General features: G+C 38.6%; 4 protein-coding genes across 5 annotated transcripts; all 4 read left to right on the forward strand.

Annotated features, from left to right (window-relative positions):
- The first annotated feature begins 282 nt into the window (after positions 1-282).
- cpo (couch potato) lies at positions 283-45,409 on the forward strand. The gene is given in 10 exon segments (XM_068299145.1): positions 283-367; positions 3,055-4,262; positions 38,323-38,400; positions 38,466-38,519; positions 38,596-38,658; positions 40,001-40,145; positions 41,124-41,326; positions 41,398-41,726; positions 42,048-42,912; positions 45,117-45,409. Coding segments are annotated over 10 exon segments (3,057 nt in total). The 3' UTR covers positions 45,144-45,409.
- A 6,089-nt stretch (positions 45,410-51,498) lies between these two features.
- On the forward strand, positions 51,499-52,783 carry DNaseII (deoxyribonuclease II). The gene is made up of 2 exons (XM_068299308.1): positions 51,499-51,656; positions 51,726-52,783. The coding sequence occupies exons 1-2, from the start codon at positions 51,544-51,546 to the stop codon at positions 52,711-52,713; spliced, it is 1,101 nt and encodes a 366-aa protein (XP_068155409.1). The 5' UTR covers positions 51,499-51,543; the 3' UTR covers positions 52,714-52,783.
- A 337-nt stretch (positions 52,784-53,120) lies between these two features.
- On the forward strand, positions 53,121-54,762 carry LOC137584082 (SPRY domain-containing protein 7). Of its 2 annotated transcripts, none has more exons than XM_068299327.1 (4): positions 53,121-53,305; positions 53,469-53,514; positions 53,581-54,150; positions 54,211-54,762. In XM_068299327.1, the coding sequence occupies exons 1-4, from the start codon at positions 53,246-53,248 to the stop codon at positions 54,306-54,308; spliced, it is 774 nt and encodes a 257-aa protein (XP_068155428.1). In that variant the 5' UTR covers positions 53,121-53,245; the 3' UTR covers positions 54,309-54,762. The 2 variants fall into 2 exon arrangements, with proteins under 2 accessions (XP_068155428.1, XP_068155429.1); XM_068299328.1 differs by having other exon boundaries at positions 53,183-53,305; positions 53,444-53,514.
- Positions 54,763-54,832: 70 nt separating this feature from the next.
- LOC137584051 (tubulin alpha chain) lies at positions 54,833-56,568 on the forward strand. The gene is made up of 3 exons (XM_068299288.1): positions 54,833-55,196; positions 55,251-55,554; positions 55,605-56,568. Exons 1-3 carry the CDS (start codon positions 54,971-54,973, stop codon positions 56,440-56,442), a joined length of 1,368 nt encoding a protein of 455 aa, XP_068155389.1. The 5' UTR covers positions 54,833-54,970; the 3' UTR covers positions 56,443-56,568.
- Positions 56,569-61,099: the final 4,531 nt, after the last annotated feature.

Below are 61,099 nucleotides of genomic sequence, written 5' to 3' on the forward strand. Positions count from 1 at the left end.
ACTGAAGCTAGAAGCTTATGCCAAATCTGGACAATTGGATTATGGGCAATAGCTCAAATGAAATTTTCAGATCAGTATATGAGGCCCTTTCGCTGAACTGAATTCGTATCTCAACTCAATTGTTGGTTATTCTGTGGGTGGTGGCAAGTGATGCGAATCGCTAGTTCATTTTAGGTTTATCTCTACAGGCATTAGCAATGCTAATTGTAGGTACAACTGAATTCTGTCGTGCTAAAATAGTCTTCTCTGTCTGAGCTGTTATGGCAAAAAACTAGTTTCATGATGATAATCATCATCATCATTCGCATCAGCTTCATCATCATCATGATGCATGCGAGAAACGTGGGCGTGCATCAAACAAGCACGAGTGCCTATCCATTACATTGAGAAACCAATTGACAGGCAGGCGGGCAGTCAGTCAGCTAATCGAAATATTGCCGCAAGCTAAGCAAAGGAAAATTGCAAACAAAACTAAACCGACGGCTATGTATGTAGAGACGTAAGGGAAAATTTTGTGGGCAAAGTTAAAAGTGTTCCCAATTTCAAACATTAACATTTACTCTTTTTCTTGTGTTATTTTCGAGATTGGATATCTCTAATTAGATGATTCGTTTCGTTCATTTCAAAGGGGCGTGCCTAACAAAAGCAACATCAAAAAAAAAAGGCATTTGTCATTATAAAAATTACATTTAATTATATTTATTTTATGCCAAACGCTCCCAACTTCCGTTCCAATGCAAAACAAAATTGAGAGACGATTAGATGAGAGAAGTTTCTGTTGCTTTTTGCTATTGCTGGTGCCGTATGAGCTCAGCAAAGCGTGCGGGAAATTCATTAGCAATATTTATGACTAGTTGGTTGTTGTTGTTTTGCCTTTTTTTTTTTTGTTACTGACTAATTTCCAAGGCACCAGCAACAGCAGCAGCACCGTCATTATTGTTGTTACTTACTGTCGGGGCTTTCGTTTCGGTACGCTATTGTTGCTGTTACTGCTTATATAAAACATACATTTCTATTGTTGTTTGTGATGATGATGTTGCTGGTTGCTGTTACTTATTTTTCATTGCATGTTGAAAGTGCATAGCAAATGTATGAAATTATTCAAAATCAGAACCACAAATTTCTTGAGTTAAGTGAAGCAGGAAATCTTTCAACGATAATATTAATTTGCATCCATTTGTTGACCACCAATCGAAAAATGAAATGAATTCAAAAAAACTTTCATCCCTTTTCTATTCAGTATAAATTCTAAGTAGTTCACTTGTGTTTGTTTCTTGCGGGGTTTTCCAACACTTTTTCGTGCCTCCGCCACTGGTCTGCGACCATAAATAGTTATGCTCTAACGAAATTGCCACAATTAATTGCCATCACAGAAATCAATTTAATTTTGTTATTCAACCCTCAGACTAAAACCAATATCTATCAAACGTTCACGCACATAGCTTAAAGTACACACAAGCAATACATACATACATATAAATGGCATTCTATATAAATATATTCATACCGATAAATATGTTTGCCTGCATACATATGTATGTATGTACATTTGCACATATACATATATTGTATGCATATTGCGCATACGCCTGGTTGGTCATTAATCGAAAAGTGGCCGCAATTTTGGCCATAAATCTCACGCCAAACGATGATAACACAAAAGCATATTTAAATATATACGGAAAATATTTATTGTGTGGGTGTGGGTGTGTGTGTGCGTGTGTACGAGGATTGCGGCTTTATGTTTCTATTAATTATAAATCATTGAGGAGGGATTAGTTAGACAAAAGTAAAAGATGAAGCCGCCAAAGTTGGTAGTCATTGACAATGAAGCATCTGCCGCCACCCACTTTGTTATTTATGCATATTTAAAATATAGTTAGTTAAGTTTACTAACTAAGTTAAATGGCATGCAATCTATTGACTTGCTGTTAGTTTATCTCTGTCTTCACTTCGTCATCATTATCATTATTCTTGTGGCCTGTAAACTTTGCAACTTGTAGAGTTACCCTTTTCAAATAGACACTTCGACTCGTTGTTATGCTTATCGTTTGCATAATTTGTCCAATGTGTGTATCAATGTATCTATAAGATATATAGATACAATTCAGGCTCGGCCCCTCTGTTTCATCTGCTTTGTCCTTCGCTGGAGCCACGTCTTTATAATCCCATGTTTGTGTAACTAGTGCCAAGAGTGTATATCTACATATATAGACATCCATATCTGCATACACTTATACATATACATTATACATACATATGTATATAAATGTATCTAAGTGTATATCTGAGTGAGGTCTGAGATCTGAGGTTTAGGTATGTGCATAATTTTCCCCCAACCAAGTGAACTTTTCTGCGAACCCCAAAACCGTAACCGATTGTAATACAATTTCAGTTTGCTGTCATCTCAATTTTCAAGTTGTTTCACATACTCCTACTTACACATGTGTGTGTGAGTGTGTATTTTGTACTCTATGTGTATTTTTGTGTGTATCTTCTCTTTGTTTGTTTGCCCTGCGGTTGCTTTTATTCTCATTCTCATTCGCATACTCTCTGCTGTTGTTGCTGCTGGCATTGTTGCTGTTGTTGCTTCTGTATATTCAGATTTTTTCTTAACAACAACAGTTGACAATGCCGATGCTTCATGGCGATAAACGGTAGCTATACACTGTCAGAAATGGGTGGCCTTACATTCGTGACTATTTTGCAATGCTTTTGCGGTTATTTTAGATTTTTGTATAGTATTTTGAAATTCGTTTACTGTTTTCGTTTTATTTTTCACATCTGTTGACATATTTGCTTTTGATTTATGGATTTATGCAGCGTTGTTGCTTTGCCCTTAACCCCGTCGCCTTCTTATGTTGTTCTGTGTTAACATTTGCATTATGATAAATAAATACGTATACCTACGCAAAAGCGTTTTTCGACAATGTTGAATAATATTTGAATATTGTGAAAGAACAGAAAGAGAAGAAATAAATAATTCAAATGACTGGCAAAAAGTTTCTAACGTTCCTTTCATTTCGACTTTTAATATTCCACAGGTTAACTGAGTCGCCAACATAGCCAACTACCAGGATCTGTTGGGCAGCCATCATCACCAACTGCTCATAGCAGCAGCAGCAGGAGTGACACCAGCAGCAGCACTCATACCCTCGCCCACGCCCGCGCCCCTGCCCATCCAGTTACCGCAGCCACCCCCAACCATCCAACAACAATTGAACCAACAACCAACCAACCAGGGACCGGTGTTCGAAAAAGCCATCACCATTTCGTCGTTGGCGATTAAACGCAGGCCGACGCTGCCGCAGACGCCAGCAAGTGCCCCACAGGTGTTGTCGCCGTCGCCTAAACGTCAGTGCGCCGCCGCCGTCTCCGTTCTGCCAGTCACTGTGCCTGTACCAGTGCCAGTGCCCGCTGGAGTAGCCGCCTCATTGAAGGGACATCAGCTGAGTTTTGCCCATCCGACACAGTTTGCGGCCGCTGTAGCTGCCCATCAGCAACACCAACAGCAGCAGCAGGTTGTCGCCCAACAGCAGCAACAGGCTCACCAACAAGCGCAACAACAGCAGGTTGCAGCTGCCGCCTACCACCATCACCAGCAACAGCAGCAACATCATCAGCAACAACAGCAGCAGCGTCTCGTACAATTTAATCAGGCGGCTGCCGCCGCTGCTTTACTCAATCAGCACCTACAACAACAACAGGTTCAAGTTCAACAGCACCAACAACTATCACACTACGGCGGTTACCAACTACATCGTCAATACGCTCCTGCACAACAACAGCAGCCACAACAGTCCCACATTTTGCTGAGTAACAGTAGCAGCAGCACTGGTAAACAGCATCAAACAGGAGGAGCAGCAATATCTGTGACAGCAGCAACACCAACGGCCAATCCAGCAGCAGCCACATCGGCGGTAGTAGCAACAACAACACCAACTGCAATTCACTCTAACACCAGCAATAGTTCGCCCAATAGTCCCGCCCAAGAACTGCAATCACACGAATCCAATTCCGCGTCCGCCTCAGCGCCGACCACGCCTTCGCCGGCAGGAAGCACAAGTGCTAACTCTACATCAGTGACAGGAACAGCCGCAGTAGCATCAGTCAGTGACAGTAACAACAACATTAACATTAACAACAGTAGCAGCAGCAGTAGCAGAGACGCCAACGCCATAATGGAAAATCAGATGGCCCTGGCTCCGCTGGGACTTTCACAGAGCATGGACTCGGTAAACACGGCTAGCAATGAAGAAGAGGTAAGTTCCAGAGATTATTAAGTAACTAATAAGTATCAAGCACGCGCTCAATAAAAACAGGTTTACTTCTTAGGGAACGTTTTTTGTGTTGCTACTTGAACTAGCAGTTTAGAGATCTTTATTTCGAGGCTTTTGCTTATATCCTGCCCATGCCGTCAATTTTATCCTTCATCCCAAAAAGGAATGAATACTAAGGGACTTGCGTGAGTGGCAAAGCCGCAAGCAACCCCATTTGTATGTGCGAATGCATTCAATGCAATATGGAGGCAGCAACGACAACCGCATTGGCCGCGGCAAGACGGTGACGGCGACGGCTTTGTTGCTTTAGCTTTTACTTTTGATTATGCGCCTTGTCTTATGCTACACATTTTTCATGTTCATTCTTTTTATATTTTATTGCGACTGCTTCTGCGGCGTTAGCGGCCTCGTGTAGAGCTCAGCGTGCGATGGCGGCACGTGCCCTGCATCTCCAACCTCACCCTCATCTCCCAACCCAATGCTTCTGCTCTTCTCATGCAGCAGCCATGTCAAGTGGGTACGTGGCCTTTCATACACACACTCATACACACACACCCACACAGACGCTGAGAGGTTTTTTGCTTTCTCTCCTTGGATCAGTCTTTGCACAAATCCAAACGATGCGTTAAATTTGATTTTATCCTTGCTGAATATTTTTCCTTCATCTTCTGTTCTTTTCCTTTATGCTTTGTTTTAGTATGTCTGTGTGTGTGTGTGGGTTTGTTTTTTGGGACCTATATTTATGTGAGCGTGATTTTGAGAAATTTATTTAAAGCAGTTTTTTTAATAGCTGCACCTCAGTAAGGTGAGGTGAGAGGAGCGCAAAAAGAGCTAAATTCTTGACTTTTATTTATGAATGACTCTTCGTTGGGGAAATTTAACTTGATTGCATCATTGGACTGGGACTTTGACTGATTTTATCCTTGCTGCAGTAAAACGCATTAAACCGGCCACCACCTAGAAAGGCACATTAAAATTGCATCAATCAACTGGCAAATACTTTACCCTGGTTTTCGTCTTTCCACTGCAGCGTATAACGAGAAAACGGAGAGGAAAATATCAAGAGAAATATTTTTCTTAAATAGGAAAAAAGGAAATGTTCTTGTTTCATTCGAAATGAAATGACTCTGCCTCGACATTTAGTTATTTTTAAATATTATACAAGGTGTTAATTACATTTAGTTTTACAATGATGGAAAAGAGCTTCTCACATCGAGTTTATCTGAGATCTCAGTATCATCAAAATCAGGATACAGTCGTTGACCTGGCCGAGGGCCAAACTGCATTTCACCTTTCCACTTTGAATGTTTTTGCATTCACTGCAAGCTGACTTCATTTGTATTTATGAGTAGACTCACTCGTTCGGCTACCTCTGTCGCCTCATCTCACAGCGCTTTCCAGTACTCACTCAGTTGAGTTGACTTCATATGTATGTACATATATGTGCAGTGCATGAATTATTGATAAGTCAATTAAAAAAGTATGACAGCGGTCTGATGGCTGGTAAATATTTTACTTAAGCTCGAGCCGACATCACGGTGTTGCTTCCCCCGAGAATATAATGGGGCATAAGGGGGTGATGGGTTTAAGGAGGAGGTCATGAATGGGATGGGATGCTGGCGGTCTGTGTCTGTTTGTTTGTCATTTGCACAGGAGGAGCCCAACATACAATATTGTTTTTCTTTCATTTAAACGTTTTATGTGTGGCAGCCAATTCCCAAAGGCAGAGAGAGCGAGAAAGTGAGAGAAGATTGCAGAGTCGTGTAGACCGAGGACCCTTGAGTCCTGCCTGCCTGCTCGCTACAGTGGCTGGCCATCGAGTAATCAAATGTGCGCAACCTGCCATGTAAAAAGTGTGTAAGAATCTCTCGTTTTGCTTACCGATCGGCCTTTGCCATTCGCTAGCATCAGAGTTGTAACAAAGCTGTCCAGTTGAAGCCAACTTTTATTTTAAATATATATATTTCTAAAATAAAAAAACTAAACTTAATAAAACTTGTCACAGATGTCCGCCTTTTGCAGCAACATTTACCCTCACCTCACACCACTTGTCTCCAGTCTCGTTGCCTCCTCTCAGGCGTAGAGTTGCGCACAATTAAACTTTTAACTTTTTGCAGTTTGCAAAAAGAGTTTGCCGTTGCCCCTGTGACCCTCTCTGTGTCTTCTCTCTGCTGATATTCCACATTTTTGTCATGTGCACTCAACGGAAATTGCCATGTGCCAAAATGGCAACTTCCCTGCCTCTCATTCGCATTCTCTCTTTTTCTCTCTGTCAGGTTTTGGGTTCTCGTCCCTTTTCTCCTAACCTCCACTTTGTTAAAGAATACTTTTTGACATTTTTCGTATTTGTTTGGGTTTTTTTCGGCATAATGCAAATAGCATAATGGCTAAAAGTTTTCTCTTGCAAGTCAACTGTTGCATTTTACCAAAGACAAAATAAATTTGTAGCTCTATAAATAGGCGAACAAGAGAGAGAAAAAACAGAAAAAAATATCAACCAAAAAAACTGAACATTCGCTCCAATGAATTTCTAAACAATTTTCAGCCCACTAGAATCACTATAACACATACATACATGCAAAAGAAAAAATAAAAGAAGATAGAAAGAGACAGATGCCAAGGCGAAAAGTGTTTGCTTTCCCCAAGCTAAATGTCAATTTGTGTGTGCATATCTTATTTTCACATTTGCATTTTGTTTGTCCTTGCTGTACCTCTTTATGTATCTCTCTCGCTCTTTGTCTCTCTTTTACCCTTTACCCTTTACCTCTTTGCTTATGTCTATCTTTTTTCTGTCTATTACCAAAACCCTACTTCCGCTTTAGACATTTTTTGACAGGGCTTTTAAGTTCTTTCGTTATTGCCAGTGTCCGCAAATTGCTTTACGTGGTATCAGCCACTTGCCACTTTTAAATTCCATTTCCAATCGTTTTCGAAGAAAGGGAACACTTTCACACTTAAATTGAGGCCAAACATTGTTCGCACTCTTGTGGCCCAAAAGTCCTTAACTTGAGCGCCATTTAGCCTGGACATAGCCATTGCCATTGCCACTTCTACTCCTCCAAAAAGCAAACTATTGCATTTAGCTGGATGGTCGATAAAAAAGGTGTATGTGAGTGGGTGGTCTTTATGTGTGAGTGGTTTGTCTTTCTTCTTTTTCTTTTTGACTCCAGCTTTCTTGTTCTAGCTTAATTCAATTTAAGCTTAAGACAATTTTCTGCAGAAAATGAAATTATTAAAAAAAGGTTGAAGATTTTATCGAAAATAATTTGTGTGAGGAAGAACTCCTTAGATAGATAAAATCAACTGCAATGAAAAGTGTGGCATTTAAAGGGCAAACGAGGGTTCTGGTCTGACCATTTTTGAAATTCAATCACATAAATGTTTTAACCTCGAATAAAGCAATAATAGTAGCAGCACCAGCTGCTGTTGAATCTGATTAAGTTTTAATTAATAAAACAAATGTCAGAACAACATCAATCTCTCGCTCTGTCTCATTTATTCTCTCCCTATCTCTTTGGCTTTTACTATCTGCCTCTGCCTCAGCCTCATTATGCATTTAACATGCATTAACCTCATGCCGTGTAAATGCAATTTAAAATGCCAACTGCAACACATAAATTTCATGCGTAAATAATGTAGAAATTAATAAGAGTTCCATGGCCATAACTCTTAATTACCAATATGCTCTGTTCCCTCCCTCTTTCTGTGTAGGTGTGAGACAGAGAAAGCCACTATAAAAGTATAACGATGATAAAGATAAAGAGAGAGAAGCACTATTATGATGAATAAAACAAAAGAATAAGGAATTGCAGTTTATCACCATTAATATGCTTTAACTTTTGATCGGAAGGCAGAAAACGACATGCTAGGTTCATCGTGTCCTTTTTTTGGTCATCAAATCATCGACAATCCCTTCTAATGCGTCTATGTATCTTGTCTGTGTGTATTTCTTTTTCTGTTCTAACATTTAAAACTCATTAGCTGCCGCTAATCTCTGTCATGCTGGTTACTTTCTGTACTCTCCCTAATGCTGCAAGCCCCTCTTAAGCAAAGACAATCTTCAACAGCCTATGAAAGCTCCAAAATCATTCAAGGAACAAAAGCTTAAATTAATTAGTAAGATCAAGTTCACGACAACTACTATTGCGACTGTTTAGACTTAGAGTTAATATCAAACCTAAGATTAGTACTTAAGCGCTCTATAGTTTTTTTTCTTTTCTCCTTTTATCAATAAAGCCCAAAAATCATTCGACAAATTGCCCGGTTGTCCATTTTTTCTATTCTGTCCGCATGTCCGTGTCAACTACGTGTCGAAAATGCTGTTAACTGTAACGCCTCTGACCCATCGCACCACCGCCCCCGTCTCAATGCTAGCCCCTTGATTTTTTATACAATAAATAAGGCAGGCGACGGGAAAAAAAGGAAAATAACAAGAACCAACCAACCAAAATGTTGCTGACATTTGCAACAATTTCCGTTTTTGGTTGGTTACATCCTGCATCATCCTGGCTCGTGTTTTGCACCCCAACCCCACTCCCATTGTATGCAATGGGAATGTGAATGCGGCTGGCACTGTTCCTTTTTTTATGATTATTATAAGCTTTTGCTTTTTTTCTGGTGTTTGCTTGGTGGGGTTTGGGTGAAACGGAAAATTTCAGTTAGCCATTCTTTCTCCTTTCGTTTTTCGTACTTCTACCCCTACGTTCGTTTCATTTTTGTGTTGTGTCATCATCGACACGCAAGTCAAACAAATCAACAAACAAATATAAGTGAAAACGGGCAGCTTTGGGGTTAAAGGTAAATGAAAAGACAGGAGCTCGGACCCAAACTCCAGCCGTCTTGCTTTCTTTTTTCTCCTGTGTACCGCAATTCGTGACCAGGACAAACAGAAGCTGGAGTTTGCCTAATGTTTTTTTGTTGTTTTTTTCTGTTTTTTGTTCTTTGCTCTTCCTGTTGTTGGTCGTCTTTTTATGACCTTTTCTCCTTTTGCTTATTTTTTACGTGGAATAATTGAAGTTTCATTTGAGTTAGTCTTCAACAAGTTTAACTAAAGTTCTGCGGTCAAAAAAAAAAAAAGAAGAAAAAACGAGGCAAAAGGAAAAAGGTTAAGCTTAATTAAATATTAATAGGCAGAGAGTAAAATGGGAAGGGGTTTTCGGGTGAAGGTCTATCAATTGAAAATTTATAAGCCCTGGCTTCTCCTTCTCTCGTCCGATCCATTCTTTTTGGTGAGAATTCAATTTACACCAGTCGCCAGTTGATTTTATTTGTTTTTACTCAAATTGTAAATGACCAAAGAGAAAGTGTGTAAACAAATAGAATCTGCCCGTTGCCACGCCCTCCTACTCCTACAGCGGAAGCGGCTGTTGCGGCCGTTCCTAATGTGTTGAACATGTTGCCTTGTAATGTGCTGACAACACGCAATGAACGAAGGAACACACACAGCGAACCGGAGAGATCCAAAATCCTCAGGCCATCTGCAGACCAAAGACAAATGACAATTCCGCATGCCACCCACGCCAGTCAAGCGCTTGCCCCACAACGGCCCTAAGAACTACACTCAGCGAAATATTTCACAAATTTGAAGGCACTATTACAGTTGACTTGTCTATTCATGCGAGAATTTTTTTTGCAAGTGTAGTCTGTAGTTTGCTCTGTTTCCGCTTCAGTTCCTTGGGGAAGTTGGTCAAATAGAATGTATTTTTGGTGCGTGCTGTTTGATCAGTTAGTCGCCACTTTGGGGGCCTTCATTAGATGCTGCATCTTACTCTTGTTGGCAATTAGGGGCCCATACACACATACACACATACATACATAGTTTTGTATGTTTTTGGGTTTGCCATATTAATAAGTTGGTGCTGTGGAAATTAAATTTAAGAAAACTTTGGTAAACTTTTATGCTGCTGCCACTCAAAATGCACTCTCTGTGTTTGTAGATGTGTATGTGTCTGTGGGTGTGAGAATGTTGGCAGAGAGTCAATCATAAAATATGAAATTTATACAGCCCAATAGACACGCTTCACCCCACGTCCCGCTCACACCTACAATAACCCTGCAGGAGGTGCATTCGAGCGCAGAATTCTCACACGAGTGGGGCTACAACAGACCAAGAAGAGGGAAGTGGGGAGTAGAGGAATGCCAACGTCAGCCATTTGAGCGGAAACCGGAAATCAACTTTAGGGCTGCTTTTGTTTATGCGATTCTGTTGTTTTTTTTACCGCTACACAACTACGGCCTGCAACAACAAAAACTGCCATAACAAAAACTTACGGGGTGCCATGTCTAAGGCCAGGGCCGCATCACAGAAAAAAATGCAATTTTATTTTAGCCTTTAACAATAGGAATAAGTGCGAAAAAATCGCCTTTCTATCTACAAAATATTCCAATTCTTTCTTGATCGTTGTATTTCAAAACAAACATATATTATTTCAATTAAAGATGGCTTGCCAAAAATCTGTCGTTTGTATAGAATATTTAGTCCGGCCCTGTTTTGAGTTTGAGTTTCATTTTTGCTAGTTTTTTATTCTTTTTATTTGCTTAGCGTGCCAAAGTGGAGGGGACTGTTTATTTTCACATAGCTTTTTGATGTTTTATGCAAGCTGAGAGTCTGCCAGTCCTGCCCATTTGCCTGTCTATTTTTTGTTGAAGGCAGAATTTCTTCAACAGGACTCTGATGGTATCAAACCATATTTGCTTAATTTAAAGAAAACACACACAAGTCGTGCTTAAATACTAAAATGAAACCAATGGAAGCAAAAATCGAATAAATTTAACAAAATACACAGTTAAAGCTTTAAAATTGCTGCAACATAAATCATTAAACGAGGCATTGGCAAGGCAAACTAGGGAAAATGTTCCATAGTTCATTTACCTAGCTAAGAGCAACTTCTTGTTTGGTACCTGGAAAATTCCTCCTTAGCTGCTGCTGCCACTTGGTGGCGTGCAACTTTTAGCCAACAGCAGCAGCAGCAACAACAACAACAACAGCAACTCCCCACAAAAAGCGAGTAAAAATGGTCAAAAACCATTGAAGCATGATTTTAATGGCCGAGTCAAGGGGTGAGTAGGTGGATGCAGGGGGGGTAAATATTACAAAAAGAGGAGTGCCAGTGGGAGATGGGTGGGGTGGTTGAGCAATTCATTTAATTCGTGTTGCATGTAACAGCAAATGTTGTAGCTTAACTGAATGCAATCGCCGCACAGTAGTACACAATTTACAAATTCGGTATCCTTTTCCTTTTCCTAAATTAAACTTCTTTCCAATGCTACGACATTATTTTGTCCTTTTTTTGTCCGCTTTCATTACACTGTGCTTGAAAGGAGCTAGGAAAAGAAGAATAAAAGACTCGCACAGGGCACTTCCTTTTCTTGCCTTTTTGCGCAAACATAATTTTCTTTTCCGCCTATTTACGCCACAAAATGAAAGCGGAAGCCGAGCGAACCGGGTGGATCCGCCGTAGCAGGAGCAGGGGTAAGGAGCCGATAAATAAGAAAAAGCATCGACTGTCGTTTGTCGTCGTCGTGTTTCCTTATTTCAGTAGTAGTGCCGGCATGCATAGAATATGCCCCAAAAAGTTACATTTAAGCTGAATAAAAAACCATAAGAGGCTAAGTAAATCGAGAGAGTGAGCGATAGATATGTATAATAGACAATTTAATAGGCAATACAAATTGGAAAAGCTTTTCCTTTTCTTTATATTCTTTAAGAAATACAATCAATTTCTTACATTTAATGATTTCCATTCACTTTCATTGCAGGTATGTGTGTTGCCAAACCTAGAATACGACTAGACGCCTCCTAGTTTATTGTATACTCACGCAAGTACTCTAAATGTCAGATGCAAATATTCAATCTAACTTCATTAGCCATGCCGAGAAATTGGGTCGTGAAATGTCCATTAAAAATCACATAGAAATTATAGGAAAACCCCATTCTCCACTCACACACACACACACACATACATACTGTATCAACTTTTTAATGCACGATATCAAACGATTCAATGGCCATATATAATCGCTGCTAAATCGCAACTATGCATGGGCAAGTGGTTCGGGGTTGGGGGCATCAGTTAGAGGTTAATGCTAGTAAGGGAGGTACATCCATACTATAGATGAAATGGCTTCGATATCCACTGAACCGTCACGTCCCGCCGCATACTCTCCTGACCAGCAGCAGAAGCAGCAGCAACATTTGACGTGCGTTCGCGTAATTACAGTCCAAAATGTCGACATGTTTCTATCCCCATAACGTTCTACGTACTAGTGCTCCTCCATAATCATTCGTCTCTACATGTACCTCCTTCTTGGACTTCTCTCCCCACTCTATCCGCCGCTTGCCCTATTGCTTATGCAAAATTTTCAATTGTGTTTTGGTGGAATTGCGGATGGGGACAGACAGTGTCGCCTCTAATGTAGCTCGTGCAATTTGCCAGAGAACTGAAACTAAATTGTTCTATTGTATTTAAGTTAATTACTCATACTAATGCTAATTTTTGTCGTTGTCATTGCCATTCGGTCGTTGCTATAAAACAATTGTCATGAGTCTCCTTCTACTTACATACATAGCATAAATTCCAATTTAGAAGGCTTTTAATTTATTTATTTTGTCTAGGCAGAAAAATGATACATATCTCTCAATATAAAGAACAAACCTTTCTCAAAATCTTCCAAAATAATTAAATTGTTAATAAAAACTCGTAAGGTTCTAATCTATCTACGCACCGAATTAAATGCTTTAGATTGTCAGTATAGGAACGCATGACTGAACACAGATTCGCGTTAAATCAGATAAAACAAATTTTTCGTTATAAAATTTATTTTTTATCCTCCTCTTATACACTGCACACTTGGGCATTCCATTGATATAAACTAGTACACGTTTCTATATACTCATTTGTTCTAATCATGATTATTATTGTGAAGTATATATGTTCAGATTTGGAACTGTATATAAATGATTCTATGTACATATTAACCTTCACGCTTTGCTGACTTTGACAGTTGATGGCGACGTCATATTGTCAGAACATCCAAAGTTAATTGTTTTATTTACGACGCTTGCGTAATGTTTGACAAATTAGTAGCACACAAAGGCAACATTGCAACAATAGCAATACCAGCAGTAAGCAACAGGAAGTTAATGACATTTGCTGTGGCTAACACACAAAATGAAAGAAAGACTGGAGAAAAAGTAAAGTAGATGAAAAATAATAACCTGGAATAGATTTAAATGTGGTGGGGGATTTGTTTACTCAAATTACACATTAGTCCAATGAAAAGGAGGGGGGGTCAGGGAGACTTGGGGATTTGTGTAGGGGTAGGGCAAGGTGTTGGTTGTGGTAAATGTTAACTACGCTATGACTTATGCAACTCTTCTCGAGTAACCACAAAAGCCAAGCAATGTTATTCAACTTCTCGTGTTACCACGCCTTCTCTAAGCAGCAGCACCAGTAGCCTTAGGCCATACATTCGAGTTACTCCACCCTCGAAAAACCCACCGGCCTCACCGCATCCCGTCTGTCCCACGCTTTGCTATGACAATTGCATGTGGTTTAATGAGCTAATGAAATAATAAATATTAATCAGGCGCCAATTACTCAATCGTTGGACGTACTGAAGCTGAGCTCTTGCCTTTGCCTTGCCGTGGCTTGGCAAATTGAACTCACTTGAGATTTCTATGAACATTAAATATAAATTTTTGAAGATTGAGTCCAGCAATTGTTTAAGTTGGCCATGAGCCACTGGCAGTCTCCGTTTTACTCTCTAATTACACGTTCAGTCAGTTACACAGTTTATCAATAACTCGATCGCTTCCATTAACTCAAGCATTTTAATTGAGATTAAAAACACACAAACTAAATTCTCCATGTGCCAGTTCCCAAGTGAATGGGAGAAGCCTGACTACTGAAAGTATGTGTTTATGTGTATAATGCCAATGAAGAAGGCATCAACAAACACAAAACTGGGAAAATAAATTGCCAAAATGAAATTAAAAATGTTTAATTTTTACAAAAACTAACAGAAAAAAGTGGCCAAAAGTATTTCTATTTGTTGGTTAACCGAAATTGGCCTAAATCAAATCAAGTGCTTGGTTTTTGTCCACAATACATGAATGAAATTGAAATGGCAAAATGCTTGAACTGAATCGTGCTAATAAATTGGAATTTCTGTTTTGTGTTGCAAGAGACAAAAGATGCTAATTGAAATGTAATTTAATTACAACAAACTATGGCAAAGTACAATTTTTTTTTCTTGCTCTGAGATATACATGTGTACATACACATGCGCCTACATCCATAATCTCAATTCATCTGACCGATATCGAAATGATCTAATTGTTGGGATATTTCGCCCGAAAACTGTTCCACTGTCAGCAATTATTTATGTTGAACTTGTTGCATTCTGTTGTTGCAACTAAGAGATTCAATTTGAAATTTCCATTTTCAGATGTTTACCCATGTTGCTTCTGTCATTTGGCAAACAAATTACTAGCAATGAAGCCAGCTTACTTCAGCCTTTCAGACTTTTCTCTACGCTTCCCATCTTTCTCACTCGAGGCAGATTGCCCACTTTTGATAAATATGCTCAGGCTGCTGGCTGCTGGCTTCAGGCTGCTTCTTCAGCACCGGAGACATCCAGACACTTTCATCAAGTTTATCGCGGCAATTTCATCTCATGACTAAAGGGAAATAGCAGCAGAAACACTGTGAAAAACAGAAAGTTGAGTGGCATTTCCCAGAACTGATTTCATAGCTGCAAAGAATGTGTGTGTGGATTGTAGTTAGTTGTGATTTCTCCTCGTCTTTTTGCAATGATAAGATACGATTTTTGTTTCTCTTTTGGCGACTAATCAGAAAACCATTTCGGCAAATAGGCCATTAATGGCGCAAGGCTGGGGCGTGGCTGCATAAGCCGACTTAAAGTTGGAAAACTTTTTGCTAAGCCAATTTGTCAACACCTGCACATGGGAGGGAAGGGCACAAAATAGTGGTAAAAGAACCCAACTTGCTGCAAACGAAGGAGATAGTGGCGGAAAGAGATAAAGGAAGAAAATATATTTTCCGTGTTTGGCCAACAACCTTAAACCGCCAACGAAGAAAACCACTGAAAATTCTCATTAAAATGTGTCGTCTCTATCTCTTTTCTTTTCTCTCTAACGCGTTATTTGCTGGCTGCTTTTGATGTGGAGATAATTTGTTAGCAAATGTGGTTACATCATTAGCGTGCAGCATCTGCCTCAGCCAAGCTTCCTGCGACCTCCAGACTCCGGGCTCTAGGCCTCCCCTCCCTTACTTACTTTCTCTGCCCTTTATGTGCGTGCGTCTGTAATAAATTTATTAGTCTCCTTCGCGTCATCCTCCCCGTCCACTTGCCTTTATCCATTCTTCACACAACTGCCAAATGATGCATGAAACGTTGGCCCCATGGACAATATATTAACGGTAAAGTTTTACAAACAAGTATGAAACAAAGGAGCAACATCTTCCTTTTACTCCCCGTCCCTAGTCCCTCCTCCAAGTATCCTGACAGTTCCTTGAACTTCAGCATGTAGACAAATTATTTAGCCTGCCTTTTACCTGCACCGAAGTGAGGGTTGAAGATGCGGTGTATACAAGTATCTATCTATGGATGTATGTGTATATATTAAAACCGTCATTTTAATGAGGTTTATGATATTAATCTTTGTTGACGACATATGCGTGTGTTGGTAAGCAAGTTGTCTACCGCATAGAAGAAGAAACCACAGCAGCATATTAAAAAGCAATTAAATTCGACCCTGTCATAGGCTTAAAAATAAATTAATGGATAACTCAGCTTTAAAAATTGTCTGAGAAAATTTATAATTTTATCATTTGAAATGCCAACTCATAGCACATTTTTTTTGCAAACTAATGGAATGTTGCAGACCAGAAAAATGCTTGCAAATGCAAAAGTGTCTGGCACAAAAGTTGATGGCTGGGGTCAAGCCTCATTCGACAAAATTCCATTTGCAACTTGGCTAAGTTGCTGTTGTTAATTAAGGCCAGGATATGCCAGGAAATATTTTAAATTTTTTGACATTTATAAATGGAGAGAGAAAGAGAAAGTAAGAGCTGGCTAGTTGTATATATATTCTGTGTTTCCTTAATAACATTTCAACAAAAATAATAACTAGCTATGAAAATATCAAGTATACGCCCCATAAATATTCATTTCTCGAAGCACTTCTAAATAGCTTATGTAATGAGTGTATAAAGCACAAACACACACTCATAATATGCTGGTGTGTGTGTGTGTATGTGTGTGGCAAGCATTTTGCCACTTTAATGGCCACAAATACATCATGACTTTTCATAAGTGTCTGCCACTTGAGGCATGCCCTGAAACACCCACCCCATCCACTTATTCTCTTATACTTTTTGCACCCCTACAAGCTGTTTTCCTAGCCAAGGACATTATCATCCTCGTCCTCGTCCTCGTCGTCGTCGTCGTTGTCGTCTGAGCCATCATATATCCTCCTTCTCGTATTTTCCGTCTTGGTTTTGCTTGTATCCACTGTTTTAGTATCTCTATACATCTCGCTTACTTGGCGACAACTCGTCATATTTATGTGGAAAACATTTAAGCCAACTTGACGATGGTTAGGCTAAGCCAAGGGCGGTTAACTCGAGATGTATGTATGTATGTATATGCCACAATTTAGTTACAATTGGCAAACACAGATGACCAATATTAAATGCCAAAGATTAAAAAGATGTAACAATATCCATCACTCTTAGCAACTTTCTCGTCTCAGTCTTCTTCAATTAGAAAATAAACTTTTGTTTCTGCTACTTGCCACACATCTGTCAGATGCATTAATTTAATAACTGCAAATGTTACACAGCAAACCATGTCCGATTGTTGACATCGAAACTTTTCTCAAAACATGAAGTATAACTTTTGTCCAGCAAAAATGCCTTCTACATACAAATGTATATGCAAATATTGTGTATTATATTTACATATATTTAAATATGGGTTAAGATATATACTAAAGTGGCTGATGCTTAATGCCATCCATCATTAACATTAAATTTTAAATAGGAAATAATGCACGACACACACAGAGACACACACAAATCGTGGGGTATATTGTGCGTGCTAACAATTTTTCTATGAAATATTCATAAGTAAAAGTGGCAGAGGGAGAAAACGCTGGGTAATGCACGGCACGTCAGGACAACAGAGAGAAAAGAAAACAAACGAAACAGAGAACGTAGATGTTCATTGATATGCAAAGTAATCCTAAAAAAAGCAGGCTACCTAACATACAAAATGAAAATATAATTTAAAGTGCAGAGAAATGGCCAAGCAAGTCGCACAGGCATTTTTATGAGCCACAGAGACCGGTATAATGGGAAGCGGCCACTGAGCATCGCACTTCTTTACTTCATTAAGTGGACCGCAGATTTTTTTGTAATGCGCCGATTCTAAGCGGCTGAAATAAAAAATATCTCAGTCTCGTCGACGGTCGACGGTCAAGAGTAACAACTGCTTGATGCAGATGAGGAAGGAGCCAAAAGCAACGACAAGGACACGAGGAAAGCTTGCTGGAGGCAAAAACCCAACCGCACATTATGTTAATGAGCTTTTTGATACCTAGCAACGGCGGCAACGGCTGCTGCAGTTACATGTTAATTATTACAGCCGCTGAACCTGTGCTCTGCTTGGCTGACCTCCTGCCAGCCGTTCCTACCTTTTGTTACGTTTCCATTCCGGCGCTCCTCCGGCGGCGTCCCTTTACTTTGGATAGAGCTATCTTTTAATTTTCCCCATTTTCACCTCACTCAAATGCAGGCTGACAAATTATGCGCCTGAAAATATTTCAGTTTTTCCATTTTGCTATTTTTACCTTTTCCCAGTTTATTATTGTTATATTTTCTCTTTTTTTGCAATGCGGTTTAATTATTAAAATGTTGCATATTTTTAGGTACTCTGCGCGCTTTTTATTTATTATTTTTTTTGTTGTACATATTAAATGCATTTATGCATTTTGTTTGTCTTTTTGACGTAGGCTAATTAAATTAATAGCATAAATCTGAATGCTCAGCCGCCAATTGTAGAGGATTTTGTAACTATAATCCAAAAGGGAAGCGCCGACGCCCAGTGGATTGTGGTTAGACCGCAAACCAGGCCCTGCACTAGGTGAAGCTACCAACTAAATGTGTTCTTTGTGGCTGATGAGCGAAAATTCCGCCATTTTCATTAAACAAACTCAAAGCAACATAATAACATAATTTTTTGCATAAATTTAAAACAATTTTATGCTTAAACAGGGAACCAGGAGCACTTTTTATCCTACCCATCAATAGGTTTGCCAGTTATTCTCTATGTTTGAGGAGTAATCTCCTAAAGGGGAAAACTGTGCAGCAAATAACACATTTCAAAAAGCTGAATGACATTCTTTTTGGTATCGTAAACTAATTTTGTCGATGACCAACAAACAACTCACAAATCAATGAAACATGTGATGGCGTTGCTGATGTTGATGGCGTTGGCTGCTGCTTGTCAACGTCAATTTCACAAACAAAATGCCTGCGACAGATTTACCCACAAAAATTCACTAACCAACCTGGACACCGAAGCGGTGGCAGTGGCAACAACTCAACCAAAAAACCCTTCGATGAAAATGTGCTCAGACATTTACACATATTTTAAATCTCCTCGTCCATTTGTCCATTCAACGACTACGGCTAATGCAACGCAACGCAACGCATCATTAAATGATTTGGTAACCTGATTAGGCAACGTGATCGGTATTTTTGATTCCCATGCAGGAGAGGGTTGTAAACGTTGCGTAATTGTTGCGAATTCGCCTACCGCTCCTCTTCCACACTATCCTGCTATCAATGGCCGCCAAATGAGTGTAAATTGTAGAGCACAAGCTCAGCCGCAGCAGCCATTCAAAGGCAATTGAAATTTTTGCGCACTTCAACTCATATTTACTTTGTGGCCATTTCTCCTTATCTCACGTAACCAAATATGTTTGCGGACAGAGAGAATGCAACAGAATATATTTGTAAATTGCGCGAACTGGTGAAAATTCAGTAAAGCAAATAATAAAAAGGGTAAAACTCTTTGAGTAAAACAAAAAAAAAAAGATTATAAAAAACAGAAACTATTAACAAAGTCTGGTATTGAAAGTTATAGTTAAACCACAAAAATTAACTAGGAAAATTCTTGAGATTTTTTAACGTCACATTTCAGTTGACATTTTCAAAATATGTTGCAAACCATAAAGAACATCTGGCAAACAGAAAAAAACTTTTTTTTGGGTTCGGGTTAGGCACCGACTCACATGATTAACCAAGCGCAGATATAATTGTAATTGGTTTTTATTGTTGCTGCTCTCAACTGTGTCGCTGGTGGTGTTTGATTGTAGCTTCTGCAACTGCATACAATTGTCGTTGGCTTGTTCTTTGCTAGCGAATTTTTTGAAACTGAATCGCAATTCTTGCCTAGCCTATACGTCTCTCTCTCTCTCCCTTTCTCCCCGTTTCGTGTGCGTCGCCACACACACTAATTAGCGCATATTTCACCTGGCCCAAGTGCTGTGGGGCAAGCCAAAAGAACCCGAAAAACGGATTTCATCTTTGCCTAGTCTCGTGGTATTCATTTGGGTATCCGTATATGTGTAAATGTGCATTACTCTGTATGTGTGTGTGTGTGCATCGGTGTACGTATATGTGTTTGTTCTTGCAATTACAATTGCAATTATCATTGTCCACTGCGGACTTTTGTCGAGCGTAGAGAAACTAGTTTAATTTTGATTTGTCAGTTTTGTCTCATTTTGTGAGCTGTAATGGAATTTTTAATGTCCCTGACTTTCTGCAAGCAAGGGCCTTAACTGACCCGTTGATAAGCTTAACTCTATCTCTATCTCTTTCAGTGGTACAAAACCAGGAATAAATGTTAGCCAAGTTAAGTTACACTTAGTAGAGTCAGGTTACACTCAGGAGTAAAATGTTGTGAGCAACATTCCTTACTCTTCTCTTGTATTCTACTTTGTTGCACAATTTTACGTGCATCTTATGCCACTACGCAGCTTAAAATTAACTCAGACAAGACCAAGCACAAGACTTTTGGCCTGGAAAGAATTGTCCTCACTGTCTTTTAATTATATTTTGTCCATGGACATAAAAAAATATGTTAAATTCCTACATTGTCATAAAACTGTTACTCATTAATTAAACAAATAAATGCGTTTTGTTATTTTTACAATAATTTTGATTATAATTAACAAATGGTAAACTAAATACATACATATGTGCATGTATTTATGCTATGTAATGCCATTATTATGATCTAATTAAATTTGCAATTTTCTAAATAGATTTTTTTGTTTGGGAAATTGAAAATGCATAATCATGACAGGAAATGGGCGCAGTATTTTTATGTCAACTTTAATTATGGCAAATCATTTTGGTATCTGCCTGCCAGAGGTGTGCCAGGGCAATTAGACCTCCTCCCCATACATTTGAAATGTTGTGTGTTCTCGTTCGAGGGCCAAATTATGTCACGTTTTGGTTCAGTGATCAGCTCAATGATGATTTCACAGTGATTGCCTGTGCACTATGCATGGCGCAACTAACCAAATGGGCGTGGCATGTGCTATGGTGGGCTTCCATTTGCGCTATTTCACTGGCAATTAATCTGACTCTACCCATCACCCAATCTCTTTATCTGGATTGCTAATTTACACGCCTGGGAAATGGAGGTATCAAAAATAATGCTAAAAACTCAAATAACTTTTTGATGTAGCAAATTTGTGTTGGTGTTTTTTTCGGATTCTGCAAATTGATGCGGCTCAAAAGTCAGTATATAAAGTAAGTTTTTTCCCATGCATTTCGCTGATTTGCATTTTGTCAATTTATTTGCATATTTTTTTTGCGCCAGAAAATATGCAACACAAAATTGTTATTAATATTTTAATGCAAAAAGTGCGAAAGAGAGGCGACGACAGAAAAGGACTAGGGGAGAAAAAAAGTTCAGTCCCGGCTTAGAGCGCTGATTTAAAGCAAACACAGAGTGTAAGCGCCAGGACTGAGGGCTGACTGTCAGACGGATGGGAGGGAACACTGGAGTTTGGGGATCAAGAGAGATTTGTTGCCCTTCTCCTCTGCTGCCCTTCATCACACTTCTCGGCTGCTGCATGCCAAAGTGTGCGCAAATATTTGGAAAATGTTGCAACTGGCACAAAAAGCATTAAATATTTATTGAGTTCACAAAAAATAAAGGAAAACCAAACAAAAATATTGGACAAAGCTTAAACCTTTAAAGATGATCATAATTTTTTGGATAAAAACTCCAAAAATCATATAGTTGACATACGGAAAGCGCCATTTAAATGCGAAAAGTATATCCCTGAGCCCAAATTAAGTAAGTAAAAGGTGGAAAACAGGAATTACTCATTCTGGTTGGGGGAAATCGTGAAAAACTTACAAACCAACAATAATAAATTATTCCCAAATGCAAGTCGTCGTGGCCAACAGAAAAAGGTGCAAAGCAAATCGAATAAAAACTCGGAGAAAAACTCAACCAGAAAAAAGAATGATGGGACGGGGTAGCAGGACCCAGTTATGGAGCAGGAGTAGAAGCAGAAGGTGACTGCGGCATCCAGTCGAGCATGAAAACAGCGCGCCGCATGCATCCTGCCTGGCTGCTTCCATCTTTTTCATCCTTCGTCCATGGGGCAGTCAACGGTATAATTTCTCATATACATGTCACGCGTCCCAACGAACCGTGCCAAATGTGTTGAGACACTTGGACACGTGGTGTGTGTGTGTGTAAGTGGGGTGGGGAACCAGACACACACACACACACAAACAATTTGGTCAGTTGCCTGGTTTAAGCACAAAGTTTTATGCGCCGCATTGCATAAAACACGAAATATGTTAAGGCAAAAACAAGAAGCATGAGTGTAAAGCTAAAGGGATGGCAGACACGTCCAGGACACTTGGACAGTTATTACCCAGTTGGCTGTATACCGATGTTGTGTGTACACATCTTGTCCAAGAGTACACCTCTTTTCCCTTCCAATCTGCCTCTTTAGTTGTATCACATCTTTAAGCAGGGACAATGCAAGCAGCAACATTGTCAGCGATTGTCTTGAAGCTGGCCTGGAATGTACGTTCTTTTCATGCTTCATCCTCGTCTCCATTACCATTTCCATCTCCATCTTTATCCTTATCCTTTTAGTGGCTTATTTATGGCAAACTTTAACTCCCATTAGACACATTTCAATGCATATGCAAAGTAAGAACTCAAAGATTTATGTGGCCAAGTGCATAAGCAACGCAAAACTCTTTTTCCAAAGACATCAAGTGGCTATACACATCTTCTTGCTAGAGCCAGGGAGTTTTCAAGCTTAACATAAGTCGTAGAGTATAAATCCTTGAACTTATATTAAATATTTAGTCAGGTTAACATATTATCAGCTTTTGCATGCTTTTCCAACTCACTTAGGTTAAAATTTAATTTCATTTGTTTTCACAAAAAAAAAAACCAACTAAATTCAATATTTTTCCATTTCTTCTCTTTTTAGGTATGTACACAGAAGAATTCGCGATGCGCCCATCAATTTCATTTATTGAGTCCATCTGTAAGTGCGCCATAATCTATGTATTAGTATTTGGCCTGGGCGAGATATCAACACCAAACCCAAAAAAAGAAGAGAATGACAAGCGCTAGGCAAGAGAATCTCTGAGAATGTCAAGCAATAAATTAGTCGCAAATTAATATTAATGCGAGAACATTTATCGCCGTCAACGCCTAGCAAGCATTTGTAGCTCAACTAACACAGCGTCCTACCCCCATTCCCCATCGCTAAGACCCTTTTCCCTAATAATCTATTTGCTCGCAAATCTTTTCTTGGGCGACAAGTGCAAGAAAAAATGCTGCACATATGGTAAGAGTATTTTGTAAGATTTTGACACTTGGTTGAATAATTGCAATTTGATGCTAAAAATTGCCCTGAATAGCGATTTGCAGAATAAAGCATATACTGAGAGAGCCAAAGAAGAGACAGGGAAAACAAATTTCTACTTAACAATGTGTTCAGTTTATTCTAGTCGCAATTTAAAATTTCAAAAAGCCATAAAACAATGTGCCATATTATATAATTTTTATGCTGTTCACCCCTTCTTTCTACTTGCCACCTGCACGTCCTGTGTTTAAGTCACGTGTATGTGTCTACTAGAGTTTGTGTTCCAGTTTCAAGCCAAACAACCAACCAACTAACCAGCCAAGTAAAGGGATCTCACTTTTTCGGCCACGTCTCTTTATGTTTACCCATTCACGACATGTTTCGGCAAGTGCTGAAAATTTGTTTGGCAGGGCCCTACTTCCCATTCCCGTCTACTATTAAGACACCTCCTCCCTCTTTCTGCACACATACATACACACACACACACAGACACAAAGAAAAGTTTTTTTGACGTTGGATGTTTGCTAGATTTTGGAGCTATTAAATTTTCGTGTCTACCACCAACTGCTTTGACTCGGTTCCGCTAGTTGTGGCTCAGCCCTGATAAATTTAATGTATTTTTGTTGGCGCCTGTCGCCGCTTTACTCATGTCACGGCCCCTCTCTTCCTTCAGTGTCTTTTGTTTGCTTTTATCATAGTGTTTCGCTCATCATTGTCATCCTAGTGCTACTGCCTGAGCTTCGGGCTCCATATCATGTCAATGTAAAAACAATAGCCTGACAAAATTCCATCAATAACAACCCAACAGATGTGGCATGGGCTGCAAAACACAGACTTTAATTCAAGGCGGACTAACCAATTTCAACTTTAACTTTTCTATTTACACAAGTGCTAAGAAGTTCTTTTCTGTTCCTGTTTCTTTTTTTCAGTTCGGCTTGTCAACCGCCAGAAAAACCTTTTGCATATTGCAGTAGCTGTGAAAGTTTTGCCAATGTCATTGGCCGATGTTGGCCAGGACTGCAATATAAAATAAAAAAAAAATACAATTTCACCTCTGTCACTGCCTGCCACTCTTCTGCTCCTCCTTCTTTACAAGTAGTTGGAAAGTTACAACTACAGGCCGCAGAAAAGCGGGGTGGTGGTAGTGAAAAAAAGCAACCATTTCCTGATCGAATCAAAGCAAAGCTGAAAAAAATGTAAACCTCACCTGCATATGCAAAAAGAGGGGAAAAAGACAGAGAGAGAGAAAAAGAGAGGCAGACAGACAAACGAAGAGCTACAAACTGTCAGTTGCAAGTTGATGGGTTAATGCCATTAGACGGCAGCAGCATTGATTTGATTGGCGTTGATTGGAAAATGCCATCAAAACTCTGTGATTCCACCCTAAAGAGGGAGGTAGAAAAAAAAAAAAGAAACTAGCCGACCAGACCCCTGTATGAATCCATTTATGGCATATCAGTAATAGGCTATTCAATTTGAAGTGTAATTCGCATTATACACTTCGATAAACATGTGAGAGTTTCACTTAAATGTTATTTAGTTACAAACAAATCAATTGTTTAGTCTTGTCACACTTTTACGCTGCCACTTGGCCATCTTGTTTTTCTGCAATTGGCCAATTCCAGTAGACGACCTACAGTTGGAAGGTTGATTTATAAGCACATCAATCGTTGCCATGTTAGAAGGTCCCATTCTATTCAATAGATTTCTCACTTCAAGGAATTTAATCAAGCATATCACATAACGTGTTGCTGTTAGCTACCTGAGCTACGTTATTGCCTTTTGATTGATTTTGAGTTCAAGTGCAAGGCACGAAAAAATATTGTTCAGAGATGACAAAAGCTCTGATTTCCCTTTACCGTCTTTTACTATTTACCACTTTTGAAGACATCAAAAACTCCTTCCAAGTGTTGTGGCCCAGGTTTTTGCAGGACATATGTATGCATCAGCAGCACAAGCACAAGAAACAGCACCAAGAAAAGGAAACGAAGTTGCCGCTTTTAACACGTTTTAACAAGAAAAGTTAACATGCAGCTTATGATGCCAGTTTTCTAGTTGCTTTTTCTCTTCAACCGATGGAGCATGGAAAGTAAAAAAACAAAACAAAATGGCAGCTGCTGCCACAACAAAAACAAACAGTGTGATAAGTGTATTGTTGGTTTTTGCTTTGTGCTTTTGCCTACTTTGGGGCGCTTGCTTCATTTGCCTTTTGGCTGGTTTTTCTCAGCTGTTAGTTGTCAGTCAGTTGCTGCCGCGTCAAGGGAAATCCACTTCACTTTTCTCACTTTGACATTTAACTGACAGTCGTTTGCTGCACATTTTCATTGTCACTCAAAAGTCGGCAGAATTCATTCCAGAATTCTTTCATTCTCCCTTTTTACAATTTACTGCATCATAATTTCATTTCCCCCAAGGAGTCGGAAAGGGACGAGTTGAAGCAAAGTCATGAAAACTCATAATATTGATGAGGCTTTTGCGGCATGCCATGGCTAAAACGTGCAACCTGCAAAATGTGAGCAAAATTTGTGAAATAAGCCAGAAATCGCATAAAAATCAAGTCAACGATGCCAAAACCCGAAAAAAATAGAAAAGGACTTGGAGGATGATGGCACAGGAAATGCAGTTGTCGTTTCAAGTTGTTTGCAAAGGAGAGAAATCAAAAGGGAAAGGGGAGCCATAAAGAGAAGAATTTGCCTCAACAATTTGGCAATTGTGTCCCGACTACATTATGGCAGGCACGTGCTCCTCTAGCATTTTGGCCCTGTGCAGGCATTGTGCATTGTGTGTGTGTTTGTGTGTGCATTTGGGAAAATATGGGTCGTATTTTCCTTTTTTTCTCCTTTTTATTCTTTTTGATTTTTCTTTTATCCGAACTTGATTTAATTTTGAGTTCATTTTGCAGGCAGCAAATAGAAAATAAATCGTTCAACATTGGCCACATCCACACACACAACACTATAGTATATAGCCTGAAGCACTTTCGGCTTATCGGCGAAGCGCCAAGCATTTAGCTAAAGTTCGAAAAGCTCTGACAAACCACAGAGCATTTATATCTTTAGAGTCAGCCTATCATCTGCTATCTGCCATCCTGCGATGTAGCTGAATGGGTGGAAGGCTGCCTGCTGCCGGCACAAAAACAATAAAATTGTAACAAAACGTTGCCCGAAGATAAACGAGAAGAGAGCGGAGCTAGATGGGAACCAGAACCACTGATGGAGATGAAAAAGAAGAAGGAAGCGATAAAAAAATGGATGCCCATAAAAAGGCAACGATAAAATGCGACAAAACCCAACAAACAAACAAATCTTTTCAGGGGAAAAAGAAAGAGAACGAACAAACATTCCTCTGTTTGCCACAAAAATCACAGCTACTGCCACTAACACTGCTACAGCCACATCCCCGGCCACATTCCAGCCACAGCATGTTATCCTTAGAGGGCTTGAGGCAGCAGACAGACAGACGGACAGACAGACAGTAAGACAATCAGACGCTCGCATGTGAAAAATGTCTTCATCTGCGCCGACTTCTCTGCTTAGTGTGAGATTGCTGTGGATTTTCGTGAGTAGTTTAAATTGTGTGTTTGTACCATCCTGGAGTATGACAAAAGAAATGGATACTCGTAAGTGGTTAAACGCTTTGTCACTTGCAAATGATTTGATAACACTGAAGGGTTAAACTGGTGGAGCTAATTACAATCAGATAGAAATCAGAGAAAATGTTTTGTCTTTATGGCGGAGAACCTTGACTCTCTTATGATTTTTGGTGTCAGTTTAAATGGCAAAAAAAGATAAATTATAAACTAACTATTCTTACAAGACCATAGCTCTGATTTTTTGTAGAAGAGGGAAAGCTTTTGTGCCGTATTTCTGTATTTTTGCATTTCATTATATTCGTTCTACGTATCTTATCGTTTAGCCGAAAGATATAAATATTAATATGGCAGTTGTAGATTGTTTTTATTGTTCCTTATACACAATTATTACCATATTCGCAAACACACTCACACACAGACACTGTTTTGCCTTGGCGTTTGCATTTCATTAGCCAGAGTGGAATCCGCCCTCCCCATTCTAAAGTCTTGCTTCTGTCTCTTTTTTCTCTATCTCTGTATGTGTATCTTGCCATTTCTCTCTCCCATTGTATAAAAATAGAGCGCATTTAGCAAGAAAACAACAACGGACGCAAAAAAAAAAAAAAATAATAATACATAGCGAATGCAAAGTATCCAAATAGACTGAAGGACACTCCAAGTCCTGTGTCCAAGTGTATCTGTCCTTTCGTCGCGCCGCCCCCGCCTGTATAAGAGTTTTGAGCTAAAAAAAATATGCTAAGCGAAAGCTATTTCCATCTCACTCTAGCGTATGTGTATGTATGTATGTATGTATGTATGTTTGTTCAAGTGGTGTAAGTGTGTGACAAGTTTGCCTTTGTCTCTTTCCTCAACCCCTCTCCTCGACTCACACACGTCCAGTTTCTACACTTTGACTGCTTTTTATTTTTAGCCGAGCGGCTAATTGTGAATGGCAAGCCACTGCTGCTCGAGAGGATTGTGCCGCAGTCATTCGAATCCAAATATGTGTATGGATATAGATAGGTATATACCGTTTACCGTGTATGTGGGATGCGTGGGCACACATCGATGGCAACGCAAGTAAGTGTGAAAATTGCTGGTCATTATATGTGACAGAATGGAAGAGAGGATACGGAATGTGGGCTAAGGATGAACCAATAGAAAATGCAGAATGGGTATGAGCTGACGAGCAGCCTCATCTCTATTAATAGCCCCTAAAAATTCCCAAGACTTGGACTCAGTTCCCAGCAGCAGCAGTGCCAGTTGGCTGTTGACTGCATACATTTTCCACTTGGCCACCTGCCAAGCAGCTAATAAAGTTCTGCCAAAAGCTTTGCGAAAAAGTTTCGCCTAATTTGTGGAAAAAAAGGAAGGCGAAAAAAAAACCCCAAGAGCCACCGAAACAACTTAAAAAGTGGAAGAAGTTCTTTTTTAGAGTTTAAAAAATTTTTGCTGAATGCAACAAAACAATCGCACATCGCTTTTTCTTTTTTTTCAACTGCAGCTGACAATTTCGACAAATTAAAGAAGCAAAGAAATAGTTTTGCTACAGTTAATAAATTAAATTTTTATACAATTGCTTTTAGAGGTTCTCTAAATTTCGGTTTTATCACAACGGTATAGTTTTAATTGTGTTTCCAAAGATTTTGTACAAAAAATTAACTTAATGAGAGTTATTCACCTGCGCTTAATATTTGCCTTTCTCTCTGTACTCCTCCTTCTATACCTGTTTGCTTTGTGGAACTTTTTGTCTATGGCTTTAATTGCAAAGAGCGGGCACAACGAGTGGGACCGCCCACTCATCTAAATATTGGACAGAGCAAACTTGTTCCCTCCAATAGAGTAAACAGTAAACCCGAAATTCAGTCACAGTTGAAAGGTGAAAATGTTCCATATTCGGTCTCGGCCTGGGAGAAACTCCTCCGACGACGTTTTTCAATTTGATTTGCTAATTGAAATGTGTACATCTATCTGTCTTTCTCTATGCTCTTTCCCATTTTATCTTGCTGTGAGTTAAAAATGAAACTGTTTGGTCGAAATGATGTCTGGTCTTGCCTACCAAGATCTCTGGAATGTTATTTCAATTAGCGTTTTGCCGCGTGGGGCGTTAAAGGGTTAAGGGCAATGTCAAGTGATTTATTTGCTGAGTTATTCATAAATTGAAGTTCAAGGAATATCTAATTAAGTTTAACTCGCAGACAAACAAACAATCAGATGAGAAAAAAGTAAAATAAAACCAAAGGCAACTGCATTCATTATCAAATATTCTGTAGAAATTCTACAGCAATTTATTGTGCGTTGTGTGTGTGCTTGACCAGGCAAACTAATTGAAATTAATTACAACATTTGCTCATGTTGGTCACGTGAAATGCAATTTATGCATTTTTAAATGGCCAACAAAAGTAACAACAAATAAAAAGTTTATATTTTTATTGTTGCATTTTTGATGTCAGCAATTGAATTAAAACAAAATGACAAATATTTGACTTAAATTTTAAATTGTAATTAACTGAAATAAAAGCGGCCAAAAAGTTAAACCATAGAATAAAGGAGTCCAGAGATTCTGTCCCAATCCAAATGACTCCCCCGCGTACTTTCCCACCACCCAATCAAAACGACGAGCCATGGAGATAAATAAAAATTAAGCGAAAAAGAAAAATGAGAAAATGTGAAAGGTGTTTGTCCATGGCGGATGAAATAAAAGGAAAGAAAAAGCACATAAAAATAGGAAAAAAAGACGGATGAAATAAAATGTTTGCCAATAAATGCGACGACAACTAGCAACTGTCCCACTGGCTCTTCCACCAACCCCCCTACACAAACACACACTTATTGCTCTGTCAATAAACATCAAAAATGAAAATTGTAATGCGAATGAATTTTGGTGCCAGACGACACAAGCGATGAAAGGGAGGAGACAATGTCAACGTCATAGTCATTCCCATCCGTATCCGGATCCAGTGTGGATACAACACAACCTGGACCTGAACCTAGACACGAACATTCTGTGAATGCTTGTTCCGCCCGTTTGTTGTTTCATCCAACTCTCCACTATCCCTCGTAACCCTTCCTCACAGCGTAGTTTGGTACCGTATTGACGGCGCCAAATTCATTAATGTCACTCGAAAAAAAGAGACGTTAAACCCAGCGGCAGTGTAGGAGGAGTTTGTTAGTGTGAGAAGGAAGAAATAGTGGAGTTATCCCCACCAATATAATTCAAGTTTATACTTCTGGACGCGAACGTAGCATCACATTGTTAAATCGCTCCCCTATAGTACCAGGAGCAAGAGGAACAATGACAATTGAGAACAGCGTCAGGGACAAAAGAGGGCAGTTCGGGATATGGATGGCAGCCAAACTGACTGAGTTATCACCAACATCAGCAGGCAGCAGCAGCAGCAGCAGCATCAGCAGCACCAAAGGACAACATACGCGTAATGAAGTGACAGCTTTATTTGCAAATAAATTCAGTGTTGCAGCCACTCAACGTGGCCAAGACAAAACAAACAATCGAACAAAACAAAAACAATGAAAATAAAGTAAATAAACAAAAACTAATAAAAATAAAATACATGGCAAAAAAAGTAACTGGCTTTTGGCATCTATATAACAAACAGTAAATGCGAAATTCCGTTAAATAATATGTAAGGTAAATTTCAAATCTATTGGGATGCAGACATGGAGAAGCTACTTGGAGAGCCAGATAGAGACATAACATTGCATCACTCAGACAAGCAATTGTATGTATGAATTATGCAAGAAATGTACAGATTAAATACCAAAATAGCAAAGCACTTAAAATGCCCGAATAACTAATGCTCACCCCTCTACTCCCACTAACTATCTAGGGACAATATATATTCAAACGATAAGGCAGACACTATTGCAGTTAGATTGACAATGCATTAAATGACAGACTGAATGACAATGCCAAAACTAACTCGGACTCCATATGGACCTCTAGATTCTTGAACTTCGACTTGGACTCGTCGGCGTGTCGACGTATCAAAGGCAATTAAACTGCTTAAATATTTACGCAAAATATAAAATATGCATTTAAATGTATTAGCACTCGTTTCAGATAGCTGTTGAGGTTTATCCAGAATACAATAAGATTTGGTGATAAAATGTTTATTAAGTTGCTGATTTATATTGATGAATAAAATAATGCCTTACTTACCTAAGATAATAGATAGATATATCACGACTCTGAAAAGATACAAAGGACAAAAAAATTAAAAATGTAAACACTCAAAACTAGAAAGTTAATCAGTGAAACAAACATTCTTAATCGAGTTTTCAATTTGCCATTAACCCATCATTGGCAGGTCGACGCTGTTTACTTTTTCGAAAGTTCGTATGTGTGAATAACTTTTATGAATATTTCATAAACATATTTATGTCAGGAATTTGTCGCTATTTGGGAAACAATGCACATGCTCAATATTTTAATTATCAACTGACATAGACGATAATTGTCAGGTATTAATTATTCAGAAATTTTCCAGCCTGTCTTTATGTCTGATCTGTCGTTCGTTTGTTTTGTGTGGTAAATTTTACTGTTTGCCCCTGTGGAATATATAACTTAAATATTTTATGTACACAAATGTTTGCGGAATGACAAAAATGCAGCATGTTGTTTTCCCACTTTTCCCTCTTTGGTTATTGTTTTTGGCAAAACTAATTATCAACAATCAACAAGAAACCAAAAAATACTGAAAAACTGTAAACTGGAGGGAGAAAGCAATGCAGTGCGACAACGCTTAAACGACTCGCTCATAAGTATGCAACGAATCAGCAAAACTGTCGCATTGAAGGCAAACTCAGAGAGTAAGCCCAAAACCGATTGCCAAGTTATTTCAACTCAAAAGTGCTTTGGCGATTGAAAGCCCGCAGAGAGCGCAGCATCATTTATTTAGAAGGGGGCCGATGAAGGATAGAGTAAACTTGACTGGAGTAGAAAGAAGTGAGGTTGAGAGCATTCAGCGTGTTTAATATGCGTGCCTTGTTGTTTGGTCAATCGGGGCAGAACATTTCGAGTAACGAGAAAGTCACTGGCTGAGTCTCGTTAGCCTACAAACAGGGACGAACCAAGAGGAAGCCCAAATAGATGAAGAGAGGTGCAGAAAGTGAGGGACAGTGAGAAAGAGGGACAGCAGAAAGAGGAGGTACAGAAATGTAGCACAAGTAGTTTTACACAAAAATACGATGAATAAAAAGCATATCCAAAGCACGTAATTCATGTCCATCTCCCTTTCTATTTCTCTTGGTTTCAGTTTTTTTATTCCTCCTTCTTCCTTTTTATGTGTTTCCTTTTTTCTGTTTTAGTGATTGACCCTAAAATGCGCTGATTCGTTTTGATTTTTACTTACAAAATAACTAAATTTTTGAAAATTGAAAAAAAAAAATCCGAAAATATGCCACATCTTTGGTATTTGAAAAAATTCTTCCAGAATCAAAAAGAAAATTGCCTCGAATCACTGGGGAAAAAACTTCATTTTGTTGTATTTTTTCTAGGAAAACATTTGTTTTTTTTTTATTATTGAATATTGATTTAATTTTCTAGTATGCAAATTGAAAAGCCACAAGTTGGGAAAATTCACAACAGAAAGCACAACTTCACAATGTAGGAAAAAATATGAGTGGGAGCAGGATGAGGAAGGCATCAGCAACAGAATTTTGCACTAAACCTGACAGTTAACACCTGCACTTCAACACCTACCCACACACAGTCACAGACACACACACACACACACACACATAGTAGTAGTATGAAGAGCTACAACTAGTTAAACACATTTTCCTCTTAACCTCTTAACGTCCCGCTCTCCTCTGTTTCGGCCGCACAATTCCCATTTTCCCTCTGGGCTGCCACAACATACTTTTGGCATAATAAATTAGCTGCTGCTGTTGTTGCTGATGTTTTTCCCTCTGCCTTTTCCTCGGCATATTGCACTGCAGCAACTTCAATCTTAATTAGCTGATGTCGACGCAGTTTTCAGTTATCCACTGTTGCAGCTTCTCCACACTCTTATACCCGAAATATCACGTATACGCCGCATATGCGCATTTTGTTGCACTAAAGACCCAAAGTTTTTTTTACAAAGAATAGCAGAAAAGACACACAATAGTAACAAACATTTTAATAGTTAAACTTACTATGTTAATTAAAACCGTGATTTCCAGAAAGGAATATATTAATTGAATATGATAGGTAAAGTCAGGCTTGTAGTCGGGAAAATTTAGCTCTCTTTCATCTCTGCATAACTTGTTATTGGCCTAAATTTTGGTGCGCTTCAATTAAAGTGTCAACTCCTTAGGCGAGATGTGTGAATAATTCTGCTTGTCAAATTGTTTGGCAATTTGTTTTGTTCTTCTTGCCATTGTCCCATAACATTTCTCAAGTCAAGGCCCAAAGTGTTGTGTCGTTTTTTCCTTTGCGACATTGTTGTTTTTTATTTTTTGTCATTTGTCTCTTGTGTTTTGTGACGGAAACAGTTTATGTTGCCTTGGTCTAAGCGGTTTTCTTGTATTCATGTCAGCAACCTTGTACTAAAAACTAAGATTCCCAGTTCCAAGATAACGTCCTATTCAACGTTCTACATCTGGCCCTGTTCTGTCTTCTCCCCTGGTCTGGCATCTCGCCTTGTGTTGGTGTTCCCTAATGAAAAGGTTTCTTAACAAATTTAGTTGCTTGCAATTACAAAAATCTCATAAATTACAAACAGCTGTTAGACGAAGACAAAGATAGAAATCAAGAGGGCAAGTAAGTTAAGTTACTAGAGGAAAGAAAAGGTGAAGTGAAGAAGACGAAGCAGAGACGAAGCCAAGTTATCCTTTCATAATTAATAAGCGCTCCAAGCTGGCTCTGAAAATATACAGTATCTCCCAATAGTATGCAGCAGCTGTCGTTGTTATTCCTGATGTTGGACGCTCTAAAAAGTCATCGCTCATTTGTTATTTAATCTTTACTGTCCAGCGAAAGGGAACCACATCCGCCGGCCCACTAAAATAGAAAGTGTTAATGAGTTTTAATTATTAAAATGTGAAAATATTGCATTTCTCGAAATTGTTCAAGTTGACTTCGAAGTTTTGCATATGAATTTATTATGAGTAATAAATTAATGCACATAGGAGGCAACATTTTTAATAAGCTTAACTGGCCACCTAGTTTTATGTCTCGCCCCACAGCGTCTCATTGTGACGGGAAGGTCTTCGTGTTGTGTTTCAGTGTCGAAGAATTGTTTTCTGGGTTCATTTTGTTACATAAATTTCAGTTTTGAACAACAACAGCAACTTTGGTTGGAACTATCTAGCCAAAACAAGTTGCTTTTGCTCTAGTGGCAGCCAACTTTTGACATTCAGTGTATGAATGTGTGTGTTGCAAATAATATGCAATCAAAAGTTGCAGGCTATGGCAATTCCCAGCGTGCGGGTGGGTAGCTGGGTGTGTCAGGGGGGCGTGACTGTGGCCTACAGCTATTCTCTTCCTCTTTCTTTCTCTCTCTCCTCACTTGGTTTAGCAGTTGCCGAATTTGTCCTCTGATATTTTGGCTAATTTGTAAAATAAGCAGAAAACCGGAAGAGGAGGAAAATGGAAAACTTTCTCCCCAATGCCACCCAATTCCACTTCCCATCCTCCCTCGGACTAGGTATCTGTCTGTTGTTTGCATAGCAATTAAAATATTAGTTTTGCCTTCTTCTTGTTCGTAAGCTTGGGCGAAAGCTTAAGGATTTAAAAAGTGGAACAAGTCCAGAGTCTGGAGGTAGATATTAAATCAAATGGAAATGGATAACAGCAAAAAGCGCTAATTATTGCCACAATTGAGAGTGAGAGATGAACAATAGGTAGGAATTCTATGCCAGAAGTGAAAAGAAATGCAAAACAAGATTGCCAAGAGATTAAAATCTCACCCAGACTTAATTGAGCGGTGGTAGATGCAGAGGCAGACGTGCCAGAAACAAGAGAAGGACTCGCGATATTTGCCAAAGAAAAGCCAAAAGAAAAGGCACGAAAAATGCAAACAAAACATTTCAACTTTGTTCGGGCTGAAGTTGCCGCTGCTGCCGTTCATGTTGCTCTTGTTATTCTCGCTGCAGTGCAGGACTCCTTCTCTCTCTTTCTCTATAGGTTAGACTCCCACATCTATTCACATTTTGCATGCAAAATGCATAGAAACCCAGAAACTGAACCAAAGCTCTGTTCCACCCCTCTGCACCTGCGGAGCCGCATGCATTCCATTCATTTCGGTTTACTCATTTGGCCCGAGTCAGACTTTGTTTAAACAACAATAGTTTTCTGTTAAACAGGCAACTGCATCTGCAACAGCAGCAACAAAAAGTCCTTTCTCTCTCTTATTGCCTCCCAAGCTTTCTTTCTTTCTTTTCTGTTGTGTTCTGTTGCGGCACACTTAAAGATTTGTTAGCTGCTTTCGCCATTCCCCCTCCAAACTACCGCATCTAGCCCAAAGCAAAAGAGAAAAAAATTAAAAATAATACAAAAAACGAAAGCAAAAAGAAAAAGCAAGCATAGCTAAATAAGCAAACAACTAGCGGCTACACAACGGCAGCAGCAGCAGCAGGCAACAATGGCAACAACAAATTGTAACATCAAGTTTCGGCCTCGGGGCCATTTAGTTGACTCAATGCTTGACTTAATTGGCTGGCAGCGCAGCTGGAAAAGTAGATTTTCTTTCTAAGAGTGTTTTCAATGCTTTTGCCTTTTATCAATTTTAAATTTGCTAAGCAGGATGGATGAAACGAAACAACAATTTATGATATAAAATGCTTCACATAGCAAAGGAATCTTTGTTCCAAGTCACGTGTAATTCAGTGTTTCTATGGAAAATTGCTTAGCTTTATTCAAGTTTTTCCCCTCAATACGAACTTCTCTCTTGGGAAATCTAGATAAATTGGACTTTAACAAGTAAATTTTTGAAGCTCTTAAATAAAAAAAAACTGTGTTACTCTCTCTCTGTCTCTCTTATATGCATACATAGTATATATAGTATTTAATGTTATCGCAATTTAGTTTTGCATATTAATTATAAACTATTTATTGTAAGCTATTTATAAAAAGTTGCACTTGGCAAATGATTTTTGTAAGAGATGCCGCCAAATGATAAATATCAACAAACACACAAATACTTGCATGTTTATATGTATATGTATATTCATTATATGCAAATGAGAAAAGTTGCTAACACATTTGGCACTGAGCTAAGAATTTTAAGGTTGCCACGCCTACATAAACCCATTATCAAGTCGAAATTGTGCGTGTGTGTATGTGGGTAAGTGTCATGACTAATTATTGTAAGTCAAGACTCGCTTGAAATGCTAAAATTACCTAAAAGACAACTTCAATGTGGATTGAAAATTCATGAGAAGCAACGGTAAACAATTGGAATCGGTCATAATTATAAACAAAGTTTCGAAGACTGGATAATAAACTTCGACTTGGCCACACACACACAGACAATACAAATTACAGGGATGGAGAAACTGCACATTGCGGCAAAAACACAACCAGATGCAGGGTCAGAAGAGAGGAAGTGGAGATACGACAGAGAATAGCGAAAATTTAACTTCTTGGCAACAACAGCAAAACAAACCACAAATGGCAAATATACACAAAGTACATACCGAAACGAGAGGGCGGCGGCGTCTGGCTGGGTCTTATATGGGGAATGAAAAAGCCAAAATCAGAGCCAAGTTGCAAGGTTGACCAGCAGCAGCAACGTGTATTTAAATGGATTTTGGCAACAAGAACACACACCCACAGACATAACAAACTCCAACTCCAACAGCAATTCTGACTTCACATCCAGCTCTAACTTAACCAGAAATTCCAATATAATGTCACTAGATATGTAAACTCGAGTTGAAGTTGGAAGTTGGAGCAGCAGCAGCAGCTGCAGTTTTTGTTGTTGTGACTGTTCTTGTTGTTGGTTTTATGTTTGCCAAAATGCTGAATGTCTATCCGCAATGGCCACAACAAGAAAAACATATAAACAAGTACTGGGGAATGAACGAATTAAAATGGGAGGGCTAGACCAAAAGTCATGTTCATGGCTGATTTGAGTTAGTTTAACTAACTTATGTGGTTTCCTGCACAGTACGAAAATTACCAGGCAAAGAAAATATAGATTCTTTATCCGAGCTAAAACTAAGTAGAAATATTAATAAAAAAAAAAAGCTACAAGCCTCGTGATTTCGATTTGATAACAGCGTTTAGTTTTTTCGATTTTCCTATTAAAGGATTTTTAAAGAAAATGTGCAGACAAGAAATGTTTAGCTAGTTTCTAAATTACCCACTACGAGAACTCTTAAAAATTGTTGTCTACTTAGCAATAGCATTCCAGTGGACACAAGATTTACCTTTTCCTTCTCGTCGTCCGGTCGTCTTCACAATTAACATAGTAAAATGGGTCATCCTCCAATTAGCTACCCCAAAAGAAATTTTAACCGCACAGCCAAATGCATAGAAATTAATTTTAATTGCTATTTAACTGACCATGGCACAAGTTATTCCCTTTTTCGTCCCCTGAACAAAAGTCTTGCTAATTAATTTGTAAAATGCCAAACCAAAAGAGTAAGAAGGAGAAAATAAAGAAGTTGCTTTTGCTGTCTGCACTTAAAAATGTTCCTAGGATTAATTCCCGGAACAACTGGACTCCTTTCGCCCCACCTTTCCTCGCCGTTTCGTAAAGTGGCTCTGCATAAAACATTGTCATTTTTTCCCCTGTATATCATAACCTTATAAACACAGCAGATGATGATAGATCCTTGATAAAACACGTTTTAATTTTAGCACACGCATGGATACATATTGAGAGAGAAAGGGAGAGTATGGCAGGGAGAGAGAATTGTTACACATAGAAATTTAAAGTCTTTTCGAACGAATGTTAAAACACGATGCCACCATCACAAAGAACTTACTAACCAAAAAACCAAAACCATATCCCTGTCTAACATCCAAGGATCCCTTGTGGCATTCCATTTCCATATCTTTCTTTCATTTTTTATCCCCAACACACACTTTTTGCCTAGGTGTTAAAAATAAAAAGCTGTCAGCTCGACGGGACTCATTAAGCAACGCTAACCAACCGCTTCTCCTCTCCTTTATTCCTTGGGCCACATACTATTCCCACACTTTGCGTCACGTCGCTGCCGTTGCTATAATGAATTCAGCGTTTATGGCGCTTATTCCATTTGGTTTCATTATCAGAATGCTCTCTTGTGTGTGTGCTGTGTGTGTATGCTCATGTGGGGGCCATGGGTAAGAGGACGTTGTCATATCTGGTGTCATGAACTTTTTAGGAGAATGCCAAGAGGATGAGGCCTAAGGTTATTTGTATGGGGGGCAGGCAACGTGACAGCTTTAACTTAATTATACAATCATAGGAAATTGGTTTCGCACTATACTAGATGAGAAGCAAACAAAACCCAACCAAACATAAGCTCATAATTCTTAATTCTAAATTCGGTTTCTAAATCTCATTTTTCTTGTTCACATTTTACAGGTGCGAACACTTTTCGTCAGCGGTTTACCCATGGATGCCAAGCCGCGTGAACTTTATTTGCTGTTTAGAGCCTATGAAGTAAGTCATCCATCGATTGCAATGCTTAGAAACCGATTTTAATTAAATTTCATTTCTTTTAACAGGGCTACGAAGGATCTCTGTTAAAAGTGACTAGTAAAAATGGTAAAACTGCTTCGGTAAGTTTAACTGGATAATAAGAGTTGTGTTCCTTTACAAATATATAAATGTATTTCCCCCTTTCCCATACCATAGCCTGTGGGCTTTGTTACATTCCATACTAGAGCAGGAGCTGAAGCTGCCAAACAGGATTTGCAGGTAAATATAATGTGAATTCGCTTTGATTGTCCCTAAAAGTATTTTTAAACAACACCAACTAAATTAATTTAGCAAGTTTTGCGACTTTCAGAAAATATATAGACACAGTAATAGGAAAAAATCAATTTTAGACACGATCATTCTATAATCTTGAGCTTGGAAATTTGTATTAAATTTTTTATTACCCTATCGACGTTAGTTTACATAAATTTCTAAGTAAAACCATTTTCGAATAAATTTCGTAATGAGAATGATCATTTTTAAAAGAATTTTTTCCTAGTTTATGAAAGTGGAAACGACTTTAAAGAGTTCTGGGTATTTCACTTCAATTGTAAAGCACTCAAGAAACCAATAAAGAACAAGCAACCAAAAAGAGGAATAATTTGACTAGTATTGCCTGGCTTACTGTTAGGCCCTCCAGCTGTTCAATATATTTTATTTCGTAAATCTTGTATCCACACCCACTACAACTACAACAACAATAAATACACCAGCTTGAAAGAACTTTATCAATTTTGACACTCACCAAAGCTGTTCTCCTTTGTTCAACATAACTCTATCTCCCTTCCCTTTGTATTGATTTCTATTCTTCGGTAATGCATCGCCCTCTCTTCTCTAAGAAACTCTTCTATTCACACACAAACACACACACACACAATATCACACTCACAACCACACTTTTACACTTTTCATCTGCGGCAAAAGATAAATGAAACAACTATCTGCAAGATAAACAGATGAAGCACCAAAGCAAATCAAAACCCTGGATATTAAGTCGCTGGTGCATGTGTATCCGCTATCCCATATCACTAACTTCCATTTCTATTCCCCAATCCTGTACTCCCGCAGCACCATAGATCCCTAGATTCTAGTTTCAATTGATTACAAAAACGAAGTTTACTTAGATTGGATCACAGTCGATGTTCCATAGGGCTGCCACGAGTCCTCTTCATTAGTTTTTAATTTATAGACCCTCGAATCATTCATGTTCATCAGAACCACCCAGACTCCGTATTTATCTGCGACCAGTGCTAGTTAGCATTGTTCACCAGGCACAACCTCTCGACAAAACCAACAAATATTAGAATAAATAAAAAAACGTTTTTGCAAACACAAGAATTATTTGAGTTCTGTGCCTTTCCCCCATGAACGAAAGACAACAAACTTTGCCACCATTTCACTCTCTTTTTGTACTTGTCACTATTATGCGACATTCTAAATTACTTTTTGGCGAATTGATAATTAAAATAGAAATCAATGAATCTGTCAATTATTACAACAACAAAAATGAACAAAAATATAGAAAATACAAACCGCTGTATCTTGATTTGATCATTTACAGCAGGGTGTACGCTTCGATCCCGATATGCCCCAAACAATTCGCTTGGAATTCGCCAAGAGTAACACGAAAGTGAGCAAACCCAAACCACAGCCCAATACAGCGACAACAGCCTCACATCCTGCATTGATGCACCCACTCACAGGACGTAAGTAAAAAAAGAAAAAGAAAAAGAGAAAAAAGCAAGAAAAAAGAACAATTAACAATTAACAAAGGGAAAAAACAAAATTGCTACATTTCTTTTTTTGTTCACTTAACAATTTCTTTTTTTTCTTTTTTTTTTTTTTTGTTTGTTTGTATGGTTTATGTATGTAGTTAATAAAACTATTTATAACAATTATCGATATCAATTATGGTTTATATATGGTACGAACCGAACGCGTACGCCAAGGCACTACCTAACTACTATCGACATACACCGAACACACACACACACTAAACACACACACCGTACTATCCAACAATTAAGCAGTTGATATGTTAATTAAAACTTGCTTTAAGCACACACGAAAACTATTAATTTAAATATATATATATGTACATCTATCGTATAACATATATGTATATGTATGTATGTATGCTCTCTATTATATATCTATCTATTCCAAAACTAAAATCTTATCAAACGCCCAAACTTGAATTTCGCCCTTAAATATCTCTATAAGTATACAACAACCAACTACTGCACTTTGATCACTTGTAAAACATTGTTAAGAACACACATACACACACACACACACACATACATACATGAATACACAGCGACAAACAGACAAAGAGAACACAAGTCAAATACTTCTCAAAGTGCAGCAGATATTTAGGTATGGATTGCAAATGCTAATCAATTGGAGTCCCAATTTTAAACTATATTTAATCACATTTCAAATTTTACAACAAACATAATAATAAAAGTCATTTTTGATAAACTCAATAATAAACAAAAAAAACAAAAGACTTAGACGGCAAACTTTGAAAAATTGCGATTAGTCTCGAAAACTGTTTTTAGTGATATAAAATGTAAACATTTATATCGTTTACCTTTTTTAAACAATTGTTTTCGTTATGTTCTCTTGTATCCAATTTACATTTTTTCATATATATTTTTCTGTTAACTTTGACTCTGCAGATCTGGGTGGACCGTTCTTTCCGGGCGGACCAGAGCTATGGCATCATCCGTTAGCTTATTCAGCAGCCGCTGCCGCTGAACTGCCCGGAGCTGCTGCCCTGCAGCATGCAACACTTGTACATCCGGCACTGCATCCGCAGGTGCCAGTCCGCTCCTATCTCTGACTAAATACAGACAAAGTAATGGAGCAGCCTATGCATCAAGTGAGTAGAGTAAGACCCACTAAATGTGTAATTAACAATGTCTAAATCAACGGATTACCAATTTAATGTAGACTCAAGTCGCTATGCCACCACATCATCAGACCACTGCAACTGCTATACATCCCGGAGCTGCTATGGCTCACATGGCAGCTGCTGCTGCCGCCGCTGCCGCTTCTTCTAACCCAACAGGGCCACCTCAAGGGGCTGCTGCTGCCGCCGCTGCCGCTTCGCATCATCATTTTTTATCCAGCCCAGCACTGGCGAGTCCAGCTGGATCTACGAATAATGCCACACATCCAGGCAATCCCCAGATAGCAGCCAATGCGCCGTGCTCGACGCTGTTTGTGGCCAATTTGGGACAATTTGTTTCCGAGCATGAGCTAAAGGAGGTGTTTTCTAGGTAAATTCCAAATCCCAATCCTGTAATTGAATGCCCCTCACCCACCTGAGACCCTATTAACAGCCTTATTAAGCCTTTGCACCCAACCACACACCACCAACACAACCACCACCAAGTAACTAATATTTCCCACTTGAACGTAACTAATCGAATTTTGTGTTCTCTATTTGGTTCATTTGTTGCTCCACCACTATCACCACTAACCACCATCACCAACCACTACTATCACCACTTGTATTATACATGATAACCGACTACTATATACCGTATATATAACGCATATATATCCAACAACAACAAAACAATATATATAATGCACAGTATGCCTGGCTTTTGTCGCCTACGAATGCACACAAAAGGTATGCACCAAATCACAACTTCTACTCTGCCTCTGACTTTGTCTTCAACTGCAACCAAATCAACTTCAACGTCCTACTCTTCAATTATCACAAATGCCAATGCCAATGCAAATACCAATACCAATGCCAACATAGTCGATTCAACAAGCACCAACAGCAACAGCAACAATAACAACACCAACGCCAACAGTATCAACAGCAATATTACCAGTCCAGTGGCATTTATTGAATTCAAAGATGCTCCAAGCGCTGCTCAGGCCATGCAGCATTTGCAGGGCAAGTATCTACTTAGCTCGGATCGTGGATCAATACGCATTGAATACGCCAAGACCAAAATGTTGAACGATGTTGCTCTTATGATGAATCCCAAATCATCGGCAGCAAGCATGACAGCGGCAGCAGTTGCCGCAGCGCCACCGCCAGCACAGCTTCATCCTATATTTATGCTGAATGGCGGAGGTTTGGATATAGATCATATCAGTAATAGTAATATGCTAGTTGCTGCCCATCCACCACCACCACCTCCGCCACCACTAGTAGCACCACTTCATTCTTTAGGCAACAACAGCAACATCTTGACAGCAGCAACATCCGCACTTGAACAGCAGCGGCAACAACTTCAATTCCATCAGCAGCACCAACAACAACAACAACAACAGCAGCAGCAGGCGCAGCAGCAACAACAACAGCAACTACAGCAACAGCAATTGGTCGCATCTTCTCTTTGCACCACCAACAGCACCACCACCTCTAACGTTGTTGTTAATTCACTTCAGCACCACCAACTTCATCCAAATCAGCACCACCAAAATCATCTCTTTAGAGACGTATGTATATGAGCAACAAAAAATGAATCAAGAAACTTTCCTCTATGTATATGTATTGCCTATCTATCTATCTAACACAAATATGCTTATTCTTTCTACCACTTTAATTGCTGACCCACTTATAATTTCCCCATCCTTTACAAAGTAATCGCATAAATATTAGATTAAGCCGACACAAAACATCCCACAAAAGGGTTGGTGGCGGTCTTTATAGCCTTGTAGCATCCTTTTTTTTTTGTGTTCTCTTTCTAAAGCAAATGTATCATAAGTAATATGGCATGCCTCCCACTTACCTAACTGCCTACATGTAGTTCATATCTTTCTTTCAGTGTGTGTGAGTGTGTGTGTATCTATATTGTAATCCCTTGCCCTACCGCATACTCCACAACCCACAAATTTTCCCTTTAAACAACACCATCAACAAATTATATATACAACCCCATTAACTATTTATAAAATTGCAAATTGTTATTGTTAAGCTTGCCCGTTTATTTTGCATGCCACCACAAACAACAACAACAACAACAACTACAACAACAAGCAGCCAAGCAGCAACAACAAGTAAGGACAAATACATACATACAAATAAGGGGTATACGACTTAGGCGTTATCCTCTCTCAAAATTATATACACAATATAGTATATTGTAGATATGCAAATACCAATACATACATAAATATATACAAATGTATATATACTTGCACGTTGCCTATAAAACTGCTTAAAAATCAAATTGACAAGTTAGGGTTGTTTGGGTATACATATATCTAATTATATAAACTAGGGTTACGTAAATTCAATGGATTAATGGAATAGATGGAATGAAAGATTGCGTCTCATAGATTAATCTAAAAACTAGACTTCAGTTGTCTCGTTTTCCCTCTTTCTTTCACACATTGCCACAACTTCAATTGGGTGTGTAGACGGGCTGGTCTTATAACTGGGAAGAGTTAGCATTTGAATACAAATTAAAACGTATGAAAAAAAAATAAAACATTTAAAAAAAGTAGGAGCTAGTAAGTTATAGTAGCCCTAAACCACTTGACTTTACGATAACAACACACACACATATTAAATGGAGGGCAAGGGGATGAATGCAGCTAAGGAGTGAGAAGGATACTCGTTTCATATAGCAACCTGAAGTGGTAGCCCGCTCAGACATCCTGCTAGTTAAATGCAAGCTTCTCTTTAGCCACTGAATAATTCTTACTTTTTGCACCTCAATCTCTACCTCCCTAGCCTCTCCAGCCTTCCCTTAGCCATGCTTAAATGTGAGTGTACGGGTCTGGTGCTGGTTCGTGTGTGTGTGTGTATGTGTGTGTGTGTGTGTGTGCACGTTTTTAAAATGCTAAAAGACCACATAAATTTATTTCATTTTTTCTCATTTTCAATTTTGCGCAAGAAAAAGCAGCGTGACGAGCGATCACAACAGCAAACAAGTCGAGCAAAAAGAAAAAAAAAACTTTATAAAAAATGCAAAACATACGCTTGGCACACCCTTATGGCCACCACTCTAAACCAAAAAGCCAGCCCACCCACCATACAGAACCGCTAGACGGTAGACGGCGTTAAACAATTTTTACGCTTCGCCTGAAAGTTAAATGAAATCTTGCTTCAAACTTTTTGTATCCACTGTAATCTAAGCGTTTAAGAGGCCTAAATACATCCGTGTATATATCGAGTATGAATTTATGATCGGTATGATAAAGGTGTGTCCGCATCCGTTAGGGTATCAGTGCTTCGGAGCTGCTGCTTGAAGATTGTTAAGGGGTTTTCGTTATTATGGTTTTTTTTCCTTGCTAGCTGTTTGCTTGTTGAAAATCAATTTAAATCGTTTACATGTACATACATCCGAAGTAGAGGGTCCGTGAAGAGGTGTAAAAGAGTGGGGAGCATAGTTACACGATGTAAGAGGCGTGAAAAGTAGGGAGTAGGGAAAAAGTTTTGCATAAAACTTGAAGCCATAAAAGTGGCTTGGACAACGGTGAATGAGACGGACGGATAAAGCTGACTCCTTTCTCTGAAATTAACTCGACTCGAGTTGTTCAAAAATTTTCTATGCACCACTGAGCACCCACCCATAATTGAAAGCATGTTGTGTAGTGGATTGCACCATATCATGGTTGCCAGCAACCATCCAGCCATCTACCAAGCCAATCTTGCTAATCAATTGGATGAAAACTTTTTCTATTCTATTTTACAGAGGAGCGGGTATGGAATCAAGGCATGATTTGCTAACTAAAAAACTAGAACGCGAAATGCAACAGCAGCCACAACAAACGCAAATGCATCTCCACCAAACACAACAGCAGCAACAACAACAACAACAACATTTTCATCAGCAGCAGCAGCAGCAACATCATCATCAGCAGCAGCAACAACAACAACAACAACAACATCAACCGCACCACCATCACCACCAGCATCATCAACTCCATCATCACCATCAGCAGCAGCAGTTTTTGATGACGCCGACAGCAACTTGACCCGGCAGCGCGACCATTCACCCACAACCACCGCCGCCGCAGCCGCACCACTATGCGCACCACCACCATCATCCACATCATGTATATTCGTACGTGTTGCCAGTGGTCTAAATGAATTACAACCAACATCAATTTTATCTTGAGTTTGATTGAAATGCAACAAAACGCTCCGCATGAAACGGATCCATGCAAAAGGAAGCAAATAAAAAAAGGAGGACAAAAAAAAAAGAAAAACAAAACTTTAGCTGTAGAACAAAATGAAAAAAAAAAATATGCAAACATGCAGAAAAACAAAAAAAAAAAATGAACAAAAAACAAAAGACAAATTCATAATTTATATAAAAACAAAAACCCAAAAACCAGTTTAGTAAAATTTTTCGACAGGAAAACAAAAATTTGAAAACCAATTAAGTGAAAAAAATGGGTTAATACTTGTAGAAAAATATACATTACAATAGGATTGATCAGTCGATATGCCCAATATATAGATTACGTATAAACAACCATAATGCATATATATAAAGCAAGCTGAATTTGATTTCTATTCGATTTTGTGTTTTGTGAATTGATTTTATTCCAACATTTTTGTTTTCGCCCTTCCTATTTCCCTTTCTAATTTTCGCAATCCACAAAAAGAAGAACATATGGAATTGACAACATTTTCGCATACAACTTTTTCGTACAATTATTTTTCATATTTGTGTTTTTTATTTTATATTTCCTCGGAAACATTTTTCAATCTCAACATGTTTAGCAAAATACAAAGTTAAGGGAATAAGGAATAACAAAGAGAAAACGAAAAGAAAACATAATTATAGCTTAACCGAATGTGCCCTTTAAATAGCTCTCTTTCTAGAATTATTAAACAAGAATATGAAAATAAAAAGGAAAAATAAAAAACATTTTAATACATAATACATATACATATACATAGATGATGTCATATGTATATTACGTACAATATATAAAACAGAACAAAAAACAAAAACTAGAAATACAATTTTTGAAATGTTACTCAAACTATGTAGAAACAAAACAAAAAACAAAAACTGAAAACAATTCCAACAACGAGTAAAAGTTGAACAAGTGGAAAAAACGTTGCGCGTTGTCATCATAAGAAAATTTGCTGGTTTCGAAATTTATTTGTTAACAAGTCTTGTGACCAACATAAAATTTTATAATTAATAATACATACATATATGCAAAAGCTATGAATGATTGATGAAAAGAAACAGAAACAGAAACAGAGAGAGAGAGAGGGAGGTATAGGAAGCTAGGACTACTAGGTGAGGTAATAGTGTGCTCTGCAAAGACTCGAACTTATTTATAACTAACTGGAACTGGACACCCTAAAACTCTTTCCGCCCATAACTAAAGAAAACAGAAAGCCGAAAACAAGAAGAAAATTATTTATTTTACCCTACTCTCCCCACTTTCTACGACTCCATAAAAAAAAAAACCAAAAAACAAAAAACAAACAAAAACGAACTCAAATTCCTAAAACAAAACTTTCAAAGTGCTAGAACAATCAAGTCACATTTCTTGCAGATACAAAGGGAGTAGAAAAGGAGTAAAAGAGGACCTAAAAAGGGGAGTTAGAGACCGACATATGTATGAACAGTCAGACAGAGAGGAAGCGGGCAAATTCGAGGGCAAGTAAATAAAATCAATTTACATATCATCTTATGTAGCAACATGAAATAATATAACATAAACGAAATCCAATTATATTAAATATGTATATCATCAGCAATTGTAACTGAAAACAAAACAAACACAAGTACATCTACGAGTATAATAAATAATGTTAATAGGCTAAAGGCTAAAACAAAAGCAAATGCAAATGCAAACAAAAAAGCAAAAAACAAGGCTAGCGCAACTTGATTTCATTTTTTAACCAATTTCGGTTGCCTTTCAATGAGAAGAACTTTAAGTATATATACATTTATATACAAAGAAAAATCCAATATGATTTAATCTTAAAACTTACCAAAGTTGTCCTTACTAATTAAATGAGTTATGTTAACAATATTTTTTCCCCTATATCCCCATGCCCTATCTAATCTCTATACAAACATTTGTTAAACAAAACAAGCAAATAATTTAAAACTTATTTTAGAATAAGGCTAAAAACAAAAGAAAAAAGAGAAACAACTAGACATACCAAAGGCATATTTTTGAAAATACAAATCGATCGATTCTTGAACTAAAATTGGCTTAAGCCCCCACCCCCACCCACGCCTCAACCTCGATTGAGGTCGATTTCCAATGTCTTTAAAATGATTTCTATATAATTTAAATGTTTAGTTAAATCTATAAAACATATTCCGTCCAATTACATTTCTTGCTTATGTCTACTTCTTGCCTAATAGTCGCAGCACCGCAGTCCAACAACATTTTGATGGCCCAAACAACACATAGTCAGCTGCATATCTCATTGTATCTCATTGGCAACAGCTATCGTTAATGACTCACAGCATATGTAGATATGTATCTGTATCTGAGGATATAACAAGGAACTCAATATTTCTACAACGCAAGTTGTTGGACTGTGTATTTCGCCCGATTGTCGATAGCATCAGCAGATCAGGGCATTTCGCGTTGGTTTACTTCAAAATAATGAATATCTATACAAATACACACACAGACACACACACGCATATACGTATGTATTTGAATATATAAGAAGTATGTATATTTATACACAGGTACAGACATACAAAAATATAAACATACATATAGACTACCGCACACTTTCATCGGAAAACTTAAACAATTAGGTTTAATAAGTAACTAAGCAAGTTAAATTATATATTACAAACTAATGCATATCATTAAATTGCGCCTTTAAATAGGAAATAACAAAGAAACAAGAATAAAAATCAATTACAAACAACAACAAAAATATTTACAACTTTAAAGTAAGCTTAATTAAACTAATGTGAAACGTTTACCAAAACCGAAGAGTAAAGTAATAGAAGCTACGCCTAAGCGAATATTTTCGAAATTAATTTTAATCTAAGAACAAAGTCTTAAAAGAAGAATTACACATCTGTACATACATACATACATAGCTATATATATATATATATATGTATATGTACATGTGTGGCATTCAAATGAAAAGCAATGTAAAACGCATTCTACATACTATTCTGAATGGCTGTATGCGTGTGTGGGTGGTTGCATGGGTGTGTTGGTGTGAATCTGTGTGCATGTGTGTGTGAGTGTGAGTGTGTATAAATGTTGTCAAGAATTTTGTGCAATTATTGTCGCTTCGACAAGCGAAAACCAACGCAATTTGTCTCTGACATTTTTAAGTTTTATATATTCGTTTGGCTTACTTTCCGAAATGACATTTCAAAATTTTGAATATAAAGTGAATAAAATAAACATTTAGTTTGTTTTCAGTAATAAATATTCTCTTCGAACATACATACATATATACCTATGAATAAGAAGAAAATGGAAGACTAGTTTGTAAAACGATAAGGAAAGCAAAACAAAAATACTAAAAAGACAGACGAAAAAAACTAAACAATATGAATTATGGGAACATTATATGAATATACATACATATATACATAAATAGACAACAAGAAGAAGAACAACAACAACAAAAAAACTACATACAGTTTAAACAAGATACATATCAGCGAATTAAAGCTAATGGAATAAAAAAATTTACCCAAAACTAAGAAAAAACAAATGAATAAGAATATAAAACTTTTACAAGCGATATGTTTTGATGTGGTTTTTAAAAATTTTAACCTAAGCAAGGCAAAGCAGTTACCAAAAATAAAAACAAGTAATATGTTCGCACACAATGGCGAACATGTGTAGGTACATAACAATATATGTACATATGTGCATATGTATGTATGTGCAAAGTTCATGGACAAACATTTTTAGTAATAGTTGAAAGGGAATACTATAAATAATCAACATACTTAAAACCCCGAACACATAGGGAGGCGATGCAATCTCTCTACTAATTGTATTTGCCATCTCTGTGTTTTGGACACTATACTTTATACTGATTCCCGAGAATAATATCCAGTAAATTGTATTTGTAATAACAAAGTTTATTAATTTTCAATTTATTATTCTGTTACCCCCGCCCTTAACCTTTTGATTGACAGTTTGATTGCCACCAAAAGACATTTATTGAGAATCATCATCTAATAACTAATATTTAAGTAATTTATATAGAACATCTTACTATATACTTACATACATATATATACAGACATATTTATATATACATATATATATTCACTTATTTTGCGTTTTCAATGTGTAGCGTTTACTTAGCCTCTTTTTTCAATTGACGGTATTAATTATGCATAATAAATATATTTTGTTCGTTAAACAAAACCTAAAACTTGTTTTATTTATTCGTTTGTTATCTCGTTTTTCGTTTTCCCATTGTTATTTAATTTTACTATTTTTTCCTTTCACACATGAAGAAGATGCGCATAGGAAAACCTTAAAAGAAACGAATTTTAAATTAGTGAAAATTTTTGCGAATGAAAAGCAAATTATACAAATACATGGATTTATATAATATATATACACACAAGCATATAAGTAGAGAAAATTGATATCGATGAATATGGCTAAAGATGATCGATGATTTAAAAAACATGAAGTGGAAACACACATACAATTGAAAACATATCAAACTCGTGCCCGATTCAAACTATACACAAACATATATAAATAGTACATATATGAACAAGATCAGCGGCAATTTTCAGAGATATAATGATTATAATTCCGTATTAAGGCAACTTTTATCATAATAATACTTATAATTATAACAAATAATATTAACTAAACAAGAAGAAAGAGCAAAATTTTGCCTACTTTAAGGTTCATTTATTTAAAAAATTTTGAAAAGTTTTTCATTTTATTTCAACAAACAACACTTGAAAACATTTACTAAAAATGTAAAAAGATTCTTCAACCGATAACAAAAGAAAGTGAAAAATGTAGCTAATTATTATTAAACAAACAAACAAAAAAAATATAAATATCAGCCTTGTTCTTTATATATATATATGAAAAACAAAGAAAACCCATTCAATATATTAATAAATTATTAACTACTAAACAAAAAAAAAAAACAAAAAACAACAAAATAACAAGAAACGCATACATAAATATTTAGAAAAAATATTGTATTGTGAGTTTAAATGTATTTGTATTGTTGCATATGCAAACAGAAAACCGAAACGATAACCGAAAGTCTAAAAACTTTACCGATTGGCAAAAAGAAAGCTGGAATGTATCCAGAGAAAAATTTTTGACAGAAAATCCAATAACATTTGCATTCAGCGATAGGAAATAGGAATTTGAACTATAAAAATTGTTTCAACTAATTAACAGAACTTTATGATTATTGCAAGAAAAAATTTAACAGATGAAACCAAAGCAAACCAGTAATCAGCATACCCTATTTGATATATATACTGATAATATTCCCCCCTCTGGCATTCGATCGCCTCAGAGAGACAGGCGGATCGAAAAAAGAAAAATATACAATGAAAAAAAAAAAACAGCACAACAGAGAAAACAGCAATGACAACAACAGCAGGCATGTGCAGATCAACAACAAGACAAGTAAAAACAAACAAATTATTATAATAATAATACAAATAATAAATAAAAAATTTAACAATTGTTTTGTGTAATTGTAAACTACTTTATTTTCAATGTGGGGAGCTAGACATAAAGACTACTTCTCTTTATTTTAATTGAAATAATTTGAATATTGCAAAACAATTGAGAGACAGAAGAAATATTCGCTTTCTTATCTCATTGAACAAGGGGCACTCTGTCTTGTTCTCAATACTATTCGAAAGAGAGAAGAGTTTGCTGATAAGGAGCCAGATGGATTTATGAGGGCAGAGTACATAAACTATAGGGTCATCTGAATGAGATCACCAAACAGGTAGATTTTGTATTACTTCAGTCAAATGTTTTACCTGAGTGCATGACTACCTGATGCGCTACCTTTTCAGACTGGCCACTCGCGATTAGAGGCACCCTGTAAAAGATGCTTTGCACTCAATTGAATAAAGAAATAGAAGCTGACAGTTAGTTATTGACGAACTGCGGTTAACGCCGGATGCTTCAAAAATGAGATTATTTTGTATTTGGTTGTTTATTGTGTGGGCTAGCTGCTGCCTCGCTAGCACCTCCACCAACAAGAGGGTTTCTTGCAAGGATGAGCAGGGCAATGATGTCGATTGGTGAGTGATCCTGTCTAGCCATCTAGGTTGTGTATGTGTGTATCTCTATCTAATCAAAAATTATTTTAGGTGGTACATGTATAAGTTGCCCAAGCACTTCTCTAAAAACCATGTTGGTGCAGATATAAGTGGATTGCGTTATTTTTACGTGACCAGCAATAGCTATGACAGCTGGCAAATGTCGGGACGGCAGATTAGCGATGCCAACTCAATACCAGCTCAGACTTTGAATCCCCTCTTCGCGGACGATCGTCACATCCTTCTGGCTGCCTACAATGATGAATTTCCCAACGGCACCGTATCATCTACGGGCGGTCATACCAAGGGCGTCGTTGCCAGCGATGGCGAGACTGGCCTCTGGATAGTTCATTCTGTACCAAAATTTCCGACTATTCCGCAATATAGCTATCCGACGACTGGGGAAAATTATGGACAGAGTTTACTTTGTGTCACTCTCGATCCGGAAGGCGTAGAAAAAGTGGGTGAAATTTTAGTCTATAACGAACCACATTTCTACTACGAAAGGAATCCTCTGCTTCAAACAGCTAGTGAGCTGTTTCCAAGTTTGGAACGAGCCCTACAGCGGCAATGGCGCACACAGTCCCCCTATCAAAAGGAACTGGAGTTGCGTTCACTTGGGGGAAAACAATTCCGCGTTTTCGGCAAGAGCCCAAAAGCTAATGTGGAACTCTATGCGGATGTCGTGGCCCCGGCCCTGAATGTCAATCTCTTTGTTGAAGCATGGCGCGATGGTGCAAACAATTTGCCCAATAGTTGCAGTGGCAATCAAAAGGTTTTCAACGTCGAGGAAATCTCAAGCTCCAGTTTATCGCTGGACTTTCGAACTACTATGGATCACTCTAAATGGGCTGTTTCCCAGGAGTCGGGCATTAAGATACATCGTTGGCGAATCGGTGGCGGCGATTGGATTTGTATAGGAGACATAAATCGTCAGGAGCATCAACTAATACGTGGAGGAGGAACTCTTTGTCATAAGAGCTCTCGTGTCTCTGATTTATATCGCAAATTAGTGGTAAACTATGAAAAGTGCACCTAAAGTAAATTCTTTAAATTGTTGATTTTAAAGAAGGTTTAAAAAATTAATAAAATCAAAAGTTCAAATTAAATATTTAAGTTCGCATTTTATGGCATTCTTTGATCATGGCTCAAGTTATCGTCGACGGCCCAAAGCGTCAAAGAGATTTCTTGAAAATGATAAAATGAAATCTTAAAGGTGTTAATCATGAAATCATTATGATGTTGGCTGTTATCTGTAATATTACAATTTGCGAAGATAATGGTAAACAGTAGAAAATTTGTCAAATAAATTCAAAATCAGAGAAAAGGCTCCACAGTGCGCCACTGAGCTCTTTAACAGCGCCACCTGGGTTTGTCTGAAACGTTGGTTATCGATGGACTGTTTGACAGCACAAGTTCGAAGTGGTTGCAAGCGCGGGTGTTATGTTGCATGCGAGTTCGAAGTGGTTGCATTGCTGATTGTTTATTTCCCTCCAATTTTTTTGTAAAAAAATTATTTAAATCGTAAAAAAACGAATGTGCTTTGGGTATACCGCGAAAAATTGGTGAAAATGTTTTGCTGCCTACGCATGTGTGGCCAACTAAGGAAACCAACAGCAGGTGCAACTCGGGTAAATATACAAATTTGAGCTACGGACTGAGTGCATTTTGCCTAGGTCCTAGGACGTCTCTAATGACGTCACAGGAATGGCAAAATCAGAGCTTCAGGGGCGCCAATTTCAAATACAGTTTTCTAATCATTGCTCTAGCATTTATATCCATTCTTTTTTTCAGTTCAATAACTCACAGCCAGAAGTACACCTGGATGCGGCCCATATGGGTAATACGATAATATGTGAAGTCTTCCTCTTTCGTTGTTCAACCTTTGCTTATCTTATTTTTGTAGGTCCCGACGTCATACTTTTATCGCATCAGCTGCGGGTCACAGGTACTGGAGGAGTGTTGGCCACGGCCCCACTCGTTCAGTCTAAATCGTACTTTGAGGTAAAGATCCAACAGAACGGCAGCTGGTCAATTGGTCTGGGTACCCATCAAACTGATCTTAGCCGAAAATGGGGTGGCGGAGATCGCGAATCCTGGTGTCTGTGCTCGGACAATGCCACGCGACACAATGACGAAGAGTTTCGTCCAGTGGTGGCAGCCAGGTGCAAACAGCCCGAGGCCACCAATCAGAATGGAATTCTTAATAATTCTGTTGCAGCAGCGGCTGGACTAATTGCCATAGAGGATCTGCAAGAGGATCTACTAATGACGACAGGTACTACGGAACCAAGAGCAAATGAAATGGACGTAGGGGATGTTTTGATTCGAGCGCCACAAAGGGATTTTCCTGATGAGGGCGACGTGGTTGGTGTGGCCTTTGATCATGTCGAATTAAACTTCTATTTTAACGGTAAAAATCTCGAAGTGCCCTTTAGAAACGTCCGTGGATCTGCCCTCTTTCCAGTAATCTATGGTAAGTTGAAAAATAAAATTGATACTTCAATTCAGAATTAAATCATTTCGATTTTGCCAGTGGGCAATGGAGCCATATTGGACATCATATTGGACAACTTTACGCACAGTCCTCCACCAGGGTTTGAGCGCATCCTGCTGGAACAATCTCTTCTCTAGATCTCTGCAGCAACAATAACAAGCGGTGACAACATCCAAGTCTATGGACGTATGAATCGTATAGCATATTATCTAGTCCTCAATTCTTACTAAGCAAAAGCAAAAGCTACAACTCTTTCAATATTTCTATTCTTTCTAAAAATAACGGTAAAAATTTATTTCATTTGCAACCACATTCCTGAAGATCAATCAGATCGAACTGTTGTATCAAAAGCTAGTTAGAAAGTAATCGCGACTGCTTTAAATTGTATTATACACACCTAGCCGTTCCAAATTCTAAGCTAATGGACCACTTCCTATTTATTATTGAGCACGGAAAGACCTCTAAGTAACTATAAGAACCATGTATTCTATGTATTGTATATTAAAATCAACTATATGATGATCAAAATTGCTTTCACACAAAAACTGACTTAATCCGCGTGCGGACAATAAATTAATGTTATATTCTAAATGATCATGAAAGAGCGAGAATGTCATTCAGTGCGTTCAGCCCATTATTGTTTTTATTCGGTCGATCACATTGTCATGTATTTTATAAAACGAAACAAAAATTCCAAAAAATTATAGAACAAAAATTTCATGTTAGACTTGTATTTTTGCAAAATTCGCAGCTTCATTTACCTGGTCGAGTGGGTGGGTGGACCTGACGGCTGCTTTTGATGGCCGGCAAGGGCGAGATCATACAAATACACATTGGACAGGCTGGCGTCCAGATAGCCAATGCCTGTTGGGAGCTGTATTGCCTTGAGCATGGCATTTTGGCCAATGGGCGTCTCATGCAAAAGCCCTGCGACGACTCCTTTCTTACATTCTTTGAATTCACAAGCCAGCAGCCATGCGTGCAGCCGCGTTTAGTAATGGTTGATACGGAGCCAACTGTTATAGGTGGGCGACCTTATTGTTTCTTATTCAATTAATATGATAGTTTTCCATTTACAGATGAAATCCGTACTGGGGCATATCGCAATCTATTTCATCCGGATACCTTAATAACCGGCAAGGATGACAGTGGCAGTAACTTTGCTCGTGGGTACAATCTTATGGCCAGCGAGCTTCTGGATAGAGCAATGAATGCCATAAGACGTGTGGCTGATCGTTGTCGCAGTCTAAGAGGATTTCTAGTGTTCCGGGCCATTGGTGGTGGAACTGGCTCTGGCCTGGGCACACGCATAATGGAAAAGCTTGTGGAGGATTTTGGGAAAAAGATGACCATCATTGAGTTTTTGGTTTATCCCTCGCCATCGTAAGTAAATTGATAGAGAAACAATCAATTTAATCAATTTTTGCTTGCAGAATATCTCCGGTGATTGTGGAGCCTTACAACGCTCTATTGGCCACGCATTTCTCTATGGATTGCGCCGACGTGTCCTTTATTGTGGACAATGAGGCACTCTATGACATCTGTGCGAATACTTTAAATGTGCCAGCACCCACATACACGAACTTAAACCGCATCATTGGGCAGGTGGTCTCTGGATTTACAGCCTCACAGCGTTTTGCAGGACAGAATAGTGTAAGCTTTCAGGAGTTGCAGACGAATCTGGTGCCATATCCCCGCATTCATTATCCCTTAATCAACTATGCGCCTCTGGTGCCAATCACACATTCTCAGTTCGTGGATATGTCGACGGCCCAGTTGACAGGTCAGTGCTTCCAGATGAGCAATCAGATGGTACGCTGCAATCCGGCTCATGGCAAGTACATGTCCTGCGTACTGCTTTATCGCGGCGATATTGCTCCCAATGAGATCAACACGGCTCTGGAGAACATCAAGCGGACAAAGTCATTTCGATTTGTGAACTGGTCGCCCACAGGCTTCAAGATCGGTGTGAGCAGCATGCCGCCGGTTTATGTGCCCGGCGGTGATCTCGCTCCTACAAATCGCGCCTGCGTAGCTATATCGAACAACACCAACATACGTATCGCCTGGTGTCGCCTGGTGAATAAGTTCGACAAGCTCTATCAGCGGCGCGCCTTCGTTTACCACTATGTGGGTGAGGGACTGGAGGAGGGCAACTTTAGTGAGGCATCAGAAAACATTTGCCAACTGGTCCATGATTATCTCGAGGTGGACGCCTCAGGGACAAACTCACAGCGTGCATCCGAACAGGATGACGATGATGACGGATAGCAGCGCTCCATGAGTCGTTAGTTCACCTTGCTTGTGACTTGTCGCTATTCCATTTTCTGTGTCGCGTCTTTTTTTTCTTGTGAATTGGTCGCTTGGAGAATAAATCGTCAGGTAATTGCTAAGCAATTGATGGACTCGATGACTTCATCAGGTCGAAAACCGTTGGCCAAATTAAGTATTTATGGCCCTACGTTTTGTAAAACAAACATTGACCCAGCCAAGCAATTTGCGTTGCTTTGACCCTGCCAAAAGAGGAGTGGAAATGTAAAGAGGGAGAGAGAAAGGGGCGCGGCTGAGGTTGGTTTGTTGTGTATAATTAAAATGATCACAGCAAAAGGGGTTTAGCACGTACCGCAACCGAGGCAAAAGTCGCGCTTATCGCGATCGCACCCAGGGCAAGGTCTTCCTTGATTTCCTCTCACTTTTCCACTCCTTTCCGTTCAATGGTGACGTGACTTACGCACGCTTAATGCGCGATTATCGATGAAGTCTCGAAGATGGAGGCTCACCTTCTGCCGCTAACCCTTCTTCCGCTCTCCATCTCCATCGAAATCCTATCCTACTATCTGGCACATCTTTTCTGTGCATATACACACACAGAGACCGGACAACATCTTATCAGCACTGTTGGTTTGGTGGTCCTGGCTGACCGACTGTTATTAAGTATTATCATTATGAGATCCTGGAGTGACGCCGCCAATTCCTTTGTCTACCCTTTTTTACCCTTTCTTCGGCTTTTGCCAATCTTTGTGTATGTTAACTGTTGCTAATCTTAAATTGCTTGGAACGGCTTTTGTTTTTTATTTTTATGGGGCGCAGCGTGAGAACCGCTGCGTGTGGCTTGCATAGGGTGAACGGAAAGCTTTGCTATGCTTTTTTGTTAATCGATTTAGGGAATGTGTTAATGAGCTGGAGGAAATGAAAGAAACCTCTAAGGATACGACCACCCGCCTAAGGGAATTAATCGAGAATTAAGTTGTTACTAAAAGCATCGATCGAGAGAGGGATTCTTCTCATATCGGCTCGACCTCTGCCACATCATTTGAAATATCTAGTTAACTCTGACGCTGCTCTGACCTTCTTTATTTATGCACTATTCCGTGGGAAATGCTCGCCTAGCCACCTGGGGCCAATTTATGTCCCAACCCACCCAACATATGAGTCGAGGTGGAGGAGGAAGACGACGCCCGCACCCGCAATAACTACAACAGAGACAACCATTTTTTTGAGTCATGCATAGGTAGACGACATCAAAGTACCCTCTATATAATAACAACGAATCTCGCAAATATTGCAGTCCAGAAAAATTCAAGAGGATGCATTGTCGACAATCGCTTTAAACCTCTAATATTTATTCAGCATACACATGTGTACACCCAAGTAAAGTAAGTCAAAAAAGTGAAATTCGGGCATTAAAACTCCAGTTGAATCAACAGGTAACTAGTCAAACTCAAACAAACCTTAGTCAAAGAATTGAGTTCCGCCACGATGAAGCAACCGGCGAGTGAATTAATAAAGCGCCTGGCTGCTAAAGCAGAGCTTGGCCATATGTGCTGGAATCGGCTAACCTCTAATAGATATGGCCACATGACCGACCAAAACGAACCGTCGCAGTCTCCGTCAAAAAAAGCGTTCCCTCACGCCATACCAACAATGTATGTATGTACACAACAACTGCTGCAGCTTGGCTTGTATCCACTCTACATTTTAGCCGAGGGCAAACGTTTTGGAATTGCAATTTTCGACTTCAATTCGCAGTCGCAAGTCCTATTCTCCTCTGGTCAAAGCCAGGCCAAGGCAACACCTACCAGCCGATCGACCAACCGACCAAGGCGCATGGAACCTGCTGCGCCTGGGCGGTTCCTGGCCATTGCGGGTGGGGGCGGCACAGGCGCAAGCATAGCCATACGCAGCCGGATCAAGTGTTTCGATTTATGTTTTTGCGCCTCAACCAAAGTCGAAATAGAGTTAGAGGAAAAAAGACGGAAAGCTACTCTTGGCATCGTTTCCATTCAAAATGTTGCAACTATGACCAACTTGTTGCTCTTTTATTCATTCAATTTGTCAGTTTTGCACCAGCCAGCAAAACAACCACCGGGGACGGAGAGGGGAACGAGAGAGAGTTACTATTGCCGATGCCCAGTTTCCCGGCCAGAGTCAAAAGGTTATCGCCATGAACACTTGCATAGCCATCATCATGATGATCATAACGTTGATGATGATGACTATCGCGGTCTGAGCTCTTCTCCTGCCGGTCTGGGGTGTGCATGTTTACATGGCAAAATTATTAGTGGTAATATTTGTGAAATATTTGTTTTCTAATCTGTAATCACCAATCATATTAGCAATCTGAATAGATGCAAACAGTAACATGCCTTTGTTGCTAGTGGCAGATCATGGGCGTAGGATCTTTCCATTGAGCCTCCTATGGTAAATAATCAAGGATGGCTGATCAGGTCAGGTATATATTAAATTGGTCATGATATTTAAGATGGAATTTTTCGGGGGCTAGGTCTACTCCCATGTACCTGTTAAAGATGGTGTTGGTATAGTGGTCAACGGTCACTGCTTATGGCTTGTGGCATTAGAGGATTAGGCTAGGTGGGTGGATGTGGATGCGAATGCTTAGGTGGGGCGTGAGTTATTATCTATTCAATTGTGGCACTTGACTGCTTACCAATTGCCTTGAGCATTTTTGGGCTGGTCAAATTAATTGGCCATCGTTGGCACTGTCGTTTTCCCTCTTTCTTGCTGTTTCCCTCACTATATCCGTCTCTTTAAACAGCATTTATATATATTTATGATGAATGCAAAACGAAAGAGAGAAAGAAAGGCGAAGAAACGATGCCTTGTTAGCTTCCCATTGCAACGTTTACAACACTTTAAGAGTCAGCCATTAGCCAAGCAATTGACATACTCCTTCCTTGACAGACAACCAACAAACTGAATTCGACTTAAGTGAAGTCGATGCGAGTCTAATTGTAAGTGGTGGCTGTTGGAATTTATCATGATTGGCTTATCGACGCAGCGTTTTTGCCAAAAATGGCACAAATAACGACATAATTTCAGAGATCTAACAGACATCTTTGCAAGCAAGAAAAAAAGGAAACTGCTGGCAACTGCAAATCCGACATATGCAAATCAAACAGACAACCAACCAGACCAAAAATGGTGACCAAATGGTTAAAATGCACAGGGCAACAGGGATAAAGAGAGGCATATATGATATTTAATTGAATTTTGTTAAATTTATTTCGTTTTCTTTAAGTGTAAGCATATAAAACATAAATAAATCAATTTGCTATAACAAAATTAGCAGCAACATTTACCAATCTCCTTTGATCTTGGCTGACATCATCGACAAGACAACTCGCCGCATGGCTCACGGCTTTCTCGGCCAGATCAAATGGATTTTTTGTTAAAATGCTTTGAACTTGAAATTCCATATTAAGTGCAATTCGAAATACACAAACTATTCTGTTTGGTGGTATCAAGCAGCCACTTACTACATACCCTCCTCCTCCAATGACTCCCCCCATAATTTTTAGCATGGTAATTACCATTGCCTCTGTGTTTGCTCCTCAAGTCTTTAACACAAAAACGTAAAAACAAAGTCAAATTCTGCACCGAGTGCAATTAATCAGTTGGCCTGGGTCGTGCCTGGCCAAATGTTGTTTAGTCTTAATGATGCCGTCGGTGGTTTTTGGCTAGCCATCTCAGGCTACATGTTGCGCAAATATGGCCAAAGTCAAAGTTCAAGCATCAGCTTTTGCTGCGACTAATGTCTCACTCACAAGACTCAAGATTTGAGAGTGAGTTGCGTGAGAATAAAACGAAATGTTCTTTGGGTTCTAGTTTCGGGTTTTTGTTTTTCCTTTTTCGTTTGTGGAAGGTGGTCACGTGTTAGTATCAATCTTGATGGATCCCCGTAAGACAATTAAGCATAGCCTCTCCGCACTAGCCTCTCGACCACTTGTCACTTTCTACAATTTTTTCGTTTGCATATTGCGAAATTCAAATCAATTTCAAATGGCTGACGAGGCGTCAGAAACACGCCTTTAAAACAAAATAGACATGACTAAATAGAAGGAAAAACTATTGGCAAAGTGTTACAATTTCCATTAGTTACAGTTATTTTCGCCAATGGCGCAAGATTGGGGCCGGGTCTTAACTCTTGGACTATGTACACAATTATCAACTGTTTCGTTGATTACGATGATGGATTATAACACTTTGCCAATGGACACTACAGAGGCACAGGTGCTCAAACTAGACGCACACACAATCTTGCCACAAACCGGACTAGGACTGGCAGAGCCCGGAAGGAGCTGTAACTGGGTCTTTTTTTCTTTTTAGTATACTTTAAATTAATTCATTTGGCTTGGTTACCCCAAAGGAAAGCAAGTGTATAACCAAATTCTCGAATAACCGATAGGAATGTAGCGGTTCAATATGCATAACATCATCCAATTGTATGTGTTTTAAAACATTTCCTAGTCACGACTCAAAATGGCTTGGTTATTTCTTAGATAGTTTTTGAAATCATGCCCACTGAAAATGTAGCCGCAAAATTAATTTAACAGCTTGACAGGATTAAAGCATGACCAAAGTTGAATCTGGCAATGGGTTTTGCCTTTAAAGAGGGTCAAACACTTAA

Source organism: Drosophila tropicalis, unplaced genomic scaffold (assembly GCF_018151085.1).
Source record: "Drosophila tropicalis isolate 14030-0801.00 unplaced genomic scaffold, ASM1815108v1 contig_878, whole genome shotgun sequence".
NCBI lineage: Eukaryota > Metazoa > Arthropoda > Insecta > Diptera > Drosophilidae > Drosophila > Drosophila tropicalis.

Bases quoted from the DNA above. Each gene is read 5' to 3' on its own strand.
- DNaseII (XM_068299308.1), top strand. From the start codon at position 51,544: ATGAGATTATTTTGTATTTGGTTGTTTATTGTGTGGGCTAGCTGCTGC. The intron at 51,657-51,725 runs GTGAGTGATCCT...AAATTATTTTAG, and splicing joins CAGGGCAATGATGTCGATTG to GTGGTACATGTATAAGTTGC.
- LOC137584082 (XM_068299327.1), top strand. From the start codon at position 53,246: ATGTTTTGCTGCCTACGCATGTGTGGCCAACTAAGGAAACCAACAGCA. The intron at 53,306-53,468 runs GTAAATATACAA...TCTTTTTTTCAG, and splicing joins CAACAGCAGGTGCAACTCGG to TTCAATAACTCACAGCCAGA. The intron at 54,151-54,210 runs GTAAGTTGAAAA...CGATTTTGCCAG, and splicing joins CCTCTTTCCAGTAATCTATG to TGGGCAATGGAGCCATATTG.
- LOC137584051 (XM_068299288.1), top strand. From the start codon at position 54,971: ATGGCCGGCAAGGGCGAGATCATACAAATACACATTGGACAGGCTGGC. The intron at 55,197-55,250 runs GTGGGCGACCTT...TTCCATTTACAG, and splicing joins TACGGAGCCAACTGTTATAG to ATGAAATCCGTACTGGGGCA. The intron at 55,555-55,604 runs GTAAGTAAATTG...TTTTGCTTGCAG, and splicing joins TTGGTTTATCCCTCGCCATC to AATATCTCCGGTGATTGTGG.